Raw genomic sequence first — 71,397 nt, forward strand, 5'->3', positions numbered from 1 at the left:
TGAATTCAAAGTAAAAGTAGTCAAAAATGTAAATAGTAAATTAAAGTACAGATAACCCCAAAAACTTCTTAATTAGTACTTTGATGTATTTTTACTTAAGTACTTTACACCACTGCTTATTCTACATGTTTGACCTGTTTAATACATAGAAATGCACCTGTTGTAGACAGACAGGGTGTATGAGGATTGCTCTCACAAGGTCGGCTAAGCAGAACACCCAGACTGTGGTTGCCAGGATTTGTCCTCCTCTGCAGCTGGTCTCTGAGAGCAAATGCTTTGCTGAGAAAGGAGACAGTTGGCTATCTTTGTGTAACCCGTAGAGACAATATAAATATGCTGAGGGGGAAATACCTCGTCAGAGCTTCTGACTAACTTCCACATGAAGCGCTGTTTGTCTGTAATCTCTCCGCTGGCGTGAATAGACATAAATTCATTTAAGCTTGACTTTGGGGTCCTTAGTGGTAATTTCCACGACTTGTGAATACAATGTATTTTGTATAAATTGTCCAATGTTCGTTCTTGTCTAAAACCAATGAGAGTGGTTTTATCTAACCATCTGAAGGGATGCAGATTAAACTTTTCAGTTGGCACTATGCATTCGGGCAGGTAGAGTTCTTCTGGTATCCGCCAAAGTCAGATTTGTCCGTCGGACTGCCAGATGGTGAAGCATGATTCATCAGTACAGAAAACGTGTTTCCACTGCTCCAGAGTCCAATTGCAGCGAGCTTGACACCACTCCAGCAGACGCTTGGCATTACAGAATCAATGTAACAAGAATGAACACCATGAGAGAAAAGGAAAAGATAAGCCAATACCACTGCACTATACTCTCGATATAAGTTACTGTTTTCTTGTTTTTTTATATTCAATGTTGAATATGGGGCGGCAGGTAGCCTAGTGGTTAGAATGTTGGGCCAGTAACGGAAAGGTTGCTAGATCGAATCCCCGAGCTGACAAGGTACAAATCTGTTGTTCTGCCCCTGAACACGGCAGTTAACCCACTGTTCCTAGGCCGTCATTGTAAATAAGAATTTGATCTTAACTGAATTGTCTGGTTAAATAAAGGTCAAATAATAATTGCCTGCTGAATAAGTGCTTTCTAGTCGAGCGCATGTTTACAGGAACACACAGGCAGGATACACTTCAGTATCATGCAGCAAGATTTTAATAGCCTAAACTATAGTATATGATATTTTACAGTTACAAAATGATAAATTTGAAGTTTTTTTATGGAATTTATGAGACACCCTAATGCCTAAACCCCTGTTTTCTTTTACACAGGTGAGGACGTTTCTGTAGTTGCATTAGAGGTTTTGGGATATATGGCCCAATTATTTAATGGCCTGACTCCTGTCACGTGGAACAAGTAAACGCTGAACCTGTTCAAAAACAGATGCCCTAGTTAAGTTAAGAAATTAGAGGGACGTGTAAGTATGATCCCTCATGGTGTAGCCTAAGCTATAATTGAGGGGCAGACAATAATTGGCACAGGTCTTTAATTTGTGATTTAATCTAAATTGTTTTTGTATAATATTTTTAGAACTTTACGTAGTACGGAACTAATTCACTGACCACTAATTTATATTGTCACCAGGTCGGGTGTGGTGTTGGGGCATCCTCTGGAGATGGAGGGTCGGTGACAACAGGCAACGCGTCATGAAAACACATTTCAACAAGCTGAACACCTCTTGAAACAGAAGGTGGGTCCAATATTAAATATCCTCGAAAAGAGGCTAAATTAAATCAGAGGAAATGTTCTAGATCACCACAAATCGGATGAATTTTGTTGCCACAATTCACATGTGAAACATGGAACTTCCAAACGCCGTTTATGTTGACTGTTGCGTTAGAGTTGCACCTGCTGTGGTTGAGTTGACTGAAAATACAGTGGGGGAAAAAAGTATTTAGTCAGCCACCAATTGTGCAAGTTCTCCCACTTAAAAAGATGAGAGAGGCCTGTAATTTTCATCATAGGTACACTTCAACTATGATAGACAAAATGAGAAGAAAAAAAATCCAGAAAATCACATTGTAGGATTCTTTATGAATTTATTTGCAAATTATGGTGGAAAATAAGTATTTGGTCAATAACAAAAGTTTCTCAATACTTTGTTAAATACCCTTTGTTGGCAATGACACAGGTCAAACGTTTTCTGTAAGTCTTCACAAGGTTTTCACACACTGTTGCTGGTATTTTGGCCCATTCCTCCATGCAGATCTCCTCTAGAGCAGTGATGTTTTGGGGCTGTCGCTGGGCAACACGGACTTTCAACTCCCTCCAAAGATTTTCTATGGGGTTGAGATCTGGAGACTGGCTAGGCCACTCCAGGACCTTGAAATGCTTCTTACGAAGCCACTCCTTCGTTGCCCGGGCGGTGTGTTTGGGATCATTGTCATGCTGAAAGACCCAGCCACGTTTCATCTTCAATGCCCTTGCTGATGGAAGGAGGTTTTCACTCAAAATCTCACGATACATGGCCCCATTCATTCTTTCCTTTACACGGATCAGTCGTCCTGGTCCCTTTGCAGAAAAACAGCCCCAAAGCATGATGTTTCCACCCCCATGCTTCACAGTAGGTATGGTGTTCTTTGGATGCAACTCAGCATTCTTTGTCCTCCAAACACGACGAGTTGAGTTTTTACCAAAAAGTTATATTTTGGTTTCATCTGACCATATGACATTCTCCCAAACCTCTTCTTGATCATCCAAATGCTCTCTAGCAAATTTCAGACGGGCCTGGATATGTACTGGCTTAAGCAGGGGGACACGTCTGGCACTGCAGGATTTGAGTCCCTGGCGGCGTAGTGTGTTACTGATGGTAGGCTTTGTTACTTTGGTCCCAACTCTCTGCAGGTCATTCACTAGGTCCCCCCGTGTGCTTCTGGGATTTTTGCTCACCGTTCTTGTGATCATTTTGACCCCACGGGGTGAGATCTTGCGTGAAGCCCCAGATCGAGGGAGATTATCAGTGGTCTTGTATGTCTTCCATTTCCTAATAATTGCTCCCACAGTTGATTTCTTCAAACCAAGCTGCTTACCTATTGCAGATTCAGACTTCCCAGCCTGGTGCAGGTCTACAATTTTGTTTCTGGTGTACTTTGACAGCTCTTTGGTCTTGGCCATAGTGGAGTTTGGAGTGTGACTGTTTGAGGTTGTGGACAGGTGTCTTTTATACTGATAACAACTTCAAACAGGTGCCATTAATACAGGTAACGAGTGGAGGACAGAGGAGCCTCTTAAAGAAGAAGTTACAGGTCTGTGAGAGCCAGAACTCTTGCTTGCTTGTAGGTGACCAAATACTTATTTTCCACCATAATTTGCAAATAAATTCATAAAAAATCCTCCAATGTGATTTTCTGGGAAAAAAAATCCTAATTTTGTCTGTCATAGTTGACGTATACCTATGATGAAAATTACAGGCCTCTCTCATCTTTTTAAGTGTGAGAACTTGCACAATTGGTGGCTGACTATATACTTTTTTCCCCCACTGTATGCATGTCTTGTATTCGCTCCAGGAACAGAGCGCATGCGCATGTGAGATCGTGGGGGTTTAGGTTCGCTTCAAACTGGTACAGATTTAAAAATTCCTCGACAGCAGAGTCAAGCAGAGCCAAACCTGACTGCCCTTAACCAACACAAAAATGTCCTGTGGCGTTCTGCATTGGCATCGAACTGCCCCCGCAATATGCAACTTTTCAGGGAAGTTAGAAACCAATACACACAGGCAGTTAGAAACGCCAAGGCTAGCTTTTTAGTTCATTGTTACAAGGTAACATCATATAAAGACTTAACATAAAAACTGCATAATCAGAAACCTACACCTACAATTAACGTCTTAGTCATCATCGTCATATGATTCTATATCTGAATGGGATTTTCATGGTTAAATAAAGTTTAGAAAAATATAGCTATAACCATCATTAGCATCATCATCATTCACATTCGGTCAAATTCACACATCATCGTCAAGGCAAAATTACGGCATATAACTCTTTTTTTAAACAAAAATGAACTAACATTAAAAAGACCCTTTGGAATTTACCGAATCAATTTAATAAGAATGAAGCGCATAAGAGAAAAGGAAAAGTAATTCCCCTGCAGGCTGGCAACACCACCGCAACACCACCGCACTCTACTCTCCATTTTAGAGGCGGCGGCTTTAGTCTTCATTCAACACTACCAGTTACTCTATTAATAAAACGTGTTTTTATTTCAAAGATTTGCAATATTAACACTGTTCAGTAATGCTTCAGACTGCACTACCGGATTAAAAGAGAGTCGACAACAGACTAAACGTGTGTGAGCAAAAACGTATCTCCGTGCTACTCCTACCAAAAAACCTTTCTACACAGAATCCGAAAAAGTTGTGTGCAATGTCCAAAACTACAGCATATTTATATTGAACATGGCCCTCATTTCATAGGAGAGATCCATGTACCATTGTATTATAGAAATAACAAATCAGCCATGGTTTTCTTAGTATTTAATATTCATATGGCCTACATTTTAACACCTGCTGAATATGTTAGCATGAAATGCATTGCTCAATGCAATTCTCTACATATGAAAACTATAACTTGATAGGCAAACATTTCTAATTAGTTTTACAACAGAATAATTAATAATAAACCCCCGGAAAATTGGGGCTTATAAAGGGAAGCGAAAGTCTGAACCATGAAACCCTTCTTCACCACAAAGGGATTTTGATACCGTTACGTAGCGATACTTGTGTCATATAAAATGGGCAACTTCAACAATCTAGGTATCATATCAATCAAGATTAAGATAATCGGTCGTTAATCATTTATAATAGCTGTTCCATTCAAGTTCTTATAAAAGAAACATGGCTGTATTGAAATGGTTGAGCATTTGCCTGACTCTGTTCTGCCAAGGCACAGCAGCATCAAAACCTTGCAGGTGGACGCAGTTTAGGTTGGGGAAGCTGAACGATGTGAGCATAGCTGCTCTCAGCTATGGTGAGGAATTTAAACTGCACCAGTCCGCTATTTGGTGTGCACAAATTGATGCGCAAAATTCGCAATGATATTAAAATTAATATTTTGCATTGTAGCACAATATATTTTTAAGCAATGCTTTCACTTTCTGTACCACAATGTTTCATTTAAGGTTACTATCACAAAATAGTTTACTTCTTGATATTGATATGAATTCTATTTCAGGGTGGACTCTTTCCACTTATGTGTGCAGAAGAAAACGTCGAACAAATGTTTCCAGAGGATCTTTACAAGAACACAGAGGTAGGATACACTTCAGCATTTTGATTGCCTAAAGTACAGTATAACTTAAGTACAGTGTGGGTAATTGGGAGTTTAAAACCACTTATTTAGACACCCAATGCCTTAAACCCTGTTTTATTTTATCCAGGGTGAGGACGTCTATGTGGTGGCATTGGAGGCTATGCGATATGTGGAACAATTATACAACAACAGTCTGACGTCTGCCACGTGGAACAAAACAGAACTTAACATGTTCCAAAACGTCATATATCGTCAAGTTCAAAACTTAGAGTTATGTGTAAGTATGATCCCTCTTGTGTAGTCTATAGGTTATACGCTGGGTGTACAAAACATTAGCAAGACCTGCTCTTTCCATGACATAGACTGGCCAGCTGAATCCAGGTGAAAGCAATGATCCCTCACTTGTTAGACCCACTTCTATTGGTGTGGAGGAAGGGGCGGAGACAGGTTAAACATGGGTTTTAAGCCTTGAGACAATTGAGACTTGGATTGTGTATGTGTGCCATTCAGAGGGTGGATGGGCAAGACAAAATATGTATTTCACCGGAGTATGGTAGTAGGTGCCAGGCGCACCAGTTTGAATGTGTCAAGAACTGCAACGCCGCTGGATTTCTCATGCTCAACAGTTTCCCTTCTGTATGAAGAATGGTCCACCACCCAAAGGACATCCAGCCAACATGACACATCTGTGGGAAGTATTGGAGTCAACATGGGCCAGTATCGCTGTGGAACACATGCCCTGACGAATTTAGGCTGTTCTGAGGGTAAAACGGTGTGCTCAACTCAATGTTAGGAAGGTGTTCCTAATGTGGTGTACACTCAGTGTATTTTGGGGGCAGACAATCGTGGGCATTGGTATTTAAATAATTTAAACACTTCAAACACACCAAATATGTTTCTAATATTTTCATAACCGTCTCATAGGTCGTAGGTGGTGTTTGGGAATCCTCTGGAGATGGATGGTCGGTTACTCTGAAAACATACTTCAACAAGCTGAACACCGTCTTGAAAGAGAAGGTGGGTCCAATTTCAAGTGTCCTCAAATAGAGGCTAAATTAATCTGAGCAAAAGTTCTAGATCACCAGAAATGAGACTCATTTCAATGCCACAACTCACATATGAAACTTGGAATTGCCAAGTGCCGTTTTTATGTCGATGGATGCGTTGGAGCAACAACACCTGCAGTGGTTGAGTTGACTGAAATAAAATGTATATCTTGTCCGCTCTCCAGGAACACAGCGCATGCGCATGGGAGATTGTGCGAAAGGAGATTCGCGAAAACTTGGTGCAGTTCAAGAAATTCATTGACAGCAGAGTCAAGCTGTGAGGAGAACCACAGAATCATCATTGGAGACGTGACATATTCCTCAGGCTGGCTAAAAGATTGATGGCTCTTATATATACTGACTGGCCGGCTGCTAGATTGACTGAATGACTGATTTATTTATTTATTTATTTATTTATTTACATTGGTAGACTGATTTGTGTACACTATGCATTTATTTATTCGTGTTTTATTTATAATACAATTAAATAAAAAATACATACAACTACTCTCATATTGTTTTCATTCACTTATATCATTAATTCATGCATTCATTTTTTTATAGACCGACTTTCTAAAGGGGAACTCTGACATTGAAACAAAACCAAAGCACACTCAACCACTATTTTGTAAATAGCTGAGAGATGGTGTTGAAACAAATAACCACTGTCACAGAACTATAGATGCAAGGAAGGATGATCCATGAAAACACAATTCTAGTTTTATCTACATTTTGAAGATATACAGTGCTTGTTAATATTTGCATTGTTTCAACCAATGGTGTAAAACACGTTGGCACATTGGTTTGTTGTGTTGCAACACAATCTCACACTCAATTCGTGCAAATATGTACAAAAAGTATTCTGTATATTTCAAGCATTTTTGTGCGTTTTTGTGTGGCTTAATTTGTGTGAAAAGATACACATTTTGTGCTACTTAATACGTAGGAAAATACACACATTTTTGTACGACTTCATTCATTAGGAACAAACTTTTTCGGGGTCAAACTTTGGAACAATCTATTGAAAGTTATTTGAGCAATGCTTGATGAGCAACTGCCTTTTATATGTCCCATATATATTTATATAATTAAAAAAACGTGATAACCAAACATTGTTAATCAACCAGGTTATCACCAAAATAATTATATTATAATAGAAACCTTAGATTGATTTTTATTTGTATTAATGCCAATACTGTTTTCTATGCTTGTTTTCTCTTAATTCTTTAGAGTACTGGTGTATTTGGAGTCAGAAAGACCCCTTTTTTTTCGTGTAGGCAACCGTAGGACTATACAATTTTCTTCATAACGCATTTCATAGTTCGTGGAGACTACATTACACAATTTTCTTTATATATTTATTCTAACTTCTTAGGGCTATAATTTTCTTTATTTATTCTTTAATAAGGGTTTTTCTTTATTTTAACTACACTGCTCAAAAAAATAAAGGGAACACTTAAACAACACATCCTAGATCTGAATGAAAGAAATAATCTTATTAAATACTTTTTTCTTTACATAGTTGAATGTGCTGACAACAATATCACACAAAAATAATCTATGGAAATCCAATTTATCAACCCATGGAGGTCTGGATTTGGAGTCACACTCAAAATTAAAGTGGAAAACCACACTACAGGCTGATCCAACTTTGATGTAATGTCCTTAAAACAAATCAAAATGAGGCTCAGTAGTGTGTGTGGCCTCCACGTGCCTGTATGACTACTATCCCTACAACGCCTGGGCATGCTCCTGATGAGGTGGCGGATGGTCTCCTGAGGGATCTCCTCCCAGACCTGGACTAAAGCATCCGCCAACTCCTGGACAGTCTGTGGTGCAACGTGGCGTTGGTGGATGGAGCGAGACATGATGTCCCAGATGTGCTCAATTGGATTCAGGTCTGGGGAACGGGCGGGCCTGTCCATAGCATCAATGCCTTCCTCTTGCAGGAACTGCTGACACACTCCAGCCACATGAGGTCTAGCATTGTCTTGCATTAGGAGGAACCCAGGGCCAACCGCACCAGCATATGGTCTCACAAGGGGTCTGAGGATCTCATCTCGGTACCCAATGGCAGTCAGGCTACCTCTGGCGAGCACATGGAGGGCTGTGCGGCCCCCCAAAGAAATGCCACCCCACACCATGACTGACCCACCGCCAAACCGGTCATGCTGGAGGATGTTGCAGGCAGCAGAATGTTCTCCACGGCGTCTCCAGACTCTGTCACGTGCTCAGTGTGAACCTGCTTTCATCTGTGAAGAGCACAGGGCGCCAGTGGCGAATTTGCCAATCTTGGTGTTCTCTGGCAAATGCCAAACGTCCTGCACGGTGTTGGGCTGTAAGCACAACCCCCACCTGTGGACGTCGGGCCCTCATACCACCCTCATGGAGTCTGTTTCTGACCGTTTGAGCAGACACCTGCACATTTGTGGCCTGCTGGAGGTCATTTTGCAGGGCTCTGGCAGTGCTCCTCCTGCTCATCCTTGCACAAAGGCGGAGGTAGCGGTCCTGCTGCTGGGTTGTTGCCCTCCTACGGCCTCCTCCACGTCTCCTGATGTACTGGCCTGTCTCCTGGTAGCGCCTCCATGCTCTGGACACTACGCTGACAGACACAGCAAACCTTCTTGCCACAGCTCACATTGATGTGCCATCCTGGATGAGCTGCACTACCTGAGCCACTTATGTGGGTTGTAGACTGTCTCATGCTACCACTAGAGTGAAAGCACCGCCAGCATTCAAAAGTGACCAAAACATCAGCCAGGAAGCATAGGAACTGACAAGTGGTCTGTAGTCTCCAGCTGCAGAACCACTCCTTTATTGGGGGTGTCTTGCTTATTGCCTATAATTTCCACCTGTTGTCTATTCCATTTGCACAACAGCATGTGAAATTTATTGTCAATCAGTGTTGCTTCTTAAGTGGACAGTTTGATTTCACAGAAGTGTGATTCACTTGGAGTTACATTGTGTTGTTTAAGTGTTCCCTTTATTTTTTTGAGCAGTATATTTTCTACATTGTAGAATAATAGTGAAGACATCAAAACATTGAAATAACACATATAGAATCATGTAGTAAACAAAAAAGTCTTAAACAAATCAAAATATATTTTAGTCAAAAATATTCCTAGTCAAAGCTTATCCAGCTGGGAAAAGAGAGAAAGTTGTCAAAATGTATGTAGTGCTTGATGAACAGAGCAACAAATCTCTGGCCAAGACAGAGTTTTTGAATCTCTTCAAAATCAATGACAGCTCTGTTCCGTACACCATGAAGACCTGTTCTGGGGTAACAGAGACTTCAGACAGGAGAACTTCATGGTGGAGTCTATAGACGGACACATGCAGCTCACTCTCCCTACTCTGATAGACTGTGACATGATGCCAGACAATAGGCCATGCAGGCCATGAACCGTCTCAAATCACTTCGCAGGACTTTAGACCAAAAGCCTGACATGAAACGTCATTTTATTCCTCATGCAAAAGATGATGGATAACGACCAAATCAAATATTCTCCGCCACTAGAGGGAGACAAAGAACGCTGGTATCTGCCCATACTTGGAGTTTACCATCTACAATAACCTGAACATGTAAGAGTGGTGTTTGACTCCAGTGCTAAGTGTCAAGGAGTGTCACTTAACAACGTTCTGCTCAGTGATCCAAACTTAAAAAACACACTCTTGGGCGTCCTAATGCGCTTCCGCAAGCATTGCATTGCGCTAACGGCAGATATGCAACAACTGTTTTACTGTTTTGGAGTACGTGAGGATCACAGAGGTTACTTAAGGTTTCTCTGGTAGACAACAACCCAGATAGGAACATAACTGAGTACAGGATGAAAGTGCATGTATTTGGGAACAGCCCCTCACCAGCCGTAGCCATCTACTGCATGAGATGAGTAGCTCTACAGGGTGAGAAGGAACACGGGTCAAAACCCAAGCAATATGTAGTGAGGAACTTTTACATCGATGATGGGCTGACATCAGTAGCTACTATAGAAGAAGCTATCAACATTCTAAGAAAAACACAAGCAATGTTAGCGGAGTCCAACATGAAACTACACAAGAATGCATACAATAGCAAAATAGTTATGGAAGCCTTCCCCATGAAGGACCATATTAAAGACTTAAAAGACCTGGACCTCGGAGTGGATTCTCTCCCCTTTCAACGGAGCCTGGGACTTTCCTGGAACCTGGAAACAGACAGCTTCACATTCCAGGTGTCCTTTTACGCGGAGAGTCATCCTGTCCACAGTGAATAGTCTTTATGACCCTCTTGGGTTTATGGCTCCATTAACAATGCAAGGTAAAGCCTTAATCAGAGAACTCTCTTCTGACCAGAGTGAGTGTCATGGGGGAATCAAAATTGGCCCCTCGACAGGCCCACACTATCCCACGCCAAGAACTGTGTGTGGCTGTGCTAGCTGTTGAGATGTATGAAATGATCAGAGAATAAATGGACATTGCTGTAACACAGACAGTAAGGTAGTTCTCGGTTACATCTACAATGTCACCAAAAGATTCTATGTGTATGTTGCCAATAGGGTAACTCACATCAGGAAGTCTACCCATTCAGATCAGTGTTGTTATGTAAACACTGACAGCAATCCAGCAGACCATGCAACCAGGCCCATAATAGCAGCGCTCTTAAAGCACACCAGTTGGTTCTCAGTTCCACCTTTCCTGACCCAAGCAAACTCAATTGAGCCTGAGACCATCAGTTTTGACCTTGTAGAGCCTCCCGCAGATGCAGAGATTCGACCAGATGTCACAGCCTTCGCCACTAAGGTTACTGGAGCTCAACTTGGCTCTCATCGCTTTGAGAGGTTCTCAAGCTGGAAAGCTCTCAATCGAGCCACAGCACAACTCATTCATGTTGCCAGATCCTTCCATGAAGGCGCGGACAACACCAACAGCAGAGGCTGACATGACTGTAATCAACCATGCAGTACAAGTGAGTTGTCACAAGCCACAACAGCAATCTTTCACTATGTGCAACATGAAGCCTTCAAAGAGGAATTCAAATGCATTCAAAAAGGAAAAGATTTCCCAAAACAAAGTACACTCAAAAAGCTGAACCCAGTGATTGATGAGGATGGGTTGCTGAGGGTGGGAGGCCGCATGTCCTCTGCCGACATGTCACAAGACGAAAAACATCCTCTCATCATCCCACGGACACATCATGTCACCACTTTGCTGGTAAGACATTATCATGAGCAAGTGGCTCACCAGGGCCATCATTTTTCAGATGGAGCTATTCGAGCAGCAGGCTTCTGGATTATTGGGAGCAAACGTCTTGTCTTTGGTATCATCCACAAGTGTTTCACCTGCCGTAACGTTAGAAGGAGGTTCCTTGACCAAAAGATGGCTGACTTGCCAGCAGACAGACTCACATCTGAACCACCATTCACCAGCGTTGGACTTGATGTGTTTGGACCATGGAATGTCATAACTCGTTGCACTAGAGGTCAGGCCAGGTCGCAGTTGTAAATGAGAACTTGTTCTCAACTGGCCTACCTTGTTAAATAAAGGTGAAATTAAAAAAATATAAGAGGTGGTAGTGCAGACACCAAGAGCTGGGCGGTACTTTTTACATGTATGTCTACTAGAGCATGGACATATTGAGCTCATCGAATCCATGTCCACATCCAGCTTCATCAACGCGCTGAGGTGTTTTTTCTCTATCCGTGGTCCAGCAAAAGTGCTACGCTCCGATTGAGGTTCAAACTATAGGTTCCTGCGGGGAACTGGAAATCTAAACAAATGACTCAGAACTGACTAAATAACTCTCAGACAAGGGATGTACTTGGATATTTAATCCCCCACACTCGTCTCATATGGGTGGTTCTTGGGAGAGTATCATTGGCGTTGCCAGACGTATCCTAAATGCTATGCAGTTTCAGACAGGCAACACTCGTCTCACACATCAGGTCTTGAGCGCTATTATGTCTGAATTTAAGGCAATAATCAATGTGAGACCCCTAGTGTCAGTGTCAACCGACCCTGACATGCCTGCCATTCTCACACCCTCAATATTACTGACACAAAAGACCAGCACTTCCTCAGCCCCTTCTGGATACTTCAGCATGAACGACCTTCATGGAAAACAGTGGAAGCAAGTCCAGTGTCTCGCTGACACCTTTTGGAAAAGTTGGAGATAGGAGTACCTGACAACGCTGCAGAGACGCAGAAAAGCCAAATGTAAAAGTGGGAGATGTCTTATTGAAAGACAGTAAGGCGCTCAGAAATGACTGGCCAGTCAGCTTGTGGTCAAAACCTTTCCCAGTACTGACAAAAGGGTTAGGAAAGTAGAACTAAAAATTGTCACGCACGGGGCTGCTAAGGTGTTTCTGAGACCATATTTAAACGTTTTCAATATTTTCATTCAAGAAAAGTTAGCCTTAGGAGTTTTATTTTAGACTTAGTTGTTAGCTATCTGTCTAGTTTGCATGGGAACGCATTTCCAGGGCAGAATAGAGAGACTGAAATGAATGAAATACCCTAATCCTCAGCTATGTTCAGTGTCAAAAGCAATTTCCAGTGACAAATGCTCAGTCTGAAGACATTGAGCTCTGGGTTTCACAGCCCTATAATAATAATAATACAAGTTCTAACACCTTACAAATTGTGTTTTTACAACCTCTGGGGAATAACATGTTGGGCAAAGTGGTATAGGAGAGACTGACATGACCCCTAACTTTAGTTCAGTCTTCGCCAATGAGAACCAAGAGGGACCTAGCTTCGTATTTCATGACTGGGAAAGGCCTCCATTCTACCCATATCATGTGGATCATTGTCAGGTTATTTGATAGAGCGCATTCGGAAAGTATTCAGAGCCCTTGACTTTTTCCATATTTTGTTACATTAGTCCTTATTCTAAAATTGATATTTTTTTTATTGTCATTGATCTACAAAAACACCCCACAATGACAAAGTGAAAACAAGTTTAGGCATTTTTGCAAATAAAAAATAAAAAAAGAAATTCAAAGACTTTTCCGAGGGCTGGCCGCCCGGCCAAACTGAGCAATCTGGGGGAAAAGCCCTTGGTCATGAAGGTGACCGTTTCAGGTAGCCTTCCACAAGCTTCCCACAATAAGTTGGGTGAATTTTGGCCCATTTCTCTTGACAGAGCTGATGTAACTGAGTCAGGTTTGTAGGCCTCCTTGCTCACACACGCCTTTTCAGTTCTGCCCACAAATCTTCTACAGGATTGAGGTGAGGGCTTTGTGATGGCCATTCCAATACTTTGACTTTCTTGTCCTTAAGCCATTTTGCCACAACTTTGGAAGTATGCTTGGGGTCATTGTCCATTTGGAAGAGCCATTTGCGACCAAGCTTTAACTACCTGACTGATTTCTTGAGATGTTGCTTAAATATATCCACATCATTTTCCTACCTCATGATGCCATCTATTTTGTGAAGTGCACCAGTCCCACCTGCAGCAAAGCACCCCCACAATATAATGCTGCCACCCCTGTGTTTCACAGTTGGGATGGTGTTCTTCGGCTTGCAAGCCTCCCCCTTTTTCCTCCAAACATAACGATGGTCATTATGGCCAAAATAGTTCTATTGTTGTTTCATCAGACCAGAGGACATTTCTCCAAAAAGTACTATCTTTGTCCCCATGTGCAGTTGCAAACCGTAGTCTGGCTTTTTTATGGCAGTTTTGGAGCAGTGGCTTCTTCCTTGCTGAGCGGCCTTTCAGGTTTTGTCGATATAGGACTCGTTTTACTGTGGATATAGATACTTTTGTACCTGTTTCCTCTAGCATCTTCACAAGGTCCTTTGCTGTTGTTCTGGGATTGATTTGCACTTTTCGCACCAAAGTAGGTTCATCTCTAGGAGACAGAACGTGTCTCCTTCCTGAGAGGTATTACGGCTGCGTGGTCCCATGGTGTTTATACTTGCGTACTATTGTTTGTACAGATGAACGTGGTACCTTCAGGCGTTTGGAAATTGCTCCCAAGGATGAACCAGACTTGTGAAGGTCTACAGTTTTTTTTGAGGTCTTGGCTGATTTCTTTTGATTTTCCCATGACGTCAAGCAGTTTGAGTTTGAAGGTAGGCCTTGAAATCCATCCACAGGTACACCTCCAATTGACTCAAATGATGTCAATTAGTCTATCAGAAGCTTCTAAAGCCATGACATCATTTTCTGGTATTTTCCAATCTGTTTAAAGGCACAGTCAACTTAGTGTATGTAAACTTCTGACCCACTGGAATTGTGAAACAGTGAATTAGAAGTGAAATAATCAGTCCGTAAACAATTGTTGGAAAAATTACTTGTGTCATGCACAAAGTAGATGTCATCACCAACTTGCCAAAACTATAGTTTGTTAACAAGAAATTTGTGGAGTGTTTAAAAAACAATTTTTAATGACTCCAACCTAAGTGTATGTAAACTTCCGACTTCAACTGTAGCCTCGTTATTTTGTTGTGATTATTTTTAGTATTTTTTAATTAAGTTTATTTGGTCAATATTTTGTTAACTCTATCTTGAACTGCATTGTTGGTTAAAGTTTTGTAAGTAAGCATTTCGCGGTATGGTCAACACATGTTGTATTCGGCGCATATGCTAAATAAAGTTTGATTTGATTTAATATAACAAACCATTTGGACGCTACAGACTTTTTTGTGAGAAGGCCAATTTGTTTTGTGAGAAGACCAATTTGGTCTGACAAACAATGCTCTAGCTCTGCCACCGTTCACAGCAGATCGATTGGATGCCGTAGATATCTCTAGCTGAAACTGACGGGTTTTGATGGGGATATTTTCATTATGTTACTTAATAACTTCTTCACCACACACTGTATGGATGGACCATTTCAGATTGTAAGTAAGGTGTATGCCGAGGAACTTGAAGCTTTGACCTTCTCCACTGAGGTCCCGTCGATGTGGATGGGGGCGGCTCCCTCTGCTGCCACCTGAAGCCCACGATCAGCTCCTACGTTTTGTTGACCTTGAGGGAGAGGTTATTTTCCTGGAACCACTCAGCCAGGGCCCTCACCTTCTCCCTGTAGGCTGTCTTGTTGTTGTTGGTCATCAGACCTATCATTGTTGTGTCGTGTGCAAACTTGATGATTGAGTCAGACCCATGGCCCCGAGCTTAGTGATGTGATTGGAGAGCACTGTGTTGTTGAAGGCTGAGCTGTAGTCTATTAATAGCATTCTTACATAGGTATTCCTGTTGTCCAGATTGGATAGGGCAGTGTGCAGTGCGGTGTCGATTGGATCATCCGTGGACCTACTGGGGTGGAATGCAAATTGCAGTGGGTGTAGAGTGTCTGGTATGGTGGAGATGATCCTTAACCTCTCTTGGGCAGGTGGGATGATACCGTCCCACCCACGGTTCACACTATTCAACAGCCAGTGAAAAATCAGAGCGCCAAATTCAAAACCACAAAATGTCATAATTCAAAGCTCTCAAACATATGACTATTTGACACCATTTTAAAGATACACGTCTCCTTAATGTAACCACATTGTCTGATTTCAAAAAGGCTTTACGGCGAAAGCCTAAAGTTAGATTATGTTAGAACAGTTCCAACACAAGAAAAACCACACAGCCATTTTCCAAGCAAGGACAGGCGTCACAAAAACCAGAAAACCAGCTAAAATTATGCACTAACCTTTGACGATCTTCATCAGATGACAATCCTAGGACATCATGTTACACAATACATTTTTTGTTCGATCAAGTTCATATTTATATCCAAAAACCCCATTTAACATTGGCGCGTAATGTTCTGAAAATATTTTGCCTCCAATACTGACGGTGAATCAGCACAACAATTTACAAAAATACTCATCATAAACATTGATAAAATATTAAACTGTTATTCAAAGAATTATAGATGAACATCTCCTTTATGCAACCGCTGTGACAGATTTCAAAAAAGCTTCACGGGGAAAGCACACTTTGCAATAATCTGAGTACTGCGCTCAGAAAAAGACATCAAGCAATACAGATACCCGCCATTTTGGAGTAATCTAAAATCATAAATAGCATTAGAAATATTCACTTACCTTTGATGATCTTCATCAGAAGGCACTTCCAGGATTCCCAGGTCCACAATAAATATTGTTTTGTTCGATAAAGTCCATAAAATATGTCCAAATAGCTCTTTGTTGTTTGCGCATTCAGTAAGCTACTCCAAGTGTAGGAAGACGCGGCCAAAATGTCACGACGAAAAGTCAAAAAAAAGTTATATTTACGTTCGTTCAAACATGTCAAACGTTGAATAGCATAAATCTTTAGGGCCTTTTTAACTTAGAACTTCAATAATATTCCAACCAGACGATTCCAGTGTCTTGAAAAACGTTTTGGAACACAGCTACCTCATCACGTGAACGCACGCCAATGAACTCATGTGCTTTCCTGAGTCAACAACTTCCAACTTCCTATGTTCGCTCTCTGTTCACCATAGACACCTCAAACAACTTTCTAATGACTGTTGACATCTAGTGGAAGCCTTAGGAAGTGCAAAATGAACCCTAAGTCACTGTGTGTTCGATAGGCAATGACTTGAAAGGACTACAAGCGCCAGATTTCCCACTTCCTGGTTAGATTTTTTTCAGGTTTTTGCCTGCCATATGAGTTCTGTTATACTCAGACATCATTCAAACAGTTTTAGAAACTTCGGAGTGTTTTCTATCCAAATCTACTAATAATATGAATATTCTAGTTCCTGGGCCCGAGGAGTAGGCCGTTTAATTTGGGTATGTTTTTCGTCCAGCCGTGAAAATACTGCCCCCTACCCAAGAGAGTTTAACTAGCCTTTCAAAACACTTCATGATGACAGAAGAGAGTGCTCTGGGGCGATAGTCATTTAGATCAGTTACCTTTGCTTTCTTGGGAACAGGGAAAAATATCCCTGATATCGTATAACAAGGAAGTACACTGAGTGTACAAAACATTAGGACCCTTCCATTACATATTGTAGACTGACCAGCAGTAGCGGTGAATGGGTAAAATCACCGGGGAAGCCAGAAAAAAAACATATTACAACCTATGTGTTGTGATAATTGCTTTGTTTGCTCTATAAACAGTTCCTTAATTTGCCTCGCCACCGTGATATATAGGCCTAAAGACTGAGCCAATAAAAAGACAGTGTGCAAAGAAAATATTCAGAGATAACAGGAGCTGCCTCCACTATTCCAGCACCATTTCAACTTCAACATTTCAACATCATCAAATCACCTCTGCTTAGTTTAATACAGTGACAATTAAAAGATACCAAACACAATGTAGTCCATTCCACGTAAGCTAAATATGATGTTGCTGTCTAGGTTATGATTTCTGTGTGTGTGTGTGTGTGTGATTGTGCAAGTAGAAAGACATGTTGACTCACCCTACTTGTAGAGAAATGCCAATGCCATCCTCCTCTCTTTCATGTTGACGAAACGGTCTATAACTTTGTCTTACAATACAAGCTTTTATGTTTTTTTGTCCTAGGCTACCTGGATAAAATGCTTGCTCCCTAGCCTATCTTCCATTTATAGGCAATGTTAGCTAGTTAACATTAACCTTCTACTTCTAGCTACATATTGAACTTCCATCCTCTCAGGCCAGGGGCACAACAATGCATGAATTAATGTTTGGATCAGAATCACTTTTATAATCACTTGCCTGTACAGAGAATTAAGTAAAACCACAAGTCGAAATCCCTTTCTTCATCCATGGCTAATTTAGGAAAGGGCCAACTTTAGCTAGCTAGGTAGCCACAGGAGGACAACAACACAAGGAGATGCAACAATTCAAATTGTTTCTTTCAATGACCTATGCTTTTAATGTGATTTGATAGGAGTGACACCAAATTCCAAGATGGGTTCCCCCTTGACACTTTTTTTTGTTGAGCCATGACCATTCACAGTTTATCTCTACACGTTTTTATACTTTTGTTTATCAAGGGAGGCCAAATGCTTGCTGGCTTCCCTTGCATTCCTTTCAATGCAACAATGCCATACTAGTTTGGACCAGACAGCATCAGATAGATGGCCTATATGTAGAGAGACAGAGGACTGCTGTTTCGCTCCCTCGGATGCTTTCTCCGGTGAGATACATTCAGCCTCTTAATAAACACAGAGAGACAAACAATACGTTTTTGTATTTTATTGTAAAAAATAAAGCTACATTTTTTGGGGAAGCATTGCTTTCCTTTGCATACACGCCACTGCTGACCAGGTGAATCCAGGTGAAAGCTATGATCCCTTGTTGATGTCACTTGTTAAATACACTTTAACAAAGCCAAGACGTTCAACCTCAACTGGAAATCTAAGAGTGAGGCAAACTGCTACTTACTTTGTATACAATGCAGAGCTGGACGAGTATTTTTTTAATTCTTTGCAGAATGCAGAGCGTGTGTCATTGCTGTGACTGGATCCGAAACCACTACTTTCACTTGAGCACAGAATACCTTTCCCTGGTCAACCAGATGGTGGATGGTGAGTTATCAGTACACTACAGTATATTGGAGACTGAATGGATGTATTTGGAAAAACAATCAACCAAGCAAAATAGTTTGCCTTTCTGTTAGAAGACTGTAATCTATATTTGAGTAGCCATAGTAAAAGGGTGCTAGGCTATAATGACAGAGCGACCACGAGAGGCTATTAGGCCAATACTGTCCTTGCAGTATAAGCTATACTTTATGTCAGTCTTGATTGCTCTTGAAGTATTTGACACATGACTTAATAACATAAAATATTGATTGTTTTCCAGGGAGGAGATATCACAAAGCAGAACGCCCAAGTCTTCTTTCCCAACATCACTTTACAGACACATAGATGATGCCGAGGTAAAGACTAGAATTATGACTTATCATGTTCTGATATGCTTTGGTATGGCGGTCTTGACCCAATGTTATATTGATGCCATAACCAAAGCCTATACTGTTTCTAATCTTCTTTTTATATCTTCCTGTGTAGTTTGAGGACAAAGTCAGATTCCTGAACGAGACCATCTATCAAATCACAAAACTGTTTGATGGGAATATGAAGGCTGTCACCTGGGACAAGAAAAAATGGGATGATTTCCTCAACATGTTTGAATGTCAATTTTCAGAACCGCAAGTCCTGTGTATGTTAACTTCTCAGGGCTACGTGGGACGCTACCGTCCCACCTGCGGGACACACTATTCAACAGCCAGTGAAATAGCATGGCGCGAAATACAAAACAACAAAAATCTCATAATTTCATTTTCTCAAACAATCAACTATTTTATTCCATTTTTAAGATAAGACTCTCGTTAATCTAACCACATTGTCCGATTTCAAAAAGGCTTTACAGCGAAAGCATAAAATTAGATTATATTAGGACATAAACTTCACAAGAAAAACCACACAGCCATTTTCCAAGCAAGGACATGCATCACAGAAAACAAAAGTACAGCTAAAATATTCACTAACCTTTGACAATCTTCATCAGATGACACTTCCAGGACTCAATGTTAGACAATACATGTATGTTTTGTTAGATAAAGTTCATATTTATATCCAAAACCCCCATTTTACATTGGCGCGTGATGTTCAGAAAATGTATTGCCACCCAAAACTTCCAGTGAATGAGCACATCAATTTACAAAAATACTCATCATAAACGTTGATAAAATGTACAACAGTTATTGAAAGAATTATAGATACACTTCTCCTTAATGCAACCGCTGTGTCAGATTTCAAAACAGCTTTACGGCGAAAGCACATCGTTCAATATTCTGAGTACAGAGCTCAGCCATCAAAGCAAGCTATACCTGCCAAGTTCTGGAGTCAACAAAACTCAGAAATAGTATTATAAATCTTCACTTACCTTTGCTGATCTTCGTCGGAATGCACTCCCAGGACTCCCACTTCCACAAGACATTTTTGTTTAGTTCGATAAACTCCATATTTATGTCCAAATACCTCCTTTTGTTCACGCGTTCAGATCACTATCCAAAGGCAAAATGCGCGAGCGCAAAACCAGATTAGAAAAGTCCAAATGTTCCATTACCGTTCGTAGAAACATGTCAAACGATGTTTACAATCAATCCTTAGGGTTTTTTTAACATAAATATTCGATAATATTCCAACCGGATAATAGTGAATTCATTTCAGAGGAAAAAGAAGGAACGGCGCCCCTGCGTGCCGGCGCAGTAAAAACTCATAGGTCTCAGGCAGTCCACTGGTTGAGACAGCTCTTATTCTCTCCCCAGTAACAGTAGAAGCATGAAACAAGGTTCTAAAGACTGTTAACATCTAGTGGAAGCCTTAGGAAGTGCAAAATGACCCCACAGACACTGTAGTTTGGAAAAATTAATCTGGATGGTTGTACAGTCGTCTCAAATAAAACTGTGAAGGACCTCGGCGTTACTCTGGACCCTGATCTCTCTTTTGAAGAACATATCAAGACTGTTTCAAGGACAGCTTTTTTCCATCTACGTAACATTGCAAAAATCAGAAATTTTCTGTCCAAAAATGACGCAGAAAAATTAATCCATGCTTTTGTTACTTCTAGGCTGGACTACTGCAATGCTCTACTTTCCGGCTACCCGGATAAAGCACTAAATAAACTTCAGTTAGTGCTAAATACGGCTGCTAGAATCCTGACTAGAACCAAAAAATTTGATCATATTACTCCAGTGCTAGCCTCCCTACACTGGCTTCCTGTTAAGGCAAGGGCTGATTTCAAGGTTTTACTGCTAACCTACAAAGCATTACATGGGCTTGCTCCTACCTATCTTTCCGATTTGGTCCTGCCGTACATACCTACACGTACGCTACGGTCACAAGACGCAGGCCTCCTAATTGTCCCTAGAATTTCTAAGCAAACGGCTGGAGGTAGGGCTTTCTCCTATAGAGCTCCATTCTTATGGAATGGTCTGCCTACCAATGTGAGAGACGCAGACTCAGTCTCAACCTTTAAGTCTTTACTGAAGACTTATCTCTTCAGTAGGTCCTATGATTAAGTATAGTCTGGCCCAGGAGTGTGAAGGTGAACGGAAAGGCTGGAGCAACGAACCGCCCTTGCTGTCTCTGCCTTGCCGGTTCCCCTCTTTCCACTGGGATTCTCTGCCTCTAACCCTTTTACAGGGGCTGAGTCACTGGCCTACTGGTGTTCTCCATGCCGTCCATGGGAGGGGTGCGTCACTTGAGTGGGTTGAGTCACTGACGTGGTCTTCCTGTCTGGGTTGGCGCCCCCCCCCTTGGGTTGTGCCATGGCAGAGATCGTTGTGGGCTATACTCGGCCTTGTCTTAGGACGGTAAGTTGGTGGTTGGAGACATCCCTCTAGTGGTGTGGGGGCTGTGCTTTGGCAAAGTGGGTGGGGTTATATCCTGCCTGTTTGGCCCTGTCCGGGGGTATCATCGGATGGGGCCACAGTGTCTTCTGATCCCTCCTGTCTCAGCCTCCAGTATTTATGCTGCAGTAGTTTATGTGTCGGGGGGCTAGGGTCAGTCTGTTACATCTGGAGTATTTCTCTTGTCTTATCCGGTGTCCTGTGTGTATTTAAATATGCTCTCTCTAATTCTCTCTTTCTCTCTTTCTGTCTTTCTCTCGGAGGACCTGAGCCCTAGGACCATGCCTCAGGACTACCTGGTATGATGACTCCTTGCTGTCCCCAGTCCACCTGGCCGTGCTGCTGCTCCAGTTTCAACTGTTCTGCCTGCGGCTATGGAACCCTGACCTGTTCACCGGACGTGCTTGTTGCACCCTCGACAACTACTATGATTATTATTATTTGACCATGCTGGTCATTTATGAACATTTTAACATTTTAACATTTTGACCATGTTCTGTTATAATATCCACCCTGCACAGCCAGAAGAGGACTGGCCACCCCTCATAGCCTGGTTCCTCTCTAGGTTTCTTCCTAGGTTTTTGGCCTTTCTAGGGAGTTTTTCCTAGGGAGTTTTTCCTAGCCACCGTGCTTCTTTCACATGCTTTGCTTGCTGTTTGGGGTTTTAGGCTGGGTTTCTGTACAGCACTTTGAGAATATCAGCTGATGTACGAAGGGCTATATAAATAAATTTGATTTGATTTGAATTTGATTTGGATAGGCAATCACTTGAAAAATGACAAGCCTCAGATTTACCACTTCCTGGTTGGATTTTTCTCAGGTTTCTGCCTGCCATATGAGTTCTGTTATGCTCACAGACATCATTCAAACAGTTGTAGAACCTTCAGCCTGTTTTCTATCCAAATCTACTAATAATATGCAAATATTTGACTCATGGCCAGAGTAGCAGGCAGTTTACTTTGGGCACGCTTTTCATCCGAACGTGAAAATACTGCCCCCTATCCCAAACAGGATATTACTGCAATGGTACTGCTAGAACCACAAGCATTTCGCTACACCCATTAAAAGATCTGCTAAATATGTGTATGCGATAAATTACAATTTATTTGATTAAAAAAGATTACAGATGTAAAAAAGATTCTGAAGTTAAGTTTGAAAAAATGGGTAAAATATATATTTTTTATTAAAATATTTTTCATTATTACAAAAACAAACATTTCCTATCAGGTTGCAATAATAAATACAGTATGCAATGGCCTTCATAAATACAAAAATAAATGTACGAAAACATTCTTACATTAGGATATGTATAGCCTAAATCAATCACATAATTATTCAGTATAAAAAATGATTTACTCCACAGAGTTGTGGATACAGTACTACACAATAAATAAATACGTTCAAAACAAATAAAAAAATGTGTAAATAAATAGTTGAATAAATAGATATATAAATAAATAATATCTACACAACACACACATAACGCTCATTGGATACTTAATGTTGTGTCTAGTCTATGTAGGTGTGCCAGCACCACTGTCCTTATGTCTTCCCAGCCGCTTGCGCTGTATTCCTGCATAAATGAAATAGACTTGTTAAGATTTGAGAACAGACACATATCATCATATAAATACATCCAGATTTGGTGAATGTACTCTCTTTGTAAGATAAATGGATCAACCTACCTCGCGTTTCAAGTAATTCTTCAGGAACTTGAAGTGAAGGCTCATCTTTTTGTTCACTCTTTTGACAGATTTTGATAGTCTAGTTTTCATAGCCTTTACCTGTTAGAACAAAATACAAATAATTCATTTAATATTATGATTTGATTAACATGTAACCACTTATATTATAATCTAGTAGGATAGTATAATATTTTCCATTTTGCATTAATGTTTAAGAGGCGAAAATCACAAATGACATACGCATTGGTCCAGCTCCGAGGTCTGGCGATAGAGGTCATTCATAAACTTGTCAACTCCTTTCTGGTCCCAGGCGGTGGACTCATATTTACCACTGCTGTACAATTTCTTTATAGCGTTCAGAGTATGCGAAATGAAGGCCATCTGTTCCTCAGCCTAGAAGAAGAGTGAACTGTATTAGTATATGCCTTGTGAATTGATGGCAAATATCAGAAAATTTTTGCAAATTGCATATTCGTTATAACCTAATTATATACGCTGCATTCGGGAAGTGTTCAGAATCCTTCACTATCTGCACATTTTGTTACGTTACAGCCTTATTTTAAAATTGATTAAATATTATTTGTTTCATCAATCTACACACAATAACCCATAATGACCAAGCCAAAACATGTTTTTAGACATTTTTGCTAATTTATTCAAAACAAAAAACAGTTTTTGCTTTATCATTGTGGGCTATTTTGTTTAGATTGATGATGATTTTTTATTTATTTGTAATCAATTTGAGAAATGGTCGGTAACGTAACAAAATCTGGAAAAGGTGAAGGGGTCTGAATACTTTCCGAATTCAGTGTTTAATGTACTCTTAGAAAATGTCACGTCCTGACCAAAGGTAGTTGTTATTTTCTATGGTAGAGTAGGTCAGGGCGTGACAGAGGGTGTTTGTCTGTTTTTGTATTTCTATGTTCAGTTTCTAGTTTTGTATTTCTATGTTGGTGTTGTTTGGGTTGATCTCCAATTGGAGGTAGCTGATCCTCATTACCTCTAATTGGAGGTCATATTTAAGTTGATGTTTGTCCCACCTGTTTTTGTGGGTGATTATCTTTTGAGTAGTGTGTTTTCCTCTCTGCGTCACGGTTTGTTGTTTTTTGTGTATTCAAGTATTTTTCGTGTATTGCATTTAGTTTCACAATAAATATATTACGTGGAACTACGAACACGCTGCATTTTGGTCCGATCCTTCAAACAGCCGTGACAGAATAACCCACCACCAAAGGACAAAGCAGCGAGGAATGGAGCAGCAGGAGAAATGGACTTGGGAGGAAATTTTGGACGGGGAAGGACCCTGGAGTCAGGCTGGGGAGTATCGCCGACCGAAGGAGGAACTTGAGGCAGCGAAGGCAGAGCGGCGTTTCTATGAGGTGCTGTACAAGCCACGAGGCAAGTGCGAGAGGCAGCCCCCCCCAAAATGGGGGGGGGGCACACGGGGAGATTGGCGGAGTCAGGTTGGAGACCTGAGCCAACTCCCCGTGCTTACCGTGGGGAGCGGGTGACGAGGCAAGCACCGAGCTATGCGGTGATGCGCACTGTATCACCAGTGAGCATTCACAGGCCGGTGCGATCTGTGCCCGCGCCCAGCATTGGTCGAGCTAGGTTGAGCATCCAGCCAGAACGGGTGGTGCCAGCTCTACGCTCGAGATCTCCAGTGCGCCTCCACGGCCCAGTATGTCCTGTGCCTGCTCCTTACACTTGCCCTGAGGTGCGTAGTTCCAGTCTGGCGCCTCCTATGCCAGCCCCACGCATCAGGCCTCCAGTGCGCCTGCCCAGTCCGGGGGGTCCTGTTCCTGCTCCCCGCACTCGCCCTGAGGTGCGTGTTACTAGTCTGGCGCCTCCTATGCCAGCCCCACGCATCAGGCCTCCAGTGCGCATCCCCAGTCCGGAGCCTCCAGCGACGCTCCTCAGCCCGGAGCCCCCAGCGGCGGTCTGCAGCCCGGAACCTTCAGCGGCGGTCCGCAGCCCGGAACCTTCAGCGGCGGTCCGCAGCCCGGAACCTTCAGCGGCGGTCCGCAGCCCGGAGCCTTCAGCGGCGGTCCGCATCCCGGAGCCTTCAGCGGCGGTCCGCATCCCGGAGCTATCAGCGGCGGTCCGCATCCCGGAGCCTTCAGCGGCGGTCCGCAGCCCGGAGCCTTCAGCGGCGGTCCGCAGCCCAGAACCTTCAGCGGCGGTCTGCAGCCCAGAACCTTCAGCGGTGGCCTGCAGCCCAGAACCTTGAGTGGCGGCCTGCAGCCCAGAGCCTCCAGCGGCGGCCTACAGCCCAGAACCTCTAGCAATGATCTACAGTCCGATTCTTTCGACGACGATCCACGGTCAGGTGGTAAAGAAGCAGAGGGATCAGTGGGTGGAGTGGGGGTTACGCCCCGAACCCGAGCCACCTCCATGGGGGGAGGCGCTAGATAAGAAGGTTCTGGGTACTGCATATGAGCCGCCATAGACATTAGTCGCCCACCCTACCCTCCCTTTGTGTTTTGTTGTTGGGGGGGGGGGTTGTTGTGTGGGGGGGTTTGTTGTTGGGGGGGGTTTAGTTGTTGATTCTTTTTTTATTTTTTCAGGTGCGGTCAGAGTCCGCACCTTTGGGGGGGGGGGGTACTGTCACGTCCTGACCATAGTAAGTTGTTATATTCTATGGTAGTGTAGGTCAGGGCGTGACAGGGGGTGTTTGTCTGTTTTTGTATTTCTATCTTCAGTTTCTAGTTTTGTATTTCTATGTTGGTGTTGTTTGAGATGATCTCCAATTGGAGGCAGCTGATCCTCGTTACCTCTAATTGGAGGTCATATTTAAGTTGATGTTTGTCCCACCTGTTTTTGTGGGTGATTATCTTTTGAGTAGTGTGTTTTCCTCTCTGTGTCACGGTTTGTTGTTTTTTGTGTATTGAAGTATTTTTTGTGTATTGCATTTAGTTTCACAATAAATATATTATGTGGAACTACAAACACGCTGCATTTTGGTCCGATCCTTCAAACAGCCGTGACAAAAAAAAAGGTTATGGATAGAACTAAACCTGTTTATGCATATTTCTTACCTTGAAATTATTGACTTGTCTGTATTGTTTGTCAGGGAAAGTGATCTGAGGTTCTCGAGAGACTTCATGACCCTAAGATGCCAAAAAATATAAACAAAATATTGCATTATTATCACTGTACCAAAAGGAGTCAGCTAATTTAAATGAAACATAGCAGCTCATGAAATGTTGAAAAGATGACAAGAGCTCAATGACCAGGAACAAGTGAATAAACATGACCCTATATCCTACCATTTTCTGAAGCATCGTTCCGAAAGATAGCCTACTTCGTATAATTCCGAGAAAACAAAGTTGTCCGCAAAGGATAAAGAGATTAAGTGTTCTTCCTGATCGATCAATTTGTCGAATTCCCGAGTTCTGCCATGCTCCAACCTGTGTCGATCCTTTATACAAAGAGTCTGCAAGGTATTCCAAAAGTGAAAGGTGGAAGTTCCCTTACACTTTCATACCTGAGTGTTGTTTTACGTCTGGAGAAAATGCAGGGAAAGGACAGGTGCATCGCTCGAGTAATTCTTACATCTTGATTTATTTGCTATTTTATCATGAAATATTGTCCTTTCAACCAGGATAAACATCTGAACCCATTTTAGTCAGACTATGACCGAAATAAATATCACCATATAGAACAAAATTGAGATTGGCCTTTCACTTCGAAAAGAACAGCAATTTGATGTTTGAAAACGCAACACCTTTTCATTTACACACGGAAACGATGGTATCCAACTACGTTGTAACCACTTACTTAAAGGGTAATTGTGGTTTCTGGACCTCAGCTCATTATGTAAAGATACAGATGTATGGGTTCTATCAATTACACACTCAACATTACTGTATTTCGTTTTAGAAACGGGTTTAAGTGGTCTGATTTATTTTGGTAGACCCGCTCCTTTATGCTCCCGGTTTTCAGAATAAGACACTCGTAGCCTATGCAGCGGACAGGCAGTATAGACTTTGGCAATACTGCTTACCTTGGCATTAGTGCTTAAATTGGAGCCTATATTTCGGGTGCTTTTGAATCTGGGCCTACAGGCACTTGTGAGTAAAATATAGGTCTATCACATAGATCATTTGTCAAAGTATTCCATATTGGTGTGTTTTTATTGGACTTTTATTGGACTTCTATCCAGATATGTGTGTTGATGTTACCTCTGCATCTGTTTGTCTTTCCACTATAGAGACTGAAGAGTAACAGCATGGTTAGCATTGCTATACTCCATTGAACTAACATTCAGAATGTGGAGTTATAATTATGCTGCATGGTATCCAGTAAATGTGTACTTGATAGAATTAATAACTATCCGAATCAACAATGTTTTACAGTGATATGATGATGTCTACCTCTCTGGGCTAGGTGGGACGAATTCGTCCCACCTACGCAACAGCCAGTTGAATCCCGTGGCGCGATTTTCAAATATCTTAGAAATACTATTACTTCAATTTCTCAAACATATGACTATTTTACAGCATTTTAAAGACAAGACTCTCGTTAATCTAACCACACTGTCCGATTTCAAAAGGCTTTACAACGAAAGCAAAACATTAGATTATGTCAGCAGAGTACCCAGCCAGAAATAATCAGACACCCATTTTTCAGCTAGCATATAATGTCACGAAACCCAGAAGACAGCTAAATGCAGCACTAACCTTTGATGATCTTCATCAGATGACAACCCTAGGACATTATGTTATACAATACATGCATGTTTTGTTCAATCAAGTTCATATTTATATCAAAAACCAGCTTTTTACTTTAGCATGTGACGTTCAGAACTAGCATACCCACCGAAACTTCCGGTGAATTTACTAAATTACTCACGATAAACGTTCACAAAAACCATAACAATTATTTTAAGAATTATAGATACAGAACTCCTTTATGCAATCGTGGTGTCCGATTTTAAAATAGCTTTTCGGTGAAAGCACATTTTGCAATATTCTGAGTAGATAGCCCGGCCATCATGGCTAGCTATTTTGACACCCACCAAGTTTGGCACTCACCAAACTCAGATTTACTATAAGAAAAATTGGATTACCTTTGCTGTTCTTCGTCAGAATGCACTCCCAGGACTTCTACTTCAACACCCAATGTTGTTTTGGTTCCAAATAATCCATAGTTATATCCAAATAGCTGCGTTTTGTTCTTGCGTTCAAGACACTATCCGAAGGGTGACGCGCCGGCGCGTATCGTGACAAAAAAATTCAAAATATTCCATTACCGTACTTCAAAGCATGTCAAACGCTGTTTAAAATCAATTTTTATGCGATTTTTCTCGTAAAATAGCGATAATATTCCGACCGGGAGTCGTTGTTTTCGTTCAAAGACTGAAAATCTCAAATGGACTCTTCACGTGCACGCGCGCACCCGTCTCATTGTTCTCAGATCGACCACTATCCAAATGCGCTACTGTTTTTCAGTCATGGACTGCAGAGTCATCATTCAACCTTCTGGCGCCTTCTGAGAGCCTATGGGAGCCTTAGAAAGTGTCACGTTACAGCAGAGATCCTCTGTTTTCAATAAAGATGCTAAAGAAGGCCAAGAAATGGTCAGAGAGGGCACTTCCTGTTTGGAATCTTCTCAGATTTTGGCCTGCCATATGAGTTCTGTTATACTCACAGACACCATTCAAACAGTTTTAGAAACTTTAGGGTGTTTTTTTTATCCAAATCAAACAATTATATGCATATTCTAGTTTCTGGGCAGGAGTAATAAACAGATTAAATCGGGTACGTTTTTTATCCGGCCGTGAAAATACTGCCCCCTATCCATAACAGGATATGGGTATATGTTGCACCCATATGGTAGTTCCAATGCAAATTTCCCATGTACGTCTTACATTTATAGCTGGTTTTGCAATCATAACCAAATGTTTTAACAGTCCACTGAATATGTGGACTCCAGTAGTAAATTGGCAGACGCTTCAGTATTGTTTCTAAGGTATCCGGTGCCGTGACCAATTAAAAGGCACAAATACCATAACTACTCTCCGGAGAACTGGGTATCATTACCTTGGATTTGTTTTAAATTGTCATATATTAAAACCGTGAGTGAGGAAATCTAAACTCTGGACACGGTTGAGAGAGGCGCAGAAATCACCATCAGAGAAGACGTAAACGACAGCAAAGCCATAGAGGCACTAAAAGAAGCGCAATACATTCTACCAATTCCGCTCGAACATGGGAAAAAATCTAATCATGGTTAAGATTGGGAAGCATTTCCCTGCTGACGGAAAAATCCAATCTAATAAAGAAATCAGAGATGCTATTGTGAGTTGGCACAATGCCATAAAATACAAATCTCAAGGTCAATACGTCAATGTTTGATTTTAGCGAAAAACCGATAAAACCAAGATTATTAGATGTACTCAGCAGAACCTCACTTACCATACTATATGTGAAGTAAATAGAGTATGTAGTATCCTTAAAGGTCTTAAGATTGATTTAATTAATTATACCAAATGTTCAGAAAATGTTGAGTAATGTTGTAAAGTAAATATATTACGTTATACATTATGTTGGCTGACAATTTGTTAGTTACGCTATCCTTATGAACCATAAAGCATATCATTACAGCAGTATGTACCGGTAATATATGTTAGCTAGCTACCTAACGTTAGTTGGCTACTAACACATCAAACTAGCTAGTATATTAACTATATGCTATGTAACTACCCAACAGTTATTGACTTGATTATTCACATCATTCTTAGCTTATCAGACCAAATCGGTTTTCTCTCATGCTGATCTTTGTTATTAAATTGTTCAGTAAAATCCAGGGGTTCTTTTTACAGTTTGTTAATTTTTGTTTGAAATAATGGTATGTGCCCCAAATTAGCCTTGATGATGATGATGATGATGATGTGTGAATTCTACCTAATGTGAATGATGACAATGCTAATGATGGCTATGGCTATATTTAAAAAAAAACATTTATTTAACCATGAAAGTCCCATTCAGATATAGAATCATAGGATGATGATGACTAAGACGTTAATTGGAGGTGTAGGTTTCTGATTATGCAGTTTTTATGTTAAGTCTTTATATGATGTTACCTTGTAACAATGAACTAACTGATCATAGCATTGATTGTTCATGACTGTTGGCCAATCAACAAATTAATGATTATTTTCAATCTTGAGATGAATTTCACTGTACTTGTGCAGTCAGTTAATTACACATGTTGTTAAATGGGTCAACAGGTTTATTTCGCAGCCTACAGTCGTGTTTTGAAGTAAATATATTACATCTGCTCATTTGTAGTGCATAGACTCGAGTAGAATCTGTAAGTTCTTGAATGTCCACACGATTTCAATTCGAGCAACCTCCCGGGTACTGTTGTCCTGAAACGATGAAACCCCACAGCAAATTGAATTGAGTAAATGTAACAACGAAAAAAGTGATTCAAATAGAACCATTCCATATAGGCTTCTGTGTTATTTTAACCTTTTGCTACAGAAGTTGCTTCATTTTGCTCAAGTAGCGTTTTGTAGAACGACGTTGTCTCCATGAAAACGTGTCCAATGGTAGAATTCTCATCTGCATTCAACTGTGTGAAACAATTCAATGTAGTATGTGGTATTGTCATATTAGGGAAGACATTTCAACTTGCATGCAAAAAAATATGCTCACGCATTCAGATAAATTCGTTGTCTGTCGTAAAATTATATTTCTAAAGAAATCCATGACAGAAGCTGACGAGGTTTAACAAATACAGTATCTTTCTCACTTGACCTAAAATTATATATGCAATCCAAATCATCTCTCTGTTGGGAAAAATACATTAATGTAAATCAATGTGCTACACAATCATTCCATTAGAGGAGATTCTTTGGCTACTTTAAAAGTTACAGTTTTAACCAACCTGTTGATAAGTGGTGTCTTCAAATAACAAATGAATGTTGAATGTTGATGTACACGTTCTCTTGCAAGAAATGGACCGGAAAACGACCCCTCTTGGTATTTAAAAAAATTATATTGTCAATTGTGTCCACATTCAGAAATTAGAATACAGATTGAGAAATTTTCCCACTTTTCATGCTCGGACACAATCATCAATGGTTTAAGTCAGCCTACTCACAAAATCCTGAATAAGTTTGATGTTGTGCTTATTTATGATTTTTAGAGGAGCGTCCTTCCATGTTCATCCAATCTTACATGTGCAAAATTAAACACTCCACCATGTCAAACTGGTTATCATGATGGTCGGCTTTTAGCATCTAAATCTTAGTGGGGCAAACTCCCCAAAAATGTTTATGCATGTCAGCAAAGCCAACACAACACAAAACAGTACAATGATGGCACGATAAGGGTGCCAAACGGTGCTCACAAACTGTTATGACCAACAAAAAGCTGTCCCAACAGCAGAGATTTCTTTTCAGCACCATGGAGTGAATCCTTACCGCTGCTACACCTGGCAATCAGCAGAGCCTTGTCTGGCAGCGAAACAGTTCATTCAGCCTCATTTACTGCCTTAAAAAAACATAGCTGATATGGCTGACTTGCTTAAACAAATGTGATTTCTACTGATAATTGAAATGTACAAACTACGGCATAATGGGTCTACGAGCGGACAAGAGGCAATCCATAATTCTGATGAAGACATTCATGAGCTAGAAAGGAGGGACGTAGTCAATATAACTATTTGTTCAGCACTTTTGAAATGTACAGTGACAGAATTCAGATCATGGGCCGTTCTTACAGTATTCTCCCTGTACACCAAGTCAGAACCGAAGGATAAAAAAGGAGGCATGTCAGCAGACATTGAAAGCTCTTACAATATTCAATGATTATGTTTCTCTACAACAGGCTATAGGCTACATATGCACCACCAAGTCAGAACAGTAGGTTAAGTTATTAGGGGAAACGGACCAACTTATTAGGATGAGGCACATGAGCTTACTACACAACATACACTTAGTATTACTTTCTTGGCTAGAGTATACATATCACCCTGGCATATTACATCATTTATGCAGCAGCATGCAATACATTTTTAGACTCACCTTGCTGTGCTATGCTCACTTGAACAGGAAAGAGGCACTGCAGTCCATCTTTTGGGCCATTTTGTCATCAAACTTTGTCCTTAAAGTCTGGCGTTCTCTGGATTTAGGACAACTGGGAACTCAAGAAAAACCATGGTCGAATCATGACATCAGTAATCTTCAGGTCGGAATTCTAGAGTTCCTGACTTGGAATTCCGAGTTGGATGACTGTTCAAAACGTATTTTCCCTGTCGGAGATTGTTTTTTGACCCCCGAATTCCCAGCTGTTTGAACTCACTGAAGTCTGAGATTTCCCATTTCCGAGTTCCAGCTGTTTTGAATGCGGCAAAAGTCATGCTGGATTGACAGCATGGCCAATGTATTCAACCTTTCCTGGCCCTTGGTGTTGAAAGGTTTATCCTTTCAATCATGGAAAAGAGACCCTTAAACCCAGACTTGGACCACACACAAGTCTACTGAAAAGCAGGCTAGTTATTTGAAATTAGCCACTGATTACTTCCAAACCACTCATTGTTGAATTTGAAATGTTCAACTTGTTGTGTAATGTTCATGTCTATTGGCCGATGAGCACTTATACATTTTATCAATAATATCTCTTCATATGACAAGGATTGAAAAGGATTTGACAGTAGATTGTCAACATGAGTCATGATGATGATTGAATGTCTAGCTTGCGAGCTAAGATTTTGAAAGCTGGACGTTGACTTTGTCAGTCCAATCAAAGCTACGGTTGATATAACGTGATTTAACGTCATTTTATCTGTGGCCAATGACCTTGAGCCTTCTTGGATGGGCACTTCTAATATAACTCTATGGCAGCACCTGTTAGCAATGTATGTTATTCTTCAATAACACAATATCCAAAGCAAATCAGGGGGTAAAAAATTGGTTTATTCAGAGAGGACAAATCAAGATGTTATGCTGGGAGGTAGATGTTCAGTCTCCCCTGTCCTCAGCTTTTCTCCACCGAACAAAGGAACAGGAGTCCATTTATAACCCCCCACCCTAGCCTGGGGTTAACCAATCAGAAGTCCTTGGCAGTACAACTTGGCAAATAGCAAAATAAAGTATCGTGCCCCCGACTCAATGTACAGACCAATGACAACGTGTCACATGTAGCACAAGTCACTTTGAGTTCAGGAGTGACATTCCACAGATTCTGAACAGATGTTGAACTGAAACCCAACTCCTATTTCCAATTCGCTATTGAAAATTAGTACTCTATTGTTTTGTCCTCTCATCCTCTGAGTTGTGTATTTATCTTCAAAATGTTCTTGAATTTTCAAGCTCTCCATGTAGATTTTGCGGTGTGTCCCAATGAGTGACAGAACACTGAGACAATCAAGGCACAACTAGAGAATATTACCAACCCCTATGCTCTGCATTCTCCGATGGCTGCCCCACCACCACAGAAAGCACTGAGCAAGGCTGAAACACCTGCACCTTGGAGATGCCTTACTCAACAGACCATGTTTGTACGCAGCTTTATGAAGATTTTTTTTAACATTGTTTGCAAAGTGATGTGTGACACGTATTAATACCAAAATGACATGCAAAACAGGCAACAACAACAAAATCAAAACGATATCTTTTGCTAAACAGGTGGGGCATGAAACAGGGCGGTGGGGCTCTGAGTATTATACCATACAGTGTAAACACACATATACACCATTCTAGATGTTAAATAACAACCACATACCATTATACGAATGGATACACAGTATATCTAAAATAACTCTATTCTATCCAGGATTTCCAAGTCTTATGAAAGGACTGTATGCTGCCACATTGGCCTATATAATACACACTTTTGTCTAATTTCATACAATAATTGACCTTGTTTATCCATTGAGAATTATTAGGAGGATCCCCATGATGCCCCCTAAAAAGTTCTCTCTATATATATATATATATATATATATATATTATATATATATATATATATAAAACTAAGCTATATCAATGATTTGTTTTTATTATTTGCCCACCAGCACCCTGCCTCGTTCAGTGGCCTAAACTATTATCCATTAAAAGTATTGCTTGTTTTTTGTCTCTTTTTTTAATATTGTCTTTCCATGTCTTTTTTCATATTTCTCCTCCAATCATAGTAAGACATACAGGTGTTTAATACATTGGACAGACTTTATAAATAAACCTCCACAATGTCAAGTGGGAGCTAAATGTTCCTGGTCCCCCAGCCCCCGATTATCCTCTACTCCTCACCCAGATCTCCCCACCCCCTTCAGCCCACTGCCCCAGTGTGGTTACCACACAAAAACAAACAGGAAAAACAAAAAGAACAGCAACCCTCACAAAGTACAAAAACACATTAAAATTAAGTTACATAAAGAAACAAAACTACAAGCATACATCAACTTAAAGTAGAAATGATCATGTGACTGATCAGCAACAGGTTTAATGTGCATCCCCTCTGATGGGTAGAAAATATAGTATAAATCCACTCTCATTGGTTTCAGACAAGAACGAAATTTGGACAATTTATACAAAATACGTTTTTATTCACATTTTCAATAATATTTTTTCACTGTTTTTTTCAAGTAGACCGGCAATACAGTTCAGTTCAACACAGGTACAAAAGGGAAATACAAAATATAAATAATAAATTATACAAATAAAAAACAATAATTTATGGATTTAAATATAATAAATAGACTGACAGGGTCCCACATGATTGTATTCAAGCTTTATAAACTGGTAAGGGCGTAGCTTCTGAAATGAGTCTGGATGATCAGTACATCTGTGCTGCAAGGATATCCAATCTTTGCAGATGACGTTTTGTCTCTTTCCTGATGAGCTCCCACGCCTGTGCACTGTAGTTCTGAAAAACACAGAACATTTGCAATATTAGTGGGGTGAATTTTCTTAGCAAAATAATGACCATATTGTCTTGAACAACAAAGAAAGGACTGGTGCCGTATGTATTAAGCTTCTTAGAGAAGGAGTGCTGATTTAGGATCAGTTTTGTCTTTTAGATCACTATAAATAAGGACAGAGGAGACCTGATACTAGATCAGCACTTCTCTGAGATGCTTGATACATATGTCCCCAGAACACACTTTTTTTTTAAAGAACACTGCTCCTGTTTAGCCTAGCCTAGTTTATATTCATTTGATTACAAGTATTAAACATGTTTCCATACGAAACCAAACTCACCATTTTTCTCAGAACATTCTTATTCAACTTCTTGAAGTAGCGTTTCAGTCTCCTCTCAGGTTTCATGGCAGGTGATACCTGTTGGACAAAATTAAACAAAACATTAGCATCATACAGATGATTCCTATAGTTGGCCGCCCGGCCAAACTGAGCAATCGGGGGAGAAAGGCCTTGGTCAGGGAGGTGACCAAGAACCCGATGGTCACTCTGACAGAGCTCCAGATTTCCTCTGTGGGTTGGGAGAGCCTTCCAGAAAGACAACCATCTCTGCAGTACTCCACCGATCAGGCCTTTAAGGTAAAGTGGCCAAACGTAAGGCACTCCTCAGTAAAAGGCACATTGCAGCCCACTTGGAGTTTGCCAAAAGGCACCTAAAGGACTCTCAGACCATGAGAAACAAGTGTCTCTGGTCTTATGAAACCTATTTGGCCTGAATGCCAAGCATCACATCTGGAAGAAACCTTGCACCATCCCTACGGTTAAGCATGGTGGTGGCAGCATCATGCTGTGGGGATGTTTTTTATTGGCAGGGACTGGGAGACTAGTCAGGATCGAGGGAAAGATGAACGGAGCAAAGTGCAGAGACATCTTGATGAAAAACTGCTGCAGAGCACTCAGGACCTCAGACTGGGGCGAAGGTTCACCTTCCAACAGGACAATGACCCTAAGCATACAGCCAAGACAACGCAGGAGTGGCTTCGGGACAAGTCTCTGAATGTCCTTGAGTGGCCCAGCCAGAGCCTGGACTTGACCTGATCGAACATCACTGGAGAGACCTGAAAATAGCTGTGTAGCGACGCTCCCTATCCAACCTGACAGATCTTGAGAGTATCTGCAGAGAAGAATGGCAGAAACTCCCCCAAATACAGATGTGCCAAGCTTGTAGCATGATACCCAAGAAGACTCAAGGCTGTAATCACTGCCAAAGGTGATTCAACAAAGTACTGAGTAAAAGGTCTGAATACTTATGTAAATGTAAAATTTCTGTTTTTTATTGTTAATTCATTTGCAAAAATGTCTAAAACACGGTTTTTGCTTTGTCATTATGGGGTATTGTGTGTCGATTGATGAGGGGGGAAATCTATTTAATCAATTTTAGAAAAAGGCTGTGACGTAGCAAAATGTGGAACAAGTCAAGGGGTTGAATACTTTATATGCACTTTATACGTAGACTTTTTCACATGTAGAGTTAGTAGGCTACACCTAAACCAGGGCTCTCCAATCCTGTTCCTGGAGAACTACCTTCCTGTAGGTTTTCACTCTAACTCTAATCTACCACACCTGATTAATTAGCTGGTTGATAAACTGAATCAGGTAGTTACAACTGGAGTTGGAGCGAAAACCTACAGGAAGGTAACTCTCCATGAACGGGGTTGGAGAACCCTGACCTAAACAGGGATTATACTTTAAATAGACCCATTACTTACACAGGAATTAAGGTTCTCCAATTGGCGTTCTAGAATGTTGAGGAAATCGTCCAGGTTTTGTGATTTGATAGATGGTCTCTTTCAGGAACCTGACTTTGTCCTCAACCTACACAGGAAGATATAAAAAGAAGATTAGAAACAGTATAGGCTTTGGTTATGGCATCAATATAACATTGGGTTAAGACCGCCATACCAAAGCATATCAGAACATGATAAGTCATAACTCTAGTCTTTACCTCGGCATCATCTATGTGCCTGTAAAGTGATGTTGGGAAAAAGACTGGGGCATCCTGCTTTGTGATATCTCCTCCCAGGAATACAATCAATATAGTATGTTAAGTCACGTGTCAAATACTTCAAGCGCAATCAAGACTGACATAAAGTATAGCTTATACTGCAAGTACAGTAGGCCTAATGTAGATATACTCTCTTGATCGCTGTCATTATAGCCTTAGCGCCCTTTTACTATGTATATTCAAATATAGGCTAACAGTTTTCTAACACAGATGCTAAACATGAAACATATGACTATTTTACTTGGTTGGTTGTTTTGCTGTCCTTAATACATGCATTCAGTCTCCTCTTACAGTGTGCTGGTAACTCACCATCTGGTCCAGCAGGGAAAGGTATTCTGAGCTCAAGTGACCGTAGTGGTGTTGGATCCAGTCACAGCAATGACACACGCTCTGCATACTGCAAATAATAAGAAAAAAACACGTCCAACTCTGCATTGTATACATTGTAAATAGCAGTTTGTTTCGCTGTTAGTTTTCCAGATGAGTTTGAACATCTTGGCTGTGTTAAGTAGTTTTATGTGGAATTTGGAAAGAGAAAACTGTATGGAGAATTTCCCCTGATCAACCTACCGGAGGCGGGAACTTTCATTTTCCAGACTAGCACATGCAGCAGTATGAATTCCATGCCTGCTCCTTCTCCTGGACGAACAAATCACAGTAAATCTATACACATTCTCCTTGAAATCAGCTTTAAATTATAGTTGAACCACAAGATAAGATTATTCCATTTAGATATCGGCTAGACTATTACTATAGCGAGAAAATGCTATTCGCGAGCTTTGCTTTCAACTGCTAATAACTTCGCGTGAACCGATAAAAAAAAAGTCTGATAACAAAATCGTCGAAGTCGAAATAAAACCCACACTTCTTAATTAAGAAATGTAGCCATATAAGACCTTCATTTAGTGGGTTTCGTTCAAAGTTAGTCCTCTGCAGTTGCGCTACAAATGAAAAGTGAATGGGAGACGTCAGTGTAGGGAAGTGGTCACCAAAACTGTCTGCACGATCCTGGAGAACAGCAGGAGATGGTGCAGGCTTTTGTTCCAACCCAGGACAAACACACCTGTTCCATTAGGGTCTTGATAAGACGTCATAGGTGGTTTCATATTGAAATGTCATGTTATAGGCTAAAATTTCAGATGTAGCGTAATTATTCTGCAGAAGTTATTCATTAAATGTCTCAGGGTTGGAGTGTTGATCTAGGATCAGGACCCACTCCCTCCATTCATTATAATCTATAAGACAAAACTGATAATAGATCAGCACTTCTACTCTCTGAGATGCTTTATAAATACGGGCCTTGGTTTTATTTGATATAGCCTTACTATGTCTTATGTATGAAATATGTTTTTTTCTATTGGGGACCAGCCATGAGGATGAATCATAAGAGTGACACTTGAAACATGATTCCAAAGAGTCAGAGAGCTATATTTCCCTTCACATATATCATACATTTATTGCCTATAGTTTTACAGGCATGGCAATAACATTAGCAACAGGTCTGCGGCCACAACGCAGGACAACTGATAGAATATTTGACCTTGTGGCAACGTCCAATGTGCTGAAGCGGCTGACGTATTCATACGTTTTAGCTCTAGTAGTGATACATGTCAATGGTGCTGAAACGTCTTATGTCACATGACACGTTTTCGGTGGACGCATTTTGGGGCTTTCCCAGCTGTTTTACACAAGTTGTGTGATGTCATCAGTTTCCCCTGAGTCTTCTCCCCAGTAATCATAGACACCTTTGGCTGAGGTATCGAATTGGGTAGGGAATATGTAGTTTGAAGAGCGTTTGCACATTGGGAAGATTTCGCCAAGATATTATAATAGAATGTTGATGTCTAGCCGACATATAAAGGATGTAGAACTGTAGAATTTAGAATGTGTAACACGTCAATGAGCAAACAATGTCTAAACTGCATCATCCCTATGTATACAGGATACATCGTGCCTACCCACTAAGCACGGTGCTGTCTGGACCGGCCTACTTTATTTGGTTTGTTAATTTCAATCTCCATGTATAAATTTGGACAGCACAGTACAGTAGAGAACAGCAGAGTACAATTCATTACAGTGGAGTGTACAGTAGAGTACAGTTCATTACAGTACAGTCTACAGTACAGTACAATGCAGTAGAGCACAGTAGAGTACAGTTCATTACAGGACAGTGTACACTAAAGTAAAGGAAAGTAAAGTATAATTCAGTACAGTAGGGTACAGCACAGTAGAGTGTAGCCTACTTTACTCTAATGTACTAAACTGTACTCTGCTCTACTGAATTAAACAATACCGTACTGTACTGAATTAAATTTGGCTGTAATACACTTTACTGAATTAATATCTACTGTACTTTACTGTACTCTACTGTGCTCTATTGTATTGAACTGTGCCATACCACACTGTGCTGTTTAAACGTGTGAAACACAGCCTATATGATTGGTTCAGATTTGGTCTGGTCATTCCATTTTGGTCGTTCAGCAGACACTTTTATTCACAGTGACTTACAGTGCATTCAACTAAGGTACAGTGCATTCGGAAAGTATTCAGACTCATAGATTTTTTCAAATTGTGTTACTTTACAGCCTTACTCTAAAATGGATTAAAAAATATTTTTGTCAATCGAGACAGAATACCCCATAATGACTACGCAAACGCAGGTTTTAGAAATGTTTGCAAATTCATAAAAAATAATTATTCTATCCACATACTGTCCATAATGTCAATACATCCCATCCCAACACACACACAAACACACACACACACACACACACACACACACACACACACACACACACACACACACACACACACACACACACACACACACACACACACACACACACACACACACACACACAAGTAGTGTTTTCTTTGCAGCAATTCGACTGTGAATGACTGATTCAGGCAGTCTCCCCTGAACACTTGATGTTGAGATGTGTCTGTTACTTGAACTCTGTGAAGCATTTATTTGGGCTGCAATTTCTGAAGCTGGTAACTCTAATGAACTTCTCCTCTGCAGCAGATGTAACTCTGGGTCTTCCTTTCCTGTGGCTGTCCTCATGAGAGCCAGTTTCATCATTGCGCTTGATGGTTTTTGCGACTGCACTTGAAGAAACGATCAAAGTTCTAGAAATTTCCCGCATTGACTGACATTCATGTCTTAAAGTAATGATGGACTGTAATTTCTCTTTGCTTATTTGAGCTGTTCCTGCCATAATATGGACTTGGTCTTTTAGCAAATAGTGCTATCTTCAGTATACCACCCCTATCTTGTCACAACACAACTGATTGGCTAAAACGCATTAAGAAGGAAAGAAATTCCACAAATTAACTTTTAACAAGGCACACCTGTTAATTGAAATGCATTCCAGGTGACTACCTCCTGAAGCTGGTTCAGAGAATGCCAAGAGTGTGCAAAGCTGTCAAGGCAAAGGGTGGATACTTTAGAGAAATATAAAATATATTTTGATTTGTTTAACACTTTTTTGGTTACTACATGATACCATATGTGTTATTTCATAGTGTTGATGTCTTCACTATTATTCTACAATGTAGAACATTTTCAAAAATAAAGAAAAGCCCTTAGGTGTGTCCAAACTTTTGACTGGTACTGTATATTTATTCTCGTGACTCCAACATATTTCCATGTTTCTTATGTCCATTCTTTTACATTTAGATTGGTGTGTATTGTTGTGTATTGTCAGATATTACTGCAGTGAATACAAGCATATCGCTAAACCCGTTAAAACATCTGCAACATGTGTGTATGCGGTAAATTACAATTTATGTGATTAAAAACGATTACAGCTGTAGAGGACACATTTATTTAATTAAAATTTATTTTATTAGAACAATAACAAACATTTCATATCATGTTGCAATAATAAATACAGTATGCAATGGCCTTCATAACAGCAACAACAAAACAAAATGCACGAAAACATTGTTACATTAGGCTATGTATAGCCCAAGTCAATCACAGAATCAGTATAAAAAAATGATTTACTCCACAGAGTTGTGAATACATTACTACACAATAAATAAATATGTTCAAAAACAAAAAAAGTAAACATGTAAATAGATAGTTCAATAAATACATACATAAATAAATAATATGTACACAACACACACATAACGCTCATTGGCTACTTAATGTTGTGTCTAGTCTTTGTAGGTGTGCCAGCACCACTGTCCTTATGTCTTCCCAGCCGCTTGCGCTGTATTCCTGCATAAATGAAATACACTTGTTAAGATTTGAGAATAGACACATGTTGTATCATCATATAAATACATCCAGATTTGGTGAATGTACTCTCTTTGTAAGATAAATGGATCAACCTACCTCGCGTTTCAAGTAATTCCTCAGGAACTTGAAGTGAAGGCTCATCTTTTTGTTCACTCTTTTGACAGATTTTGATAGTCTAGTTTTCATAGACTTTACCTGTTAGAACAAAATACAAATACTTAATTTAATATTATGATTTGTTTAACATGTAACCACTTATATTATAATCTAGTAGGATAGTATAATATTTTCCTTTTTGCCTTAATGTTTAAGAGGCGAAAATCACAAATGACATACGCATTGGTCCAGCTCCGAGGTCTGGCGATAGAGGTCATTCATAAACTTGTCAACTCCTTTCTGGTCCCAGGCGGTGGACTCATATTTACCACTGCTGTACAATTTCTTTATAGCGTTCAGAGTATGCGAAATGAAGGCCATCTGTTCCTCAGCCTAGAAGAAGAGTGAATTGTGTTAGTATTTGCCTTATGAATTGATGGCAAATATCAGAAAATTTGAGCAAATTGCATATTCGTTATAACCTAATTATATACGCTGCATTCGGAAAGTGTTCGGAATCCTTCACTATCTGCACATTTTGTTACGTTACAGCCTCATTTTGAAATTGAATAAATATGATTTGTTTCATCAATCTACACACAATAACCCATAATGACCAAGCCAAAACATGTTATTCGACTTTTTGGCTAACTTATTAAAAGCAAAAGACTGTTTTTGCTTTATCATTATGGGGTATTGTGTGTAGATTGATGATGATTATTTATTTATTTGTAACCAATTTTAGAAATGGTCGGTAACGTAACACATTTTGGGAAAGTTGAAGGGGTCTGAATACTTTCCGAATTCAGTGTTTATTCCAATCTCAGAAAGAAAGGTTATGGATAGAACAAAACCCTTTTTATGCATATTTCTTACCTTGAAATTATTGACTTGTCTGTATTGTTTGTCAGGGAAAGTGATCTGAGGATCTCGAGAGACTTCATGACCCTGAATTGCCAAAAAATATTAACAAAATCTTGCATTATTATTACTGTACCAAAAGGAGTCAGGTAATTTAAATAAAACATTGCAGCTCATGAAATGTTGAAAAGATGACAACTGCTCAATGACCTGGAAGTGAATAAACATTACCCTATATCCTACCATTTTCTGAAGCATCGTTATGATGTTGTTGCTGAACACTTGGAACATGCTCGGAGACCGAGGCAGTGTCCTCATCCACGTGCATCCGATGGTTTTATTCCAGGTGCAAATCGTCATGACCAAGCACATCCAAAAGCTGATTGAACCCATTTTAGCGTAGATAAACTGTAGTTCTCGTTCTGTCCGCAATCAACGTTAATGCCCTTCCGAAAGATAGCCTACTTCGTCTAATTCCTACAAAAGTAAGTCTTCCGAAACGGATAAAGGGATAACGTGTTCTTCCTGACTGATCAATTTCTAGAATACACAAGTTCTGCCATGCTCCAACCTGTGTCGATCCTTTATACAAAGAGTCTGCAAGGTATTCCAAAAGTGAAAGGTGGAAGTTCCCTTACACTTTCATACCTGAGTGTTGTTTTACGTCTGGGGAAAATGCAGGGAAAGGACAGGTGTATCGCTCGAAGAATTGTTACATCCTGAGTTATTTGCTGTTTTATCATGAAATATTGGCCTTTTAACCAGGATATTTTTGATTAAAAAAATAAACATGTGAATCCATCGGACTATGGCCTAAATAAATATCACCATATAGAAACATTTTTGTTGGCCTTTCACTTCGAAAACCACAGTATTTAATGTTTGAAAACGCAACACCGTTTCATTTGCACACAGTAACTTTGGTGTCAACTACGTTGTAATGGGTTTTGTATGGGTATGTATGGGTTGAATGAATTACACACTCAACATGACTTCATAACGTTTTAGAAACAGGTTTGGGTGGTCTGAAATATTTTGGTAGACACCCTTCTATATGCTCCCGGATTTCAGAAAAAGACACTGGTAGCCTATGAAGTGCACAGGCAGTATAGACCTTGGGAATACTGCTTCAATAGGACCCTATATTGTGGGGGCTTTTGAATCTGGGCCTATAGGCATGTGTGCGTAAGATAGGTCTTTCACGTAGATCATCTGTCAAAGTATTCAATATTCTTGTCTTTAATGGACTTGTAAATACATGTTTTACAGTGCTATGATGATGTCTTAAAGGGCGGGGAAGTATGGCTGGAATTCAGAGTATTGTAAAGGAGTTTATTGTTTTTCATTGAAGATGATGTTGATATGTAATTGTTAGTAGGAATAACATCTCATTTAGGAAAACATTTAAACGAAAAAGTCGTTGTATTTCAAGGTTGCATCACACCACAGAATTTTACAAAATTGCGAGCACAATGTCAACCAATGTGAGGCGTGTTTGTATCTTAATTTAAGTACTATAACCAAGATAGAAATTAGTTGCAACACGGAGAAATAAAATAAAAATATAAATAAAGCTTAAAGTGGCACATTTAATATTTTCAACAAAATGACATGTTTTGCAAAAATGAACTAAAAGTCATTTTCTTGGCATTTTTGATTTCTTAAAAAAAAAATCCCTCAGGATGCTCCCCATTTCAGCTCTCACCACCTCCCATGAGCACAAGCTGAAACGCTGAAATACAAAATCGACAAACAAATATGTTTTAGGTGAAAAGAATACATTATACACCATTGGTATAGGCTAGGCCCACTCCACCCCTCTCAATAAAATGCAACCTATGAGATGCTTTACCTCACAAAGTCGTCCAGCTGTTTGAAGTAGTTCTTAACCATATCACCAATCAGAAGGTTTTGACGCAGACGCATGTCTCTGACCTGAAGTTGTAAACAACAAACAACATTAATATCAATATCCACGTGATTACATGAATAATAATAGTATAAATAATCATAATTGTGTAACAAGTTACAGTTAACAAATGAAACATAACCAAGAACGTACACATTCCGAATAGGTCATATTTTGTCGAGCAAGAAGGTCTTGGAGATCCCTGAGTTTGATGGAATTCCATTTCACAAGTGTTAGGTTTTGTTGGAAGAGCTCGCTGGCTAGTTGAAACGCAAGTCTCAGTGTCCAAATCTTTTCCCCCTCCTGTAATCACAATAACACCCCGTGTGACCATGCGATTGAACAAGACTAACACAGAAATTGTAGACACTCATGATCTCCTGAGCATCACCTCTAATGAAAGCGTTGGACGTTGGACCCTTAACCTTTCCGCCTTTGGGATACAGCCTCTTTTAGCAAATACAGTCAATCAATGTGACACTTCTACATTGGGATGATGCAGTTTAGACATTGTTTGCTCATTGACGTCTTACACATTCTAAATTCCACAGTTCTACATCGTTTATATGTCGGTGTAGACATCAACATTCTATTATGATGTCTTGGCGACGTCTTCCCAATGTGCAAACGCTCTTCAAACTACATATTTCCTTCCCAATTCGATACCTCAGCCAAAAGTGTCTATGATTACAGGGGAGAAGACCCAGGTGAAACTGATGACATCACACAACTTGTGTAAAACAGCTGGGAAAACTCCAAAATGCTTCCACCGCAGACGTGTCATGTGACATAAGAAGACGTTTCAGCACCATTGACATGTATCACTACTAGAGCTAAAACGCATGAAGACGTCAGCCGCTTCAGCACATTGGACGTTGCCACAAGGTCAAAGATTCTATCAGTTGTCCTGTGTTGTGGCTGCAGACCTGTTGCTAATGTTATTGCCATGCTTGTAAAACTATAGGCAATAAATGTATGATATATGTGATGGGAAATATAGCTCTCTGACTCTTTGGAATAACATTTCAAGTGTCACTCTTATGATTCATCCTCATGGCTGGTCCCCAATAGAAAAAAAATATTTTATACATAAGACCGACACTAAGGCTTTATCAATTAAACCAAGGCCTGTATTTATTAAGCATCTCAGAGAGTAGCGTTGCTGATCTTGCCTTCTAGATTATAATGAATGGACGGAGGGGTTCCTGATCCTAGATCAGCACTCCTACTCTAAGACGCTTTATGAATAAATGCAGCAGAATAATTAGGCTACATCTGAAATTTTAGCCTACAACATTTCAATATGAAACAACCTATGACGTCTTATCAAGACCCTGATGGAACAGGTGTGTTTGTACTGGGTTGGAACAAAAGCCTGCACCTCCTGCTTGTCTCCAGGACCGTGCAGACAGTTTTGGTGACCACTTCTCTACACTATACGATCTTTACAGTTGAACAGGCTTTGTATATTATGAATTAATCCCAATATTATATGTAAAAATGAGCAATAAACCATTGGCAATATTTGACCTTGTATAGTCATTCAAAAACGTGCAGAACATTATGACACACACGCACACACACACACACACACACACACACACACACACACACACACACACACACACACACACACACACACACACACACACACACACACACACACACACACACACACACACACACACACACACACAGCCCTGTCAAAACTATTGACTCTGTAGGGAAATATCCCTGATATCGTAGCCTATACCAAGGAACTTTTGTCACATATTATTTTTAATTTCCCCTTGTAAAATAAACGACAAATAGAAAGTTCCAACAAATCATGTTGTCGTTGCTTGTCAACGTTGCATCACCAGCAGCCAATAGTAGGGTGAAAGTTGGTTACGTCATTGTGAAAATGAAAGTTGAGAGATATGGGTAGTGAAGCGACGTCTCCCATTCACTTTTCATTTGTAGCGCAACAGCAGAAGACAACGGAACAATATTTCGGACTAACTTTGAACGAAACCCACTAAATGAATGTCTTATATGGCTACATTTCTTAATTAAGAAGTATGGGTTTTATTTCGACTTCGACGATTTTGTTATCAGACTTATTTTATCGGTTCACGCGAAGTTATTATCAGTTGAAAGCAAAGCTCGCCAATAGCCTTTTCTCGCTATAGTAATAGTCTAGCCGATATCTAAATGGAATAATCTTATCTTGTGGTTCAACTATAATTTAAAGCTGATTTCAAGGAGAATGTGTATAGATTTACTGTGATTTGTTCGTCCAGGAGACGGAGCAGGCATGGAATTCATACTGCTGCATGTGCTAGTCTGGAAAATGAAAGTTCCCGCCTCCGGTAGGTTGATCAGGGGAAATTCTCCATACAGTTTTCTCTTTCCAAATTCCACATAAAACTACTTAACACAGCCAAGATGTTCAAACTCATCTGGAAAACTAACAGCGAAACAAACAGCTATTTACAATGTATACAGTGCAGAGTTGGACGTGTATTTGTCTTATTATTTGCAGTATGCAGAGCGTGTGTCATTGCTGTGACTGGATCCGACACCACTACGGTCACTTGAGCTCAGAATACCTTTCCCTGCTGGACCAGATGGTGAGTTATCAGCACACTGTAAGAGGAGACTGAATGCATGTATTAAGGACAGCAAAACAACCAACCAAGTAAAATAGTCATTTGTTTCATGTTTAGCATCTGTGTTAGAAAACTGTTAGCCTATATTCGAATATACATTGTAAAAGGGCGCTAAGGCTATAATGACAGCGATCAAGAGAGTATATCTACATTAGGCCTACTGTACTTGCAGTATAAGCTATACTTTATGTCTGTCTTGATTGGTCTTGAAGTATTTGACACGTGACTTAACATACTATATTGGTTGTATTCCAGGGAGGAGATATCACAAAGCAGGATGCCCCAGTCTTTTTCCCAACATCCCTTTACAGACACATAGATGATGCCGAGGTAAAGACTAGAATTATGACTTATCATGTTCTGATAAGCTTTGGTATGGCGGTCTTAACCCAATGTTATATTGATGCCATAACCAAAGTCTATACTGTTTCTAATCTTCTTTTTAAATCTTCCTGTGTAGGTTGAGGACCAAGTCAGATTCCTGAAAGAGACCATCTATCAAATCACAAAACTGTTTGATGGGAATATGAAATCTGTCACCTGGGACAAGAAAAAGCTGGACGATTTCCTCAACATTCTAGAACGCCAATTGGAGAACCTTAAATCCTGTGTAAGTAACGGGTCTATTTAAAGTATAATCCCTGTTTAGGTCAGGGCTCTCCAACCCTGTTCATGGAGAGTTACCTTCCTGTAGGTTTTCACTCCAACCCCAGTTGTAACTAACCTGATTCAGTTTATCAACCACCTAAGTAAGTTTTAATCAGGTGTGGTAGATTAGAGTTAGAGTGAAAACCTACAGGAAGGTAGTTCTCCAGGAACAGGGTTGGAGAGCCCTGGTTTAGGAGTAGCCTACTCCACTACAAGTGGAGAAATCTACTTATAAAGTACATAGAAAGTATTCAACCCCTTGACATTTTCCACATTTTGTTACGTTACAGCCTTTTTCTATAATTGATTAAATAGATTTCCCCCCTCATCAATCGACACACAATACCCCATAATGACAAAGCAAAAACCGTGTTTTAGACAATTTTGCTAAATGAATTAACAATGAAAAACAGAAATATCACATTTACATAAGTATTCAGACCCTTTACTCAGTACTTTGTTGAAGCACCTTTGGCAGTGATTACAGCCTTGAGTCTTCTTGGGTATCATGCTACAAGCTTGGCACATCTGTATTTGGGGAGTTTCTGCCATTCTTCTCTGCAGATCCTCTCAAGATCTGTCAGGTATGATAGGGAGCGTTGCTGCACAGCTAATTTCAGGTCTCTCCAGTAATGTTCGATCAGGTCAAGTCTGGGCTCTGGCTGGGCCACTCAAGGACATTCAGGGACTTGTCCCAAAGCCACTCCTGTGTTGTCTTGGCTGTATGCTTAGGGTCATTGTCCTGTTGGAAGGTGAACCTTCGCCCCAGTCTGAGGTCCTGAGCGCTCTGGAGCAGGTTTTCATCAAGGATGTCTCTGTACTTTGCTCCGTTCATCTTTCCCTCGATCCTGACTAGTCTCCCAGTCCCTGCCAATAAAAAACATCCCCACAGCACGATGCTGACACCACCATGCTTAACCGTAGGGATGGTGCAAGGTTTCCTCCAGACGTGATGCTTGGCATTCAGGCCAAATAGGTTTCATAAGACCAGAAACACTTGTTTCTCATGGTCTAATAGTCCTTTAGGTGCCTTTTAGCAAACTCCAAGTGGGCTGCAATGTGCCTTTTACCGAGGGGTGGCTTACGTTTGGCCACTTTACCTTAAAGGCCTGATCGGTGGAGTACTGCAGAGATGGTTATCTTTCTGGAAGGCTCTCCCATCCCCACAGAGGAAACCTGGAGCTCTGTCAGAGTGACCATCTGGTTCTTGGTCACCTCCCTGACCAAGGCCCTTCTCCACTGATTGCTCAGTTTGGCCGGGCGGCCAGCTCTAGGAAGAGTCTTGGTGATTACAAAGTTCTTCCATTTAAGAATGATGGAGGGCACTGTTTTTTGGGGGAGCTTCAATGCTGCAGACATTTTTTGTTTCCCTTTCCCAGATCTGTGCCTCGACACAATCTTGTCTCTGAGCTCTACGGAGAATTTCTCAACTTCATGGCCTGGTTTTTGCTCTGACATGCACTGTCAACTGTAGGACCTTAAATATACAGGTTTGTGCCTTTCCAAATCAAGTCCAATCAGTTGATTTTACCTCAGTTGGACTCCAATCAAAGTGTAGAAACATCTCAAGGATGATTGATGAAAACAGGATGCACCTGAGCTGAATTTTGCGTCTCATAGCAAAGGGTCTGAATTCGTATGTAAATAAGGTGTTTCTGTTTTTACATTGTCATTATTGGGTTTTGTGTGTTGATTGATGAGGATTTATTTTCTTTAATCCACTTTAGAATAAAGCTGTAACTTAACAAAATGTGGAAAAAGGGATGGGGTCTGAATACTTTCCGACCGCACTGTATATGGGTTATAACAGATTTTGAGCCAGTTTGCGACATCACATAAATAATACTGCAGCAATGAGAAATGTAAATTATTGTGGATTATAATTAATGGACATTTTTTGTATGCTTTGATACATTTTTCATTATGGCAAATCAAGTCTGATATTTCAAAGTGGAAATTACAATCTTTAGACTCCTTTTCAAACATTGAATACACATTAAGGTTCCATTTCCTGCCGTGCAGGAAAATTCTCTGAAAAAAAGTGATCAAGTGAAGATCCTACATCTGTATGATGCTAATGTTTTGTTTAATTTTGTCCAACAGGTATCACCTGCCATGAAACCTGAGAAGAGACTGAAACGCTACTTCAAGAAGTTGAATAAGAATGTTCTGAGAAAAATGGTGAGTTTGGTTTCGTATGGAAACATGTTTAATACTTGTAATCAAATGAATATAAACTAGGCTAGGCTAAACAGGAGCAGTGTTCTTTAAAAAAAAAAGTGTGTTCTGGGGACATATGTATCAAGCATCTCAGAGAAGTGCTGATCTAGTATCAGGTCTCCTCTGTCCTTATTTATAGTGATCTAAAAGACAAAACTGATCCTAAATCAGCACTCCTACTCTAAGAAGCTTAATACATACGGCACCAGTTCTTTCTTTGTTGTTCAAGACAACATGGTCATAATTTCGCCAAGAAAGTTCACCCCACTAATATATCAAATGTTCTGTGTTTTTCAGAACTACAGTGCACAGGCATGGGAGCTCATCAGGAAAGAGACAAAACGTCATCTGCAAAGATTGGATATCCTTGCAGCACAGATGTACTGATCATCCAGACTCATTTCAGAAGCTACGCCCTTACCAGTTTATAAAGTTTGAATACAATCATGTGGGACCCTGTCAGTCTATTTATTATATTTAAATCCATAAATTATTGTTTTTTATTTGTATTATTTATTATTTATATTTTGTATTTCCCTTTTGTACCTGTGTTGAACTGAACTGTATTGCCGGTCTACTATAAAAACCAATGAAAAAATAACATTGAAAATGTGAATAAAAACGTATTTTGTATAAATTGTCCAAATTTCGTTCTTGTCTGAAACCAATGAGAGTGGATTTATACTATATTTTCTACCCATCAGAGGGGATGCACATTAAACCTGTTGCTGATCAGTCACATGATCATTTCTACTTTAAGTTGATGTATGCTTGTAGTTTTGTTTCTTTATGTAACTTATTTTTAATGTGTTTTTGTACTTTGTAAGGGTTGCTGTTCTTTTTGTTTTTCCTGTTTGTTTTTGTGTGGTAACCACACTGGGGCAGTGGGCTGAAGGGGGTGGGGAGATCTGGGTTAGGAGTAGAGGATAATCTGGGGGACCAGGAACATTTAGCTCCCACTTGACATTGTGGAGGTTTATTTATAAAGTCTGTCCAATGTATTAAACACCTGTATGTCTTACTATGATTGGAGAAGATATCAGAAAAAAGACATGGAAAGACAAAATGGAAAAAGAGACAAAAAACAAGTAATACCTTTAATGGATAATAGTTTAGTTCCCTGAATGAGGCAGGGTGCTGGTGGGCAAATAATAAAAACAAATCATTTATACAGCTTAGTCATATATATATAACTTTTTAAGTGGCATCATGGGGATCCTCCTAATAATTCTCAATGGATAAATGAGGTAAATTCCTGTATGAAATTAGACAAAAGTGTGTATTATATAGCCCAATGTGGCAACACACGGTCCTTTCATAAGACTTGGAAATCCTGGATAGTATTGTAGATATACTGTGTATCCATTAGTATAATGGTATGTGGTTATTATTTAACATCTAGAATGGTGTGTATGTGTGTTTACACTGTATGGTATAATACTCAGAGCCCCACCTGTTTCATGCCCCACCTGTTTAGCAAAAAACATAGTTTTGTTGTTGTTGCCTGTTTTGCATGTCATTTTGGTATTAATACGTGTGACACATCAGTTTGCAAACAATGTTAAAAAAAATCTTCATAAAGCTGCATACAAACATGATCTGTTGAGTAAGGCAGCCCCAAAATGCAGGTGTTTCAGCCTTGCTCAGTGCTTTCTGTGGTGGTGGGGCAGCCATCGGAGAATGCAGAGCATAGGGGTTGGTAATATTCTCTAGTTGTGCCTTGATTGTCTCAGTGTTCTGTCACTCATTGGGACACACCGCAAAATCTACATGGAGAGCTTGAAAATTCAAGAACATTTTGAAGATAAATAAACAACTCAGAGGATGAGAGGACAAAAAAATGTGAGTACCAATGTTCAATAGCGAATTGGAAATAGGAGTTGGGTTTCAGTTCAACATCTGTTCAGAGTCTGTGGAATGTCACTCCTGAACTCAAAGTGACTTGTGCTACGTGTGCCACATTGTCATTGGTCTGTACATTGAGTCGGGGGCAGAAACTTGATTTTGCCATCATGACTCACGTTCACAATCTACTATCAAATCCTTTTCAAGCCTTGTCATATGAAGAGATATTATAGATAAAACGTGTAAGTGCTCATCGACCATTGGACATGAACATTACACAACAAGTTGGAAACTGCAAATTCAACAATGAGTGGTTTGGAAGGAATCAGTGGCTAATTTCAAATAACTAGCCTGCTATTCAGTAGACTTGTGTGTGTTCCAAGTCTGGGTTTAACCTCTTTGGGATAGGGGGCAGTATTTTCACGGCCGGATAAAAAACGTACCCCATTTAATCTGGTTACTACTCCTGCCCAGAAACTAGAATATTTATATAATTAGTTGTTTTTGATAGAAAACACTCTAAAGTTTCTAAAACTGTTTGAATGGTGTCTGTGAGTATAACAGAACTCATATGACAGGCCAAAACCTGAGAAGATTCCATACAGGAAGTGCCCTGTCTAAAAATTTGTTCTCCTTCTAGGGCATCTCTATCAAAAATACAGCATCTCTGCTGTAACGTGACATTTTCTAAGGCTTCCATTGGCTCTCAGAAGGCTCCAGAAAGCGGAATGACGTCTCTGCAGTCTCTGGGCGAAAAAAAGCAGGAGTTTTTGTGAGTGGTCAGGCAGGGAACAATGACAGTGGGGTGCGCGTGCACGAGACGACTCCATGTTTTTCTTTCAGTCTATGAATGAATATAACGTCGCCCGGTTGGAATATTAGCGCTATTTTACGAGAAAAATAGCATAAAAATTGATTTTAAACAGCGTTTGACATGCTTCGAAGTACGGTAATGGAATATTTTGAATTTTTTTGTCACGAAATGCGCCCGCGCGTCACCCTTCGGATACTGACATGAACGGACGAACAAAACGGAGCTATTTGGATATAACTATGTATTATTTCGAACCAAAACAACATTTGTTGTTGAAGTAGAAGTCCTGGGAGTGCATTCTGATGAAGAACAGCCAAGGTAATCCAATTTGTCTTATAGTAGATCTGAGTTTGGTGAGCACCAAACTTGGTGGGTGTCAAATTAGCTAGCCTGTGATGGCCGAGCTATCTACTCAGAATATTGCAAAATGTGCTTTTGCCGAAAAGCTATTTTAAAATCTGACACCGCGATTGCATAAAGGAGTTCTGTATCTATAATTCTTAAAATAATTGTTCTGTTTTTTGTAAACGTTTATCGTGAGTAATTTAGTAAATTCACCGGAAGTTTGCGGTGGGTATGCTAGTTCTGAACATCACATGCTAATGTAAAAAGCTGTTTTTTGATATAAATATGAACTTGATTGAACAAAACATGCATGTATTGTATAACATAATGTCCTAGGAGTGTCATCTGATGACGATCATCAAAGGTTAGTGCTGCATTTAGCTGTGGTTTTGGTTTTTGTGACATATATGCTTGCTTTGAAAATGGCTGTGTGATTTATTTTTGGCAGGGTACTCTCCATATATAATCTAATGTTTTGCTTTCCTTTTTGAAATCGGACAATGTGGTTAGCTTAACGAGAGTCTTGTCTTTAAAATGGTGTAAAATAGTCATATGTTTGAGAAATTGAAGTTATAGCATTTTTAAGGTATTTGTATTTCACGCCACGCTCTACCATTGGATATTGGTGAGGAGTTCTGCTAGCGGAACGTCTGTCCCTAACAGGTTTAAGGGTCTCTTTCCAAGATGAATAGGATAAACTTTTAACACCAAGGGCCAGAAAAGGTTGAATACATTTGGCATGTTGTCAATCCAGCATGGCGTTTGCCGTGTTCAAAACAACTGGAAATTCGGAACTGGGAAGTCTCAGACTTCAGTGAGTTCAAACAACTAGGAATTCTGGAAAATTAAACGAACTCCGACAGGGAAAATAAGTTTTGAACAGTCATCCAACTCGTAATTTCAAGTCGGGATCTCTAGAGTTCCGACCTGAAGATTACTGACGTCATTGTCACGTCCTGACCAGTAGAGGGAGTATTTGTATTGTAGTTTGTTCAGGACGTGGCAGAAGGGTGTTTGTTTCATATGGTTCGGGTTGTGTGTGTAGTATTAACCTGTTATTGATAGGGGGCAGTATTTTCACAGCCGGATAAAAAACGTACCCGATTTAATCTGATTATTACTCCTGCCCAGAAACTAGAATATGCATATAATTATTAGCTTTGGATAGAAAACACTCCAAAGTTTCTAAAACTGTTTGAATGGTGTCTGTGTGTATAACAGAACTCATTTGGCAGGCCAAAACCTGAGAAGATTCTGTACAGGAAGTACCCTGTCTGACCATTTCTTGGCCTTCTTTGCCATCTCTATCCATTACAAAGGATCTCTGCTGTTACGTGACACTTCCTACGGCTCCAATGGGCTCTCAGAAGGCGGCAAAAAGCTGAACCGTGGCTTTGCAGGCTCTGGCTGAAAAAAAGTAGTGCGTTTGGGTAGTGGCTGGTTACAGTACTGTGAGACTCAGGCGCGTGCCCACGTCGACCGAATGCTTTGTTTTCTTTCCTCTGTTCACCTAAACGCAGATTCCCGGTCGGAATATTATCGTTTTTTTACGAGAAAAATGGCATAAAAATGGATTCTAACCTGTTATGGCTAGGGGGCAGTATTTTCATGGCTGGATAAAAAACATACCCGATTTAATCTGGTTACCACTCCTACCCAGTAACTAGAATATGCATATACTTATTACATATGGATAGAAAACACTCCAAAGTTTCTAAAACTGTTTGAATGGTGTCTGTGAGTATAACAGAACTCATTTGGCAGGCAAAAACCTGACAAGGTTTCAGGCAGGAAGTGGCATGTCTGACAAGGTGTCGTTCTTCTTGTCTCTGTTTATTGAAGAGTGAGGATCTTAGCTGTCCCGTGACACTTCCTACGGCTGCCATAGGGTCTCAGAAGGCGGTAAAAAGCTGAATCGTGGCTTTGCAGGCTCTGGCTGAAACAAAGTAGCGCGTTTGGGTAGTGGCTGGTTACAGTACTGTGAGACTCAGGCTCGTGCCCGCATCGACCGAAAGCTTTGTTTACTTTCCTCAGTTTAGCTAAAAGGAGATTCCTGGTCGGAATATTATCGCTTTTTTACGAGAAAAATGGCATTAAAATTGATTTTAAACAGCGGTTGACATGCTTCGAAGTACGGTAATGGAATATTTAGATTTTTTTTGTCATGAATTGCGCCATGCGCACGACCCTGATTTACCATTTCAGATAGTGTCTGGGACGCACGAACAAAACGCCGCTATTCGGATATAACGATGGATTATTTTGGACCAAACCAACATTTGTTATTGAAGTAGCAGTCCTGGGAGTGCATTCTGACGAAGACAACAAAAGGTAATGAAACTTTTATAATAGTAAAGCTGATATTGGTGAGTGCTAAACTTGCCGGGTGTCTAAATAGCTAGCCCATGATGCCTGGGCTATGTACTTAGAATATTGCAAAATGTGCTTTCACCAAAAAGCTATTTTAAAATCGGACATTTCGAGTGCATAGAGGAGTTCTGTATCTATAATTCTTAAAATAATTGTTATGTTTTTTGTGAACGTTTATCGTGAGTAATTTAGTAAATTCACCGGAGGTTTGCGGGGGGTATGCTAGTTCTGAACGTCACATGCTAATGTAAAAAAACTGTTTTTTGATATAAATATGAACTTGATTGAACAAAACATGCATACATTGTATAACATAATGTCCTAGGGTTGTCATCTGATGAAGATCATCAAAGGTTAGTGCTGCATTTAGCTGTGGTTTTGTTTTTTGTGACATTATATGCTAGCTTGAAAAATGGGAGTCTGATTATTTCTGGCTGGGTACTCTGCTGACATAATGTAATGTTTTTCTTTCGCTGTAAAGCCTTTTTGAAATCGGACAGTGTGGTTAGATTAACGAGAGTCTTGTCTTTAAAATGCTGTAAAATAGTAATATGTTTGAGAAATTGAAGTTATATCATTTTTGAGGTATTTGTATTTCGCGCCACGCGATTCCACTGGCTGTTGACTAGGGTGGGACGCAAGTGTCCCACCTAGCCCATAGAAGATAACAGTGGCGTGCAGAACGGCATCTCAGAAATAACAATTTGTGGCTCCTTGTCATGGATGGGCTATTGCAACAGACGACCAAAATGGGTTCTACTCCTACCAGCTAAAAACAAGAAGAAGCGGCTCCAGTGGGCACACAATCACCAACACTGGGCAATTGAGAAGTGGAAAAAGGTTGCTTGGTCTGATGAGTCCCGGTTCCTTTTGCATCATGCTGATGGCAGTCAGGATTGGTGTACCTAATAAACTGACCGCTGAGTGTATTTTACATGTTGATTACTTTGAGGTTGGGGGCATCTCTAAATATAATGTCCAAATATATAAAACAATATTATTATACATTTTTTTATTGCTTAATATTGTTATTATTATTTGTTTTGTTTTTATAATTTTTTTACCACTTTCCATAATGTTTGTGTTGTGTCACTAATTCTTATTTAACCAAAGTCCAAAGGGATGTTTTGATTTAGAGCTTTAGACTTTAGTGGGGTTCGCACTAAAATGTTAAATAGTGCTTCCTTCTGGTGGACGGTTAGGGTACATGAAATCCTGGGAAATGAAATGTATTCCATAGACTAACTAAAAACAACAGCTTTAGTGAACTAATCATCTGGCAACCACAGCACGGTGTCAGCAGAAGGGGAAGGTCAGAGAACACATACTTGGACTAGCTAAGGACCAACACCAGACTGGAGGAGGAGATTGTATCTGCAATGGAGGACAGGCACCTCTGGAGGACCCACCTTTCATCCCGTCGACCCAAATCCACGAGGTGAAGACTGTATATATATAAATAATGTTGTTGGAGAAGAAAGGATGATGTTTTTTTTATCACACTCATGAATAACAAGTTGTTTGAATGGTTTCTATTACACAGATGAAGGACATTGCAATAAATGAGTCACACACCCATCTTTTAACCCCCCTGTGACAACGATTATGAAGCACTTGACTAACAAACCAATGTTTTAGCAGTGAGGAGATGCAGAAATAGGGAATATTACATACAGTAGATTCCATCAATAGATTTGTAAATCAGACAAGGCACAGCAGTGGGCTGAATTCCATTCGGGAAAAGAGGGCAGGTGGAAATGGCGGTCCTGTCCAGAAACAACCCCTACCCACTACACACATATAGATCTGAAAGGCTTGGATAGGTACAAGCAATGTTCCCTCAAAGCTGAGCACAGCTCCCCTCGGGCTGCCGAGCAGAAGAAATATCAGCCTGAGCAGAGAAGCACCAGATTGAACATCAATAAACTTTCTAGAATTTTCCATTTTAGTTACCACTATCAACGTTTCACTCTACTGTGGGAATTCTCGAATCAACGGAGTATTAGCCACTTCAATGTAACATACCGAAACAAAACGAACTATGCAAGACTTAGTATGCAAAACCAACTGTGCAAGAGATTTTCTTGTAGGCAGACCGAATTGGAGTAGGAATCTATTGTAAAGACATGCACGACTCAGGACCATACACTACGCAGACCAGTGCGCCATAACCAATCAGAGCTGCAGTAGACCTATATGCAAATAGCTATTGCCATACATAGATCTGAGCCGTTCACTTTGAACTGGGGTAAATGCTCTTGCTTTGATATCAACGTGAGAGATGCAAGTAGCCACCTCTGTACATGTGTTCATATTATTTTTTAGTTATTGAGTTATTATCCCAGTTATAGACAATGTCTGGTCAACAAAGGCGGATTGGTTGCTTCCTACGGGAGCACAACATTTTTGCATTTCTAGCCATCTTTGAAAAGCCAGTCAGGGACAGAGATATTTGTACATTACATTTACATTTACGTCATTTAGCAGACGCTCTTATCCAGAGCGACTTACAAATTGGTGCATTCACCTTATGATATCCAGTGGAACAACCACTTTACAATAGTACATCTATATCTTAGTACATATACATCTTGATCTTTTTTGGGGGGGGGGGGGGGGGTTAGAAGGATTACTTTATCCTATCCCAGGTATTCCTTAAAGAGGTGGGGTTTCAGGTGTCTCCGGAAGGTGGTGATTGACTCCGCTGTCCTGGCGTCGTGAGGGAGCTTGTTTGTATGTCTTGGGGCGGTGTTGTATTTTGAGACTGTCTTGAATAAGCTAAGTAGCCAATAGGCGGAGGGGCTTTCGTCTGTTTCTCTCTAATAATGGTATGGGAATAATAATGCATTTTATTTTTTATGTAACAACACAACATTTTCAGTCACCTCCTTGTCTGATGGACATGTGGATTGATGTTAACGTCAAGCCTTGCATGCTTTTTTCAAAAGTCTCATGGAATGTTGTCCTACACTGAACACCACCCATTGGCTGCTACTAACAGAACATGCTTATACATGCAATAAGCATGTAATAATAATGTTGAGTGAGCTAGCCTAGCACGCAAGCAATGTTCTACCTGCTGTGGTAGATGGGATAGATGACGAAATGCAGTAATATGTAAAAACTTTGGTTTTCGAAAGTGAAAGCGATTTATGGTGTGTAATTACAGACGTCATCATCTGCCGAGACAGAGGCTGACCCACCGTCACGGCTATAAGGGTTCGTAATTGTAAAATGAATGTACAAAGTTTGGGGGGGCATTTTACCTATCCCTGGCTCTTTTCCTAAATGTAACCTAATAATCCTATCATGCTACGTTAATTATCCTAACCTGCTGCGTAATTTCGTTTAATCTGCTACGAAAAGTCAAATCTGACGTTATTTTGGCCAAAACTGGGTCCCTTCTAGTCATGACCCTGTCCCACGTGCAGTTATACAAAATAACAAAGGACTTTAATCTGTATAGCAGCTCGCTGACAGTGAGCACTGAGCAGTCATTGTTCACGTTATTTTATTTGGCCTATAGAAACTGTAATAAAACACCTTCATGACATTGTATCTAGCTCTTAATAATAAATCAGGTCCACAACAAATTGTTTGATTTACCTTTTTATATTCCAATGTGGGGCACGTAGGACCAACGTTTAGAAGTAGTGTTCAAGGATTTATCAACTCACCGGACACATGGGAACTCTTAACTTGTCCTTTGTGGTACATCTTCTGTGTGTAATTGTTCTTTACCGGGTTGTCTATGCTAAATGCAGTGACCAAAAGGAGCAAATGTATTATCTTTCTCAAACTCGCCAGACCCTCAATGATCTTTCCATGGTAGGTTAATTTCTTTAACCTGTAACAAATTGACCATATAGGCAGAGACATATTTAGAAATATGGCTCTGAATCTAGGCTGTAGCATATATACTGTGATATCACAAGTTATTTAATCTAGTTGAAAACTGATTATTGGAGTTTGATTCATTCATATATTCAGTAGTTTTATTGAGATATGGTGTATTTTGTGTGTGGTGTAGGAGAGGAGACCAAGAGGCTGTATCCCAGAGGCGGAAAGGTTAAGGGTCCAACGTCCAAACACGTGTGATAGTAGCATTACTTTTAGTTCATTTCTGCAAAACATGTACTTTTGTTGAATAAATGAAATGTGCCACTGTAAGCTTCATATGTTTATGTTATTTTTCCGTGTTGCAAAGAATTTCCATGTAGGCTATAATATTTAAATGAAGATACAAACACGCCTTACATTGGTTGAAATTGTGCTCGCAATTTTATAAAATGCTGTGGTGTGATGCAACCTTGAAATACTACGACTTTTTCGTTTAAATGTTTTCCTAAATGAGATGTTATTCCTACTAACAATTACATATCAACATCATCTTCAATGAAAAACAATAAACTCCTTTACAATACTCTGAATTCCAGCCATACTTTCCCGCCCTTTAAGACATCATCATATCACTGTAAAACATTGTTGATTCGCATAGTTATTAATTCTATCAAGTACACATTTACTGGATACCATGCAGCATAATTATAACTCCACATTCTGAATGTTAGTTCAATGGAGTATAGCAATGCTAACCATGCTGTTACTCTTCAGTCTCTATAGTGGAAAGACAACAGATGAAGAGGTCCCATCAACTCACATATCTGGATAGAAGTCCAATAAAAGTCCAATAAAAACACACCAATATGGAATACTTTGACAAATGATCTATGTCATAGACCTATATTTTACTCACAAGTGCCTGTAGGCCCAGATTCAAAAGCACCCGAAATATAGGCTCCAATTTAAGCACTTATGTCAAGGTAAGCAGTATTGTCAAGGTCTATACTGCCTGTGCGCTGCATAGGCTACGAGTTTGTTATTCTGAAAACCGGGAGCATAAAGGAGCGGGTCTACCAAAATAAATCAGGCCACTTAAACCCGTTTCTAAAACGAAATACAGTATTGTTGAGTGTGTAATTCATTCAACCCATACAACGTTGAAATGTATCTTTAAATAGGAAGTTGAGGTCCAGAAATGGTTTCAACGTAGTTGGATACCATAGTATCCGGGTGTAAATGTAAAAGGTGTTGCGATTGCGAAGACGAGATTTAAACCCTATTGTTTCCGAAGTGAAAGGACAACGAAATGTTTGCAAAAAATGCATATTCATTTAGGCTGTCGTCTGACTAAAATGGATTCACAAGTAAATGTTTTTCATCTCAAACATGTTCCTGGTTGGTAATCCAATATTTCAGATTAAAATAAGAAATTAGTTAAGGTTTTAACAAGTCTTCGAGAGATGCACCTGTCCTTTCCGTGCGTTGTCTCCAGGCCGAAAGATATACTGTCAGGTATGAAAGCGCCTGTCTACCGGGACTTCCACCTTTCACTTTCGGAACACCGTTCAACATCTTTGTATAAAATATCGACACAGATTGGAGCATGACAGAACTCTGGATTTCGAGAAGTGGATCGATCAGGAAGAACACTTTATCTCTTTATCCTTTGAGGACAACGTCTTCTTTTTCGAAATTCTACAAAGTATAGGCTGTCTTTCTGAAGTGTGCCTAATTTTGCACCTCGGTTGATAGTGAACAGACAGAGAACTACAGTAGACCGACGATAAAATGGGTTCAATCAGCTTTTGGATGTGCTTGGTCATGACGATTTGCACCTGGAATAAAACCATCGGATGCACGTGGATGAGGACACTGCCTCGGTCTCCGAGCATGTTCCAAGTGCTCAGCAACAACACCATAACGATGCTTCAGAAAATGGTAGGATACTGTAATGTTTATTTACTTGTTCCTGGTCATTGAGCAGTTGTCATCTGTTCAACATTTAATGTGCTGCTGTGTTTCATTTGATTCAGTTACTCCTATATGTATACAATAATAACATTGCAATCATTTGTTTCTATTTTTTGGCATCTCAGGGTCATGTGGTCTCTCGGAAATCTCAGATCACTTTCCCTAACGAGCAATACAGACAAGTCGATAATTTCACGGTAAGACATATGCATAGCCTACACTATTTAAAAAAAAAGGTTTTGGTTCAACGTTTTTTCTAAGAGTGTAGGCCATATAATTCGTTTTTAACGAATACGCAATTTGCTATACTTTTCTGATATTCATAAGGCATGTACTAATACAAATCACTCTTCTAGGATAACGGCCGGATTGTCTTCATTTCGCAAACTCTGAACGCTATAGAGAAATTGTACAGCAGTGGTAAATATGATTCCACCGCCTGGGACCAGAAAGGAGTTGAGGAGTTTATGATTGGTCTGCATCGCCAGACCTCGGAGCTGGACCAATGCGTAAGTCTATGTGATTTGTGATTTTCTCTGAACATTAATGCAAAAAGGCAAACATTATCCTATAATTTTAGATTGCCATATAATGTGATTTAAACGAATCATAATATAACATGATTACTTTATATTTTGTTCCCACAGGTAAAGACTATAAAACCTGGACCATCAACATCTGTCAAAAGAGTGAACAAAGATATGAGCCTTCACTTCAAATTCCTGAAGAATTTCTTGAAACGCGAGGTAGGTCAATTTGTCTTACCAAGAGAGTACATTCACCAAATAGGGATATATTCATATGTGTTGACACATGTGTCTATTCTAAAATATAACGTGTGTTTCGTTCATGCAGGAATGCAGCGCAAGCGGCTGGGAAGACATAAGGAACGTGGTGCTGTCACACATGTTAAGACTAGTCACGATACCAATTGACTAACCAATGAGCCTCATGTGTGTGTAGAGATGATTTATTTATACGTCTATTTTTTCAACTATTTATTTACACGGTTATTTTTTATGTATGTTTTATTTATTTATTTATTATGTGTATTCACAACTCTGCGAAGTAAAACACATTTTATACTGAATAATGAATTATGTGCTAGGTATTTTTAGGCTGTAGAAAATGTAACAATGTTTTCATGCATTGATTTTTGTATTTATGACGGCCATTGCGTACTGTATTTATTATTGCAACATGATTTTGTTATTGTCAGGATTAAATACATTTTAATTAAATCAATGTGACCTCTAACAGCTGAAATCTATTTTAATCTAACATATTTACATATAGGCCTAATAAAAATGTCCTTAAATAGTCCTGATAATGCCACACAGTGTTGTTGTGTCTTAACTTGAAGACTCACTGATGATATCACACAACCTGTGTAAAACGGCTGGGAAACCTTTAAAATGCGTCCGCAGTGGAGGCAAGAGAAGAAGACCTTTCAGCACCATGGCAAACAAACAGACCGGATCTGACAGGATTACAGCAATCCTGAATGAATCGTGAATAATGATTAGTGAGAAAGTTAAAGACGCACAAATATCATACCCCCAAGACATGCTAACCTCTCAGCATTACAGTAACTGCCGAGGTTTGCATTTTTTGGAGATGTGGTATGATATTTCAAATCAAATCAAACTTTATTTGTCACATGCACCGAATACAACAAGCGTAGACCTTACCGTGAATTGCTTACTTACAAGTCCTTTAACCAACAGTGCAGATCAAGAAGAGTTAAGAAGATATTTACCAAATAAACAAAAGTCAAAAATAATTAAAAGCAACACAATAAAATAACAATAAGGGGGTACCGGTACCAGGGGTACAGGTTAGTTGAAGTAATGTGTACATGTAGGTAGGGCTGAAGTGACTATGCATAGATATTAAACAGCGAGTAGCAGCAGTGTACAAAACAAATGAAGGAGGGGGTTTCAATGTAAATAGCACGGAGGCCATTTGATTAATTGTTCAGCAGTCTTATGGCTTGGGGGTAGAAGCTGAGCCTTTTGGTCCTAGACTTGGAGCTCTGGTTCCACTTGCCCTCCTGTAGCAGAGAAAACAGTCGATGACTTGAGTGACTGGAGTCTCGGACAATTTTATGGGCTTTCCTCTGATACTGCCTATTATCATATAGGTCTCGGACGACAGGAAGCTTTGCCCCAGGGATGTACTGGGCCGTACCAACTACTCTCTGTAGCGCCTTATGGTTAGATAACGAGCAGTTGCCATACCAGGCGGTGATGCAACCGGTCAGAATGCTCTCGATGGTGCAGCTGTAGACATTTTTGAGGTTCTGTGAACCCATGCCAAATCTTTTCAGTCTCCTGAGGGGGAAAAGGTTTTGTCGTACCCTTCTCAGGACTGTCTTTGTGTGTTTGGACCATGATAGTTTGCTGGTGATGTGGACACCAAGGAATTTGAAACTGTCGACCCGCTCCACTGCAGCCCCGTAGATGTTAATGGGAGCCTGTTGGGCCCACCTTTTCCTGTAGTCCATGATCAGCCCTTTGTCTTGCTCACATTGAGGGAGAGGTTATTGTCTTGGCACCACACTGCCAGTTCTCCGACCTCCTCCCTATAGGCTGTCTCATCGTTGTCGGTGATCAGGCCAACCACTTTGTGTCATCAGTAAACTTAATAATGGTGTTGGAGTCGTGTTTGGCCATGCAGTTTTTGGGTGAACAGGGAGTACAGCAGGGGACTAAGTACACACCCCTGAGGGGCCCCAGTGTTGAGGATCAGCGTGACAGACGTTTTGTTGCCTACCCTTACCACCTGGGGGAGGCCCATCAGGAAGTCCAGGATCCAGTTGCGGAGGGAGGTGTTTAGGTCCAGGGTCCTTAGCTTAGTGATGAGCTTCGTGGGCACTATGGTGTTGAACGCTGAGCTGTAGTCAGTGAATAGCATTCTCACATAGGTGTCCTTTTTTGTACGTGGGAAAGTGCAGTGTGGAGTGCGTTTGAGATTGTGTCATCTGTGGATCTGTTGGGGCGATATGCGTATTGGAGTGGGTCTAGAGTATCTGGGAGGATGCTGTTGATGTGAGACATGACCAGCCGTTCAAAGCACTTCATGGCTCCCGACGTGAGTGCTACGGGGCGGTAATCATTTAGGCAGGTTACCTTCGCTTCCTTGGGCACAGGGACTATGGTGATCTGCTTGAAACATGTAGCTATTACACACTCGGTCAGGGAGAGGTTGAAAATGTCATTGAAGACACTTAAAAGTTGTTCCGCGCATGCTTTGAGTACCTGTCCTGGTAATCCGTCTGGCCCCGCGGCTTTGTGAATGTTGACCTGTTTAAAGGTCTTGCTCACATCGGCTACCGAGAGCATTATCACACAGTCATCCAGAACAGCTGGTGCTCTAGTACATGCTTCGGTGTTGCTTGCCTCGAAGCGAGCATAAAAGGCATTTAGTTCGTCACTGGGCATCTCGGGTCTGGTTTCCCTTTGTTGTCCGTAATAGTTTTCAAGCCCTGCCACATCCGACGAGCGTCAGAGCCGGTGTAGTAGGATTCAATCTTAATCCTGTATTGACGCTTTGCTTGTATGATGGTTCGTCTGAGGGCATAGCGGGACTTACAGTGGGGGAAAAAAGTATTTGATCCCCTGCTGATTTTGTACGTTTGCCCACTTACAAAGAAATGATCAGTCTTTAATTTTAATGGTAGGGTTATTTGAACAGTGAGAGACAGAATAACAACATAAAAATCCAGAAAAACGCATGTCAAAAATGTTATAAAATGATTTGCATTTTAATGAGGGAAATTTATTTAGGCACAAAAGTTAATTAATTTGTCATGTTGTCTTGCAATATTACTTAACAGCCATGTTGCAACCCCGAATGGATGTTTTAGAATGAGTTATTTTTGAATAGGTTTACAACTTTTCACTTTGTCATTCAGGCCTGTAATGTGGAGAGAATGCAATGGTGTTGATCCATGCAGAGTTTTCTATCAGCTCAGCCAATACACACTGTTGCTATTTTAAAATCATCTTTAGCCTCAGAGTGACATTCCTGAGTTTCCATTCACTCACCCCAGCTCATTTAGGAAGGATGGCGATATATTTGCAGTGTCTGGTTGCTATTATACACCATCCAGAGATTAATTACCATACTTGACCATACTCAAAATATTAAGGCGTTAGGGATTATTTATTAACCTCACCTGATCTATGCCTGTCTAAAGAAAAATCAGTTAGTGCGCACGGGAGGCCTTGAGAGTTGAAATAGAGGGCATCCTGAGACATTTTCAGAAGAAATAAAAAAATGCCAAGAAAACACGTGTCATGGTAGCATATTGTAGTTACATTTTGCATAAAAGTTTATTAAAACATGTTTTATAAGTAATTTTGTTAAATATATTAATTATGACACTCCTATGTGTTTATGTTATTCATCCATGTTGCAGCAAATTACCACGCACTCTTAGGAAAAAAGGTTCTAGATAGAACCAAAAAGGGTTTTATTGATTGTTTCATATATGGCACCCCTGAAGGTTCAATATAGAACCCTTTTCTAAGAGTGTGTATAATATTTGAATAAACACACACACACACACAGCTTATATTTGATATAATATATTTGACATAAATATTTTTATATATTTTATATAAAAATGTGTGATGTGAATCAACCGATGAATGAAGACGAATTTCTCCATGAAATGTTAGCATAATTCCATTGCAACATAATCTCCAATGAAAAACAATAAACGCCTTTAGAATACACTTTTAGACAGTAAATCATATGACTGTGGCATCATATTACTGTAAAATGTTGTTTGTTCGTATAGTTATTAATAATACAAAGTACATACTTGTCACAGGGGTCGTGAAATGGAGACCAAGACGCAGCGTGGATAGTGCTCATTTTCAATCTTTTAATGATGACACTTGACAAAGGTGCAGACCCCGACTGCACACCAAACCAAAACCCCACAAAAACAACCCTAAACAAAAAGGGAGGGAAGGGAGGCTGGCCACCGTCCGTGACGGCTCCTGTGCTACACCCAAACCCTCCGCCAATCCTCCAGCTATGGAGGTGGCTCCTCATCTGGGCGTAGCCCCCGTTCTGACCGCAGATCCCTCTGCTTCTGGAACCCTGACCTGTGGATCATTACCAGAGGTTCTGCACTGCCGACCACCGCTGAAGGCTCTGGCTCCGGGCTGAGAAGCGTCGCCGGAGGCTCCGGGCTGAGAAGCGTCGCCGGAGGTTCCGGGCTGAGAAGCGTCACTGGAGGCTCTGGGCTGAGGAGCGTCGCCGGAGGCTCCGGACTGGGGACCTTCGCTGCAGGCTCCGTGCCATGGATCATCACTACTGGTTCTGTGCCATGGATCATCACTGGAGGCTTTGTGCCATAGATCATCACTGGAGGCTCCGGGCCATGGATCATCACTGGAGGCTCCGAGCCATGGATCATCCCTACAGGCTCCGGGCCATGGATCATCACTGGAGGCTTCGTGCCATGGATCATCCCTACAGGCTCCGGGTCATGGATCATCACTGGAGGCTTCGGACCATTGATCATCACTGGAGGCTTCCTACGGGGAGCTGGAACCGGTCTCACCAGACTGGGGAGACGCACTGAGGACCGCGTGCTCAAAGCAGGCACCGGCCGTACTGGGCTATGGAGGCGTACTGGAGGAAGAGTGCGAGGAGCAGGCACAGGACATACTGGGCTATGGTGGCGCACTAGCGGGAGAGTGTGCGGAGCAGGCACAGGACGTACTGGGCTATGGTGGCGCACTGGCGGGAGAGTGTGCGGAGCAGGCACAGGACGTACTGGGCCTTGGAGGCGCACTGGAGGTCTGGCGCTTAGGGCTGGCACAACACGCCCTGGCTCGATCTTAACCATAGCCCAGCAAGGGCGGTGAGCTGGAATAGGCTGCACTGGGTTGAGCTGGCGAACTGGGGTTACCGTGCGTAGAGCTGGCGCAGGATAACCTTGGCCGAGGAGACGCACCGGAGACCAGATACGTTGAACCGGTGCACTTCTCCCTGGCTGCCGGCCAACTCTAGCACGGCAACGGTGAGGAGCTTGCACTGAGCGCACTGGGCTGTGAGTGCGCATGGGCGACACCGTGCGCACCACCGCATAACACGATGCTTCTACCGTCACTCGCTCCCCACGGTAAGCACGGGGAGTTGGCTCAGGTCTTAACCTCACCTTTGCCAATCTATCCATGTGCCCCCCGAAAAAAATGTTTTTGCTGCTGCCTCTCGGCCTCTTCTTGCCTACCGAGCTGTTCCTCCCAGTATCGTCGTTCTGCCTTCGCTGCCTCTATCTCCCACTGCGGACAGCGATACTCCCCAGGGCTTGTCCAGGGTCCTGCCCCATCTAAGATCTCCTCCCAGGTCCACTCCTCAGAACCATACTGCTGGGTCCTGCTCTTCCTCCCCGAGAATGCACGCTGCTTGGTCCGTTGGTGGTGGGTAGTTCTGTCACAGGGGTCGGGAAATGGAGACCAAGACGCAGCGTGGATAGTGCTCATTTTCAATCTTTTAATGATGACACTTGACAAAATAACAAAAACGACCAACACAGTCCCGTCAGGTACAAAGACTAAAACGGAAAACAACTACCCACAACCCCATAGGAAAAACAGGCTGCCTAAGTATGGCTTCCAATCAGAGACAACGAAAGACACCTGCCTCTGATTGGAAACCATATCCCCGGCCGAACATGAAAACCAACACATAGAAAATGATAACTAGAACAAACCCACATAGAAAAAGAAAACCCAAAATACCTAAAAAAATAAAAAAAAAACCCTGCCACGCCCTGACCACTCTACTATGGCAAATGACCTCTTTCACTGGTCAGGATGTGACAATACTGGATATTATGCAACATAATTATTATAATCATTTGAATATTAGTTCAATGGAGTATACCAATCGCTCTTCAAACCAAGCCTCTACTCTTCAGTCTCTGGAGAGAAAAGGTAATAGTTTCAGAGGTCCCATCAACTTACATAACTGGATAAATAAATAAAATATGCATTTACAAGTCCATTAAAGACAAGAATATTGAATACTTTGACAGATGATCTACGTGAAAGACCTATCATATGCACAAATGCCTATAGGCCCAGATTCAAAAGCCCCCGCAATATAGGCTCCAATTGAAGCAGTATTCCCACGGTCTATACTGCCTGTGCACTTCATAGGATACCAGTGTCTTTTTCTGAAATCCGGGAGCATATAGAAGGGTGTCTACCAAAATATTTCAGACCACCCAAACCTGTTTCTAAAACGTTATAAAGTCATGTTGAGTGTGTAATTCATTCAACCCATACAAGGTTGATCTGTATCTTTACATAAGCAGTTGGGGTCCACAAACCACAATTACCCTTTAAGCAGGTGGTTACAACGTAGTTGACACCATAGTTACTATGTGCAAATGAAAAGGTGTTGCGTTTTCAAACATGAAATACTGTGGTTTTCGAAGTGAAAGGCCAAACAAAAATGTTCTATATGGTGATATTTATTTAGGCCATAGTCCGATGGATTCACATGTTTATTTTTTTATCAACAATATCCTGGTTAAAAGGCCAATATTTCATGATAAAACAGCAAATAACTCAAGATGTAACAATTCTTCGAGCGATACACCTGTCCTTTCCGTGCATTTTCTCCAGACGTAAAACAACACTCAGGTATGAAAGTGTAAGGGAACTTCCACCTTTCACTTTTGGAATACCTTGCAGACTCTTTGTATAAAGGATCGACACAGGTTGGAGCATGGCAGAACTTGTGTATTCTAGAAATTGATCAGTTAGGAAGAACACGTTAGCTCTTTATCCGTTGCGGAAGTCTTACTTTTGTCGGAATTATACGAAGTAAGCTATCTTTCGGTAGGGCATTAACGTTGATTGCGGACAGAACGAGAACTACAGTTTATCTACGCTAAAATGGGTTCAATAAGCTTTTGGATGTGCTTGGTCATGACGATTTGCACCTGGAATAAAACCATCGGATGCACGTGGATGAGGACACTGCCTCGGTCTCCGAGCATGTTCCAAGTGTTCAGCAACAACATCATAACGATGCTTCAGAAAATGGTAGGATATAGGGTAATGTTTATTCACTTCCTGGTCATTGAGCAGTTGTCATCTTTTCAACATTTCATGAGCTGCAATGTTTTATTTAAATTACCTGACTCCTTTTGGTACAGTAATAATAATCCAAGATTTTGTTAATATTTATTTGGCAATTCAGGGTCATGAAGTCTCTCGAGATCCTCAGATCACTTTCCCTGACAAACAATACAGACAAGTCAATCATTTCAAGGTAAGAAATATGCATAAAAAGGGTTTTGTTCTATCCATAACCTTTCTTTCTGAGATTGGAATAAACACTGAATTCGGAAAGTATTCAGACCCTTTCACCTTTTCCACATTTTGTTACGTTACAGACCATTTCTAAAATGGCAAAAACAGTCTTTTGCTTTTAATAAGTTAGCCAAAAAGTCGAATAACATGTTTTGGCTTGGTCATTATGGGTTATTGTGTGTAGATTGATGAGAGAAATCATATTTATTCAATTTCAAAATGAGGCTGTAACGTAACAAAATGTGCAGATATTGAAGAATTCTGAACACTTCCCGAATGCAGCGTATATAATTAGGTTATAACGAATATGCAATTTGCTCAAATTTTCTGATATTTGCCATCAATTCACAAGGCATATACTAATACAGTTCACTCTTCTTCTAGGCTGAGGAACAGATGGCCTTCATTTCGCATACTCTGAACGCTATAAAGAAATTGTACAGCAGTGGTAAATATGAGTCCACCGCCTGGGACCAGAAAGGAGTTGACAAGTTTATGAATGACGTCTATCGCCAGACCTCGGAGCTGGACCAATGCGTATGTCATTTGTGATTTTCGCCTCTTAAACATTAAGGCAAAAAGGAAAATATTATACTATCCTACTAGATTATAATATAAGTGGTTACATGTTAATCAAATCATAATATTAAATGAATTATTTGTATTTTGTTCTAACAGGTAAAGTCTATGAAAACTAGACTATCAAAATCTGTCAAAAGAGTGAACAAAAAGATGAGCCTTCACTTCAAGTTCCTGAAGAATTACTTGAAACGCGAGGTAGGTTGATCCATTTATCTTACAAAGAGAGTACATTCACCAAATCTGGATGTATTTATATGATGATACAACATGTGTCTATTCTCAAATCTTAACAAGTCTATTTCATTTATGCAGGAATACAGCGCAAGCGGCTGGGAAGACATAAGGACAGTGGTGCTGGCACACCTACAAAGACTAGACACAACATTAAGTAGCCAATGAGCGTTATGTGTGTGTTGTGTAGATATTATTTATTTATATATCTATTTATCTATTCATATATCTAACTATTTATTTACATGTTTACTTATTTGTTTTTTTATGCATTTATTTATTGTGTAGTAATGTATTCACAACTCTGTGGAGTAAATAATTCTTTATACTGAATAATTCTGTGATTGACTTAAGTTATACATAGCCTACTGTATCAATGTTTCCGTGCATTTTGTTTTGTATTTATGAAGGCCATTGCATACTATATTTATTATTGCAACATGATAGGAAATGTTTGTTATTGTAATAATGAAGTATATTTTCATTAAATAAATGTGTCCTCTACAGCTGTAATCTTTTTTAATCAAATAAATGTTAATTTATGGCATATACACATTTAGCAGATGTTTTAACGGGTGTAGCGATATGCTTGTAGTTCTAGCTCTACCACTGCAGTAATATCTGACAATACACAACAATACACACAAATCTAAAAGTAAAATAATGGACATAAGAAACATAGAAATATGTCGTAGTCCAGAGTGTACATAAATACAGTACCAGTCAAAAGTTTGGACACATCTCAGAGTTTTTCTTTATTTTTACTATTTTCCACATTGTAGAATAATAGTGAAGACATCAACACTATGAAATAACACATATGGAATCAGGGAGTAACCAAAAAAGTGTTAAAGAAATCAAAATATATGTTATATTTGAGATTCTTCAAAGTATCCACCCAGCTTTGACGTCAGCTTTGCACACTCTTGGCATTCTCTGAACCAGCTTCAGGAGGTAGTCACCTGGAATGCATTTCAATTAACAGGTGTGCCTTGTTAAATGTTAATTTGTAGAATTTCTTTCCTTCTTAATGCGTTTTAGCCAATCAGTTGTGTTGTGACAAGGTAGGGGTGGTATACTGAAGATAGCACTATTTGCTAAAATACCAAGTCCATATTTCTGGCAGGAACAGCTCAAAAAAGCAAAGAGAAATGACAGTCCATCATTACTTTAAGACATGAATGTCAGTCAATGCGGGAATTTTCTAGAACTTTGAATGTTTCTTCA

At 40.3% G+C, this 71,397-nt stretch overlaps 5 protein-coding genes and 3 pseudogenes across 7 annotated transcripts; 5 read left to right on the top strand and 3 right to left on the bottom strand.

The window, feature by feature from the left end:
* Positions 1-4,844: 4,844 nt before the first annotated feature.
* LOC123741674 (interferon a3-like) lies at positions 4,845-6,612 on the top strand (annotated as a pseudogene).
* Positions 6,613-18,646: 12,034 nt separating this feature from the next.
* LOC106593231 (interferon a3-like) lies at positions 18,647-19,535 on the top strand (annotated as a pseudogene).
* Positions 19,536-23,054: 3,519 nt separating this feature from the next.
* LOC106592586 (interferon a3-like) lies at positions 23,055-26,537 on the bottom strand. The gene is made up of 5 exons (XM_014183929.2): positions 26,523-26,537; positions 26,292-26,363; positions 23,494-23,646; positions 23,254-23,352; positions 23,055-23,141 (listed from the first exon to the last, which is right to left on the bottom strand). Exons 1-5 carry the CDS (start codon positions 26,535-26,537, stop codon positions 23,055-23,057), a joined length of 426 nt encoding a protein of 141 aa, XP_014039404.2.
* An 8,322-nt stretch (positions 26,538-34,859) lies between these two features.
* Positions 34,860-38,148, bottom strand: LOC106592587 (interferon a3-like; annotated as a pseudogene). Its single transcript, XR_014391927.1, has 5 exons — positions 37,493-38,148; positions 37,128-37,198; positions 36,892-36,997; positions 35,465-35,542; positions 34,860-35,129 (listed from the first exon to the last, which is right to left on the bottom strand). The product of XR_014391927.1 is annotated as an interferon a3-like (transcript).
* Positions 38,149-41,328: 3,180 nt separating this feature from the next.
* Positions 41,329-42,786, bottom strand: LOC106589965 (interferon a3-like). The gene is made up of 5 exons (XM_014180435.2): positions 42,637-42,786; positions 42,409-42,480; positions 41,773-41,925; positions 41,533-41,631; positions 41,329-41,415 (listed from the first exon to the last, which is right to left on the bottom strand). The coding sequence occupies exons 1-5, from the start codon at positions 42,784-42,786 to the stop codon at positions 41,329-41,331; spliced, it is 561 nt and encodes a 186-aa protein (XP_014035910.2).
* A 3,484-nt stretch (positions 42,787-46,270) lies between these two features.
* On the top strand, positions 46,271-50,458 carry ifna1 (interferon alpha 1). 2 transcript variants are annotated; one of them, XM_045714237.2, is made up of 6 exons: positions 46,271-46,653; positions 46,827-46,914; positions 47,209-47,283; positions 47,414-47,563; positions 49,705-49,782; positions 50,119-50,458. In XM_045714237.2, exons 2-6 carry the CDS (start codon positions 46,828-46,830, stop codon positions 50,206-50,208), a joined length of 480 nt encoding a protein of 159 aa, XP_045570193.1. In that variant the 5' UTR covers positions 46,271-46,653; position 46,827; the 3' UTR covers positions 50,209-50,458.
* A 10,368-nt stretch (positions 50,459-60,826) lies between these two features.
* LOC106593342 (interferon a3-like) lies at positions 60,827-61,948 on the top strand. Its single transcript, XM_045714979.2, has 5 exons — positions 60,827-60,976; positions 61,135-61,206; positions 61,366-61,518; positions 61,657-61,755; positions 61,865-61,948. The coding sequence occupies exons 1-5, from the start codon at positions 60,827-60,829 to the stop codon at positions 61,946-61,948; spliced, it is 558 nt and encodes a 185-aa protein (XP_045570935.1).
* Positions 61,949-68,937: 6,989 nt separating this feature from the next.
* On the top strand, positions 68,938-70,338 carry LOC123741675 (interferon a3-like). Its single transcript, XM_045714978.2, has 5 exons — positions 68,938-69,087; positions 69,245-69,316; positions 69,742-69,894; positions 70,036-70,134; positions 70,252-70,338. The coding sequence occupies exons 1-5, from the start codon at positions 68,938-68,940 to the stop codon at positions 70,336-70,338; spliced, it is 561 nt and encodes a 186-aa protein (XP_045570934.1).
* Positions 70,339-71,397: the final 1,059 nt, after the last annotated feature.

Source organism: Salmo salar, chromosome 03, assembly GCF_965601325.2.
Source record: "Salmo salar chromosome 03, fSalSal1, whole genome shotgun sequence".
NCBI lineage: Eukaryota > Metazoa > Chordata > Actinopteri > Salmoniformes > Salmonidae > Salmo > Salmo salar.

What these genes read in the sequence shown, in the direction of transcription:
- LOC106592586 (XM_014183929.2), bottom strand. An exon ending in GACAAGTCAATAATTTCAAG is followed by an intron (nt 23,647 to 26,291) that starts GTAAGAAATATG and finishes CTCTTCTTCTAG; the next exon opens with GCTGAGGAACAGATGGCCTT. An exon ending in CCTCGGAGCTGGACCAATGC is followed by an intron (nt 23,353 to 23,493) that starts GTATGTCATTTG and finishes TTGTTCTAACAG; the next exon opens with GTAAAGGCTATGAAAACTAG.
- LOC106589965 (XM_014180435.2), bottom strand. Translation starts at nt 42,786, where the DNA reads ATGGGTTCAATCAGCTTTTGGATGTGCTTGGTCATGACGATTTGCACC. An exon ending in TAACGATGCTTCAGAAAATG is followed by an intron (nt 42,481 to 42,636) that starts GTAGGATATAGG and finishes TTGGCAATTCAG; the next exon opens with GGTCATGAAGTCTCTCGAGA. An exon ending in CCTCGGAGCTGGACCAATGC is followed by an intron (nt 41,632 to 41,772) that starts GTATGTCATTTG and finishes TTGTTCTAACAG; the next exon opens with GTAAAGTCTATGAAAACTAG.
- ifna1 (XM_045714237.2), top strand. Translation starts at nt 46,828, where the DNA reads ATGCAGAGCGTGTGTCATTGCTGTGACTGGATCCGACACCACTACGGT. An exon ending in GACACATAGATGATGCCGAG is followed by an intron (nt 47,284 to 47,413) that starts GTAAAGACTAGA and finishes CTTCCTGTGTAG; the next exon opens with GTTGAGGACCAAGTCAGATT. An exon ending in AGAATGTTCTGAGAAAAATG is followed by an intron (nt 49,783 to 50,118) that starts GTGAGTTTGGTT and finishes TGTGTTTTTCAG; the next exon opens with AACTACAGTGCACAGGCATG.
- LOC106593342 (XM_045714979.2), top strand. Translation starts at nt 60,827, where the DNA reads ATGGGTTCAATCAGCTTTTGGATGTGCTTGGTCATGACGATTTGCACC. An exon ending in CCTCGGAGCTGGACCAATGC is followed by an intron (nt 61,519 to 61,656) that starts GTAAGTCTATGT and finishes TTGTTCCCACAG; the next exon opens with GTAAAGACTATAAAACCTGG. An exon ending in AGAATTTCTTGAAACGCGAG is followed by an intron (nt 61,756 to 61,864) that starts GTAGGTCAATTT and finishes TCGTTCATGCAG; the next exon opens with GAATGCAGCGCAAGCGGCTG.
- LOC123741675 (XM_045714978.2), top strand. Translation starts at nt 68,938, where the DNA reads ATGGGTTCAATAAGCTTTTGGATGTGCTTGGTCATGACGATTTGCACC. An exon ending in TAACGATGCTTCAGAAAATG is followed by an intron (nt 69,088 to 69,244) that starts GTAGGATATAGG and finishes TTGGCAATTCAG; the next exon opens with GGTCATGAAGTCTCTCGAGA. An exon ending in AGAATTACTTGAAACGCGAG is followed by an intron (nt 70,135 to 70,251) that starts GTAGGTTGATCC and finishes TCATTTATGCAG; the next exon opens with GAATACAGCGCAAGCGGCTG.